This window comes from Punica granatum, chromosome 2 (assembly GCF_007655135.1).
Source record: "Punica granatum isolate Tunisia-2019 chromosome 2, ASM765513v2, whole genome shotgun sequence".
NCBI lineage: Eukaryota > Viridiplantae > Streptophyta > Magnoliopsida > Myrtales > Lythraceae > Punica > Punica granatum.
In genome coordinates, this window is record NC_045128.1 from 22,663,929 (window position 1) to 22,719,747 (window position 55,819).

Consider the following 55,819-nt stretch of genomic DNA (forward strand, 5'->3'; position numbering starts at 1 on the left):
TACAATATAATATGTCGAAGTTCCTATATTACGTAATGTGATAATGGATATGGATATTCTTTTAATTTGCAAACGACAAACTCATAACTGTTCTAATACTTCTTTTCTGTTAAAAATTCTTTTAACATTCAAATCAACATACATATATATAAATTCCTAATTTAACTTATAATCATTCAAAGAAGTCATATTTTAGTAGATGTAATTTTTGAAAGAAGCCATATTTTGGTAAATGAGGGATTATAAGCAGACTATGTGATTTTTTAGAGATACCGATATTTTGGTAGATGACGGAAATTTTATTGATATTTTGGTAGATGAGGGAAAGAACAAACTATGTGATTTCTTAGGTTAAAACGTTTATGGCATGCCATCCACGTAGGCAACCGTTTGCCACATCAGCACCGTTAACTGCATGTCAACAATTTTGATGACCCAACTAACGAATTAGTAGATAAGGGAAACAGAGGTAGACGTTGTGATTTTTTAAGCCAAAATTTAAAAATTTAGTAGATCGAGCAATTTCATGAAAGTAATTGATTTTTCAGGCTATTTTTCTTATATATATATATAAATTTTGTTTACCCTCATTCATTCATTCAACAATGGCTTTCCATAATCACAAAATTCTTCCTTTTGTGCCCTCAGTCCCTGGTGAGTCGTCTTTTCGAGTTTCTCTATTAATATAAATTTGGACATTTTTTCTTATATATTCCAAATTTCCATAATATATTAAAATTTTTGTTTTATGTTCCCAAGGAATTTTTTTAAAATTATTTAGAGATACAAATTGATGTAACTACTCCTAATTTTTTAATTCAGTTCTAGCATTTTGTATCATAAAATTAGTAATATCAACACTATAAATAAACGTCTGCGCAACACACGAGTTATATAACTAGTTAATCTTTAATCTTTCAGAGGTCAAATTGTCCTCATGGGAATCTACCCTTAAGGTAAGGAATTGTCCGAGCTTATTTATTTCATTATTTTATTTGGAGTTATCGTCATGAACAACTTACATGAGAATGACATATTCCGTTCAAAAAGAGCCTTTTTCTTTTTGAAAATTTACAACAAATCTTTTTAAATATTTTAATATTATTTAATCGGTGATAATGAGAGAACATATAATCACAATCCATGTTGTAATGTCGTATTGAATTCAAACAGTTTAATTTGATATATTTTCGTAATAATAATTCTGATAAATATTACAAAGAAACATATGCAATAATAAGTCCTACACAATTTATTTGTGAAAATGTATGTATAGCGAAAAATAGACCACAACTAAAATTGGGTCAGGTTTGATTGTTCAAGGCTCTGCCAATAATTAGAGTACCTACACCCTTCAAAATGGAAGGAGTAATTATCGGGGCCCACTTCGCCTTCCGGCCAACCTACAAGCTGGGTTTTGAAAAGCATTTTTCTTTCTTTGTCTCTTTTTGAAATGCCTTATATTTCTAATTTATTGGTTAAGATAATTTCTCATTTGGGCATCAGTTTAGTCCTGAACCCTATATACTCTAGTAAATTTGGAATCTTTTCATTACAGATAAAGTCTATTCGCTGATAGCACACCTTGCTAATTTCACTAAAACCTTGAGATCAATAAAAAAACTAATTGTTTTAGTTGAAAGGTAATTAATCTTATTGTGTTAACTAGCTGGTCCACGACTTGCATGGGAAGTGCTGAATGGAGTAGATTGAGTGGGGGAGATTGGGTGGCCTACTTTCCATATAATTTTTAATCCTGAGATATGATCCTTAGGCTTTGGCTTTTTGAGGTAATCACGGAGCAATCACGGAGGACTTCTTGTGGGATCTGAATCTTCGTCCTTGTGGACATCCCATGAAATGCAGACGCTGAGAATATAAATCTTAAATATCAGATGTTTCATATACACTTTAGTCAGTTATCTAATGGTGTTCGAGGCAGCTCACATGGATGACTCGACTAATCCGTAGTTTCAGGCAAGTTAAAAGCGGATTATTGTCCACACTGCCCACTGTGTTCCATGAAGAAAGTTCAATTTTAGGAATACTCCGGACTTGTAGTACACCTAACCAAAAATAGTTTGGTGTTATGTAATAGTTGCATACAACATGTGGCTTTAGAGTATCCTCATACTACCCGGCGAGATAAGATCTCCACAATGTTGGGATGGTTATATTTATAATTTATGTGCACTACTAATACCGGGTCTAAGTACAATTAAACGCAAATTAATACCCTTCAATTGATTAGTTGGACTTTTAAATGAAATTATCAAAAGAGGGTGTAGCGGAGTAGCGCACATTCACTTAACCAAAAATAGTTTCTTATTATGTAATGGGATTTTTACGCCATAAATAGTATGATTTTACCATTTTCTCAAATATATCTCATACTTTAAAAATTACTCAAAAAATCCTATGACTTACATTTTTTTTTCAAATCTATCACGTCATCAATTTGTCCGTTAATAAAACGTAAGTGGGCTCTAAAACTATTTCATGATTTTAATTTTTTTTTCTCAAATCTATCCTATGATTTTAATATTTTTCTCAAATTTATCTCGAGCAAAGGGCCATAGTGGCAATAATGGGCTCACTTACATTCTACGTCAGCAACACCGTTAAATGTTGACGGAGAAATTAACACCATGATAGATTTGGAACTATATGTAAATCATAAGCCTTTCTGGATAATTTTTAAACCGTGAGATAGACTTGAGAAACGAATGATACTATGAAATATTTGGTGTAATAACCCCTCATGTCATAGTTGCATATAACATGTAGTTTCAGAGTATCCTCATACTACCCGACGAGATAAGATGTCCACAACATTGGGGATGGTTATATTTATAATTTATGTGCAGTACTAATACCAGGTCTAAGCACAATTACACGCAAATTAATAGCCTTCAATTGATTGGTGACATCACATATCGGACTTGTAAATGAAATAATCATAAAAAGGTGTAGCGCAGTGACGCACGTTTTCTTTTAACAACCAAGAGGTTACAGGTCCGATACCCAATGAAACTATCCATGCGCATTTATTAGTTATTCGTATTTCTCTTTCATTGTACTAGGCCTATGGGTCTCATTTGTAACCGAAAAATGAAATTTCATCGTGCCATTTAATTAACAATTAATTAGCCAAATCCCTTGGGATCAGGTAGTTGAAATTACTACATATGTAATTATAGTATAATCAATTTAATTTAATTATTCCCTACCTTTTGAAAGTTGTTCACTCGGTTTGACATCATTGAAGTTCCTGATTTGCTCACAATGTCTTCGAAGTCTTGCTCATCAGGTGGCTAGTGGAGTAGTGCAACATTTTAGTTGGTCCACCCCCCTAGCTAGCTACCGCATTAATTAGTTTCATTTGACGTTTCTGAAAGTTCCAATTTTAATTTTAAAAGGTAACGAGAATGATTATATATATCATTCTAAATTATTTTGCATAAAAGGAAGTTCTGCCCAATTTTCCTAGGATAATCCTTCTAATTACTCAAACTGACATTGGTTGTAACTACAATTATAAACAATTAAAAGCATTTTGTTATGCGATCTCGGTACTATGAGGATTATTAAGTGTATCTTTTAGGAGGATCATTTTATATATTAAAAATCTTCCTACTACTGGCAATAGTCTTTGCCATATTAAAATTATAACCAGTATAATTATGATGATTAGACGGAATCAGGACTTGATCGAGCGGGGCAAGGTGATTGGAGTAGCCAATAAGAAGACGCTGAATTCAATTTATGGGCGAGTATAAGTAAATTCAAAATATATAACTGACGAATATTGTATAACTTTCCTTATATCAATATTTAGAGTCACCTTCCTCAACCCCTGCCTTGATCATCCAATTAAAGAAGATTTTTCAGGATGGTGATAATAGAATTTCCCAAATTCGAAATATAACTGCAATTCTTTTTTTCCCAATGGGCAAAGATAACTGTACTTTTAACTTTTATTTTTTTTGTGGATACAATACTTTTAACTTTTATTAAGTGTCTTTGATATTGTACTGCATGGCAGTGGGGCTTATCTATATAAATCAAAATCTTAATTCTATCTAAATACTATAAACTTCCATTTTTTTTAGAGCATTGTGAGGGAGAGTATGAACAAGAAAAAGAAACACAATCTTTTTAAGAAGTGATTTAAAATTAATCTATCTAAATCTAAATACTAAAAAATTGCATCTTTTTAGTCTTTAGAGAGTCTACAAAAGTTTTTCATACTCTTACAAATTCTTTTTAATTTTATGTTATTTTAATTATTTTATTATATATTTTACGTAATGTTTATCAAATAAAAAGGAAAGATATTCAAGCCATATTTTGTTTTATTAAGCGATTTAAAAGTTAAAATATAAAATATATTGTTAATTCATAAGAAAGAAACTATTGGTCCCATTTACTTGTTTTGGTGCTCAAGCCTCTCATTACCTTTCTCATCAAAATAATATAAATTTGCATCTTTATTAATATAAATTTTCTCATCAAAGAGGGTGTAAAGCAGTAGCACACGTTCTCGCCAGTCAACCAAGAGATTGCAGGTCTGATACTCGTGGTGGGACTATCTATGCCATTTTATTAAATATTATGATTTATATTTCATTAAGATAGGTCCATGAGCCTCCATTGTAATTGAAAAATAATATAAATTTGCCTCTTTTTTAGTCTTATGAGAGAGTCTACAAAAGTTTTTCATACTCTTGCAAATTCTTTTATTTTATGTGATTTTAATTATTTTATTTCATTATATTGTATTTTGCTTAATTTTTATCAAATAAAAAAAAGAAAGATATTTAAGCCATATTTTGTTTTATTAAGTGATATAAACTTAAAAAATAAAATATATTATAATATTCATAAAGAAAAAAAGAAACGATTGGTCCCATTGCCTTTTCTTATGCTGAAGCGTCTCATTACCTTTCTCATCAAAATACAGAAAAGCAAAAACCTATAGAATATATCAGTTTCTTTCCCAAATTTATGCTTCTGTGAAAATTTTTTGTCGATCTTCTTCATCTCATTAACATCATAAACCATTACTTTTTATGTCTTACTATTCTTCGATCTTAAGAGAAACTTTCTATTACTTCTAATATTGTTTTCCATCATTAATTTGATTATTTGTTGAGATTCTCAATGTCATTGTACTTTATTTTGTTAGTTTAGGAAATTTCAAGTTTAATGTAACAAATATTATAATGTAATTAAACCGGTATGCATATACCATGCCCTGTGACGAGCTCGTAAGTAATAAGGTCATGGCCAACCTCCATAGGTTATGAGAATTTTTGAACCTCTAAGATGATTTGAGGTGGAAAAGAAATTTGAAACGACATATATAATGATAGGGTCGATACAAACTGGATCCAACAAATTGGCTAGGCCCAGGCCCAAAATAATTTAAAAGCTCAGTAATTGGGCCTGATCCCATTTCAAGGAAAGACCCAATGGAAACACATTATGGGCCCTAAGAGAAATGATTCGCCGGCATCGCTAGAAGAGGTTCCCATTCTCGGAACAGGTTGGTGAACGGCACAAACCAACACCTGGATGAGTGTACATAGAATGAGTGCGACGAGCCTTGCCCCGCCCTTATAGCTAGGCTCGATAAGTCACAACCCTCTTGGCCCTCAAGGGCTGGCTAGGGCTCCCATTTATACACGCCATAGAGACACGAAACATTGTCCGGCCCATGAACTGACCAATCGATGAACCTCTCAACTCAAGGCTGTCGATTTACGGACCTCATGTTGATCTAAAGGCTCTAAAAAAATTCACGTATGGTTCAGCAGTTTGTTGAATTGTAGAATTTTTTTTAGTGACTCGGCCATCACTGTTTTCTAGAAAGAGCCAAATGACCAGTTTACTTGTTCCTGTTGCATCACGTATTTTTTCTCCTTCTCTCGATAAATCTGTCTGTTATATCAATTAGGGGCGAGCGAGTTCGGATACCTTATCATTTTTACAAGATCTAGACCCTATCCTGTATAAAAATCCATTCTCGAATTTTGGATTCAAACCCTATCTTATAACATAATGAATCCTAACCCTATCTTGAATCTGTGTTATACCACAGGCTCTAAGTATTTGTTGAAACCTATTTTCTTCAACAATTGGAGAAATAAGGAAAAAAAAAAATTTATAGGAGAGGCTAGATTTGCAAATATCCTTTAACATTAACTTAATCAGTTAGAAATTGAGTAGATAAATTGATTGAATTGTGTAGTAGTGACAAAAGAAATTGAGGTAAGATGTTAATGCAGCATGGATGACGGCTTCTCAAGCCTAAATTCTGAATTGGTATACGACACACTCAGAAAAGACAAAATGATACTAGAGGTCCAGTCACGTGACTGAAAAATTTCCCTACAAAGTAATTTTAATATTATAAGATTTCAAGTATAACAAATTTAATAAATATAGCACATTAAAATAAAATTTATAATTTGAACGAAAACACAAATTATTGAAAACGATTAGTGGGCAATGCATTTACGGGAAACCATCTTAAGGATAGGTAATTTCCCACAATATTACAGCGGCTTCAATGGAATTATTCAAACCTGTGATACAATGCCCACGAGGAGAAGCTGTGGCTATAAGCACAAAGCTCCCTCACTAGAACCCAACTAGAAAAGAAAGTGTAATAGAATAATAGAATGATCTAAGGAAAGAATTGAGAGTGTTTTTCATAGTCTATTGTGAAGATAATTCATTCATATATACACACTAGTTTTCTTAAGGAAAAATAACATGAGGTATCCTGAACTTTTACTTTTTTCATTAATTTTATCCCAAAGAAAAACAAGTTTTTCGGCACATCTTGAACTCTCTTTTCCCTATCGAATCTATCATGTCGTTGCCCTTCCTGTCCATAGTAGACGAAAATGTTGACGTGGCACCATTAAGGGTAACGACGCAATTCTTCATATAATAAAACGCTGACACATGTCCCCCCTTAGACCCACTAGCTATTTAAAAAGAACCATACATTTTTATATTTATAAAGCCTCCACTATGTTGTTGCTAGCAAATACCAATTTGACCCCAAAACTCAATCTCTTCTTCTTTCTCCTCCACCCCCCCTCTCTCTAACTCTATGACTCGCCACCCCTTCCTCACGGTACCATCCCATCATCTCCCTTCCTCTCCTTCTTTCCTCCTCTCCTCTTGTTCTGCCATGCTCATCCTCTGCTACCTCATCTCCTGCCAACCATCACCATCAAGGACTTATTCCCCTTCTTCTTTGATTCATCTTCTCCTTCATCATCTTCATCTTCTTCTTCTTCTCGTCCTCCTCCTCCTCCCTCTCTCTCTTGGTTCCCTCAGCAGGACACATACCGAGAGACCTCCCAAAGCCACACTATCACCATTGACTTCCTCCTCTACCCTTTACCTCCACCATATTGCCACCTCTACCTCCTACTCGTTGCCCTATTCCATCACCGCCATCTTCATCTTCTCTGTTACCACAGCCCTCCATATCTTCTCCACAGCCTTCTACATCATCATCCTCAGCCGCTTCCCTCTCTTGCTTTCCATCACCACCTTGCCCCTCTTCCGCTTCCATGGCCCCTTCTTGAACCACCTATCGCCTCCACCTCTGCCACGTCCTTCCTCTTCCCTCGGCTATTGCTTCTTCCTACGCTGTTCCTTTTGCTTATCGAGCCTCCTACGAGCACCTTAAGTTGCTTCGTTGCCTTCCTTAGAGCTCTATGAGATTTTACCGCCGCTGTCCATCCTTCTTGGGTACGCTTCTTGAGCTGTAGTTGTGGCTCATGCTTCTCCTCGAGCTCCCGGAGCGCAATAGTTGCGGGTTCTCCTTTTGTTCTCTGCATTCGTGTTGCCATCACTGAGCTACTGTCGTTCCTCCAAGCTCCTTTGAGCTTCCCGCTGCTAATATACTTTTCCCTTCGAGCTTCTTGAGTCGATGTTGCTGTTGGTTTGTGTCGCTCATGCCCTATAGCTCGTCTCAGAGATGTTGTGCCACTCTGCGGTGTCTATTGCTACTTTGGTTGAGAATGAGAGAGAAAGAGATGGGGAGAGAGAGAGAGAGAGAGAGCAAGTTGATGGTAGCGTGAGGATGAGGAAGAGGCAAGAGATAGGCATGGCAGTTGATGAGGGTGGCAGGGTAGGCGCTGATCTTTTTCGTATGTGCCGGAACGGTGAAAGTTGAAATAAAGGTAGAGAGAGGGGATGGAGGAGGAAGAAGAAGAGAAAGAGTTTTTGGGGTCAAATTTATAAATATAAAAATGTATGGGCCTTTTTAAATAGCTTTTGGGTCTAAGGGGAACATGTGTCATAGTTTATTGGATGAAGTATTTCACCATTACTCTTAACGGTGACACATCAGTATTTACGTCAACTATTGACGGGAAGGATTACAGTATATAAATTTAATAGGAAAAAGAGAGTTCAGAATGTTGCAATTTTTTTTCCTTGGGATAGAATTAATGAAAACGTAAAAGTTCAAGATGCCTCATGTTATTTTGCCTTTTTAAACCCGTGTGTAATTTTACTATAAATATAATTGTATTTATTTATCCAAACTTAAAATTATTTTAAGTTAATTTCAAAATTTTAATAAAGAATTAAATCTTTTTTACAGTATATAATATCTAATAATTTTATCCAAATATCTTAAGGAGTTGTGTTTAATTCATATATTAGTATCATATATTAGGGAAGGCGCAATCATGTAATCTTTTAAAAATATATTTCTCCAATTCAAAATTAGTATGCCAAGTTTGAGAATAATTTTTGTAATTATCTTAAGTTAAGAGGATATATTTAAATTAAAATATTTAACGTTTAAACATATTTATGCATATACATTAAAATTATAAATGTTGCGTTTGATTTTGGAGTTGGATTTTAATTTTAATTGGTTGATTTTGACTTTAATTGGTTTGTAATAATTAAATTGTTGAATTATAAGAAAAAATGTGAAAAAGTAATAAATAGTTATGAGAAAGTAAAGATTGGGTTATTAAATTTTAGAAAAAGTAATGAATAGTTGAGAGAAAGTAATGATTAGTTGAAAGAAAGTAATGATTGTGTTGTTGAATTAAAGATAAGTAAAGTTAAGTATAGTAGAGTTAAAATTAAAGTTAAAATTTGTTTTACAAACCAAACAAAAGTATTTCTATTTATAAACTCTTAATTTTTATTCATTTATTATTGATTTAGTCCAATTCAATCCTGATTATATATTAAATTTTTAAGTATTTTTATTTATAAACTTATAAATTTTATGCATTTATTAATAATTTAGTCCCATTTAATCCTAATTATATATACTAGCCCTCACGCATGCGCGATTGGTTTCGTGCTTCGGACAAAACTTAAATATCGGTTTAACAGTCCAAATCGTTTTCTCGGGCCTATGAACAAACTTGAGAGAACCCACGTTCATAGGAATCCAATTGCAACTGCTTTTCCTAACTCAAGATCAGATTATGGTTGAAGAATGAACCTGACCATCACTGGAAGCGTAGAGAGTTTGGGGGAAATTGAAGCGTAGCAGCAGCTTGCGTGACCGAAGGGCATAGACGGTAAGAGAATTTAGAGGAGGTGCAAGTCGTCATTGTGGTCTGTCTGGCAGAGCAGGAAATAGCCACGTCATACCACTCTAGAGTTTGGTGAGCAAAGGGAGGAAGAGGATGATTTCTTCCCGTTGAAGATGCGTTGAATGATTGGAGTGAGCGTCGGTCTAGTTGGGGATGGAATTTGGAGAAACCATTTGGGAAAATTGGGAGGAACGGAAGAAGATGTAATGGGGAGACGGAGGAATGAAAACTGAAGTGTGAGAACGTGGGTCTGTGGATCATAGAACCTGATTTTCAGATAATCAGGTAACCAACCAAAGAATGGGAGAATCGTGGGGAGACAGAGGGGTATTTCTGCAAATTTTGCTGAATGTTGTTTTTTTTTTGCAAATTTTTGTAGGTGATATTAGGACATTTGAATAACGGTTACAACTTTCAACTTTTCCTTTATTAATAGTATTATATATTAGATATATGTATGAAATGCCGGTTGTACTATCTGTCAGCATCCTGTTTTGGTCCACCAGCTCTTTGGGAGGCCATCAACTGCACTCTCAACTACGACTCCCTAGAACCCTAATAGAAAATGGCCTGGCAGACTCCAGATTACTATTCATAGCCGGGTTAACAGGACTAACCAGATGACACCAGAGCACAACCATGTAGAAAGTCTCAGGAATTCCCACCAGATCCCAGAGAACAATCGGAAAGTCTGAACGACGTGTGATATCGGGCTAGCAGACGGCTTTCAGCAGCATTATTCATTGCCGATTCACTGAGCTATCAGAAGATATCCAATATGGACTCTAAAAATCTCTCATAGTGCCAAATTGATGAAGAACACTTCCGAGTACATTTCGCAAATTATCTGCTTGAGCCGGAGCACTCATGAATATTCACAGACGGTTTCCAACAAGGCTCCCGAGTCATCGACTCAGCAGGCGAATCGTGAGCGCCTGAGGTCAGGCCCGTCTGGTCCCAGGGGTTCTCAAGACCATAAAGTACTCTTCAGATTGATCTACGAAAATCACCTTCACCTCACGAGTGACTTTCGAGTGGAAAAAAGGGTCCTTCTAACACTGTTCCCAAGCCGACGACTCGTCAGGAAAATCGTTAACAACTGAGGTTAGGCTCAGCCAGATCTAGGGGTTCTTAGGATCATGGAGTACTCTTCAAACTATCTCCGGAAATTACCTTCATCTTACGAGTAGTGGAAAAATGGGCATTTTCAATAACGTTCCCGAGCCGATGACTCGTCAGGTGAATCGTTAACACCCGAGGTTAGGATTGGCCAGACTTAGGGGTTCTCAGGATCACGGAGCACTCTTCAGACTACTCCCCGGAAATCATTTTCACCTCATAAGTGATTCTCGAGTGGAAAAAGGGGTCCTTCCAGTGGGGTTCTTGAGTCGCTGGTTCATTAGGCGAAATATTAATAATCGAGGTTATGCTCGACCGGTCCCATTGACCCCAAAGACCAGGGAGCACATATCAGATCGAACTACATAAATCATTTAGGCTTTTCGTGTAGCTTCGGAATGGTCCTAAACGCCGCCCGAAAAATTTGGGATCGGATTTCAATAAAAGGATAACACAGTGCTTTCCAGACACCTCGAGACACTCAGGAAACGGTCAGAGAAGCCTAACTACAGGTTCCCTGGTCGTCTTCTAATCGATATTTGTATCCGGGGTCGCGAAGTCAATTGTTCTGCCCTGACAACAAAGCATATCAAAACGACTGAAACCAAATGCTGACACGCAGGAAGTTGACAAAAATGATTAATATCTCTCGGATCATCTAAACGGATCGAAACGTCTCCTAAGCTTCCGAGCCACTGGTTTATTGACGATTACGGAGACCCTTGATATTGGGCTCTAAATGTTCCTCTCCTCGCCACGATTGATAATATGTAGAGGGGTTGTTCTACTTATTATGAAAACGCGCTCGATCGGGACCCGAACTTCCTGATTCCTCTCTTCTACCCAATGGGACACACTTCTTCCATCCACTTTATTTCAAATCTCCCCACCTATACATGCACCAATACATACACTTCCCCTCTTTGGCTCTTCCCATCCACATCCATTTGTACCTCACTTCCTATCCATACACAATCCCTCTTCTTCCAATCTTCTTCCAACATCTCACTTCCTATCAACTCCATCCTCATATTCATCTTCTCCCTTACTCAACTTCTCCCATCCACTCTTCCATTCAAACCAACTATTCATCATCTTCTTCCATCTTCCACTCCATAATCAACTATCAACTTCTTTATCTAATAATTCAACCTTCCACTCAACTCTCTCTCTCTCTCTCTCTCTCAAAGATTTCAGCCATCTCCCCTCCCTAGGCCAAAACTACTTCATTTTGTTGGAAAACCACCTCGGTTTTTCGGTGACCGCTCCCCGACCCGACCTGTACTCAAAACAATCTTTATATCCCACACTTAGTCGACTTTTCGACTCCATTGGTGACATTATTTTCGTCATTTGAAGCCCCCAACACACAAAACCAGCACTGTGCAATCGTTGTTTCTTTGTGCTTTTCCTGTTCCTGGCGAGTTTCTAACCCCCACGACTATGGCTAGTCGTGCCCACACCTGTAACTCCTCTCCTTCTTCTATATCTCTTCTCTTATAGGTCTTTTGGTCCTGAAGATCCGAGCAAATCTGTGGCTTCCTCCTCTATCTGAGTACCCTCCTCGGCTCTCTATCACTCGCAGCCCCCATGCCCTCTCCTCGTTCTGAGCCACTTTACTGACGCCTCGGGCATAGGTATAACATTCTTGACCCCTAGAGAAGTTAGGACTTTTACATTAACGCACTCGTGGTGAGAGAAGACGGAGATTGGAGTTGAGGAGTTTGTTCGGACTTGAGACAATTCTAGAGGGTTCTCGGCCTAACCCAAGAGCGTTTGACATAATCAAACATCGGAAAACAGATGGAACAAAACCCTATGTTTCAGGATTCTGGCAAAACACATTCCGTTCATAACCTATTAACCTGCCAGTGTCATAAAACAGATCAACTTAAAAATGAAGGGTTTGACGACATACATCATGTCCATTGAGTCCTGTCTGAGCAAAATCTAATGCTACATACCCTTCGGGGTGGTCCGCGACTAATTTTCATAAGTGTATGTCATTTCTGTTTTGGTTTGTTTATGATGGAAACATGTATGTCAAGCAACCTCGGATGAATAAACTGATAATTATGTAAACGTGGCAGCTAATTCACATATTGTCTATTTTCTCTATTTTTATTGGTTTCTTATAAGTTATTATATGTTTTCTTACTGTTTGAGCTCGAATCATTAGGGCACGATCAACACAGTGTCCAACCCGATCGCGGTATGAGGTCTAGTCTCGAGTCACCGTTTCAACCTGAGTAGTATCCAAACGGAGGATGACTTAGGTCTGGACGTTTGTGTCCCCCGGGAAAGTGGATTCTCCAAAGTGGTGAGATCGTGCGTACACATGCGAGTCTCGACGAGATGAAATTTGGGTCCGTACAATCTCGTTGCATTATTATTAATAATTTTAATAATAGTCAATGGTCAACACTGCCGTTTGTCTCTTTGATGAATTCTTTGAAGACTTATGTAGAAATTCTTTTGTTGATTTTCCTTTTTTTTATTATTATTTTTTATTATTATTATTATATACAATTACTATACAACAGAGGAGCTGGAGGTAGATCGACGAACGCGAGGGAGAGCAACGGTTGCGAGGGGCCTCGATGGCTGAAATGGGGTAGGTCGGTTCTCTCCGATTTAATTTCAAGCCAGGTTGGACTCATTTCAGTTGGGTTGAGTATTATCGAAACAATCCAGTGGAAATTATGAAAAAGTAAAATGCAGTTTGCCTCCCAACCTCTGGGTCTAGTGGAAAAGTGCATCATGACCTTTAAAAAATTGCACTATATCACCCGACTTATTTAAAAAGAAGCAAAATGTACCCCGAGTGACTTTTCCGGCCAAATTTTAATTTATTAATATCATATGTCAAGAAATACTTTCAAAAACTACAAAAAAGAAATTTTTGGAAAAAAATGAACATAGAACAAGAAAAGGTGGTCGGGCGTGAGGAAGGCATGAGAGAGATTCGGGGACCTCGATTGCTTGGGCCATGTCCGAGTCTTTTATCAGCTGTGCAAGTCTTCTCTAGATCTTCTCAAGCCTTAAGAGCCTTGAGGATGAAAGAACAATGAGAGATACCCATTTCTTGTCCCATTTAGATGAATCAACAACACCCTGCCATGTCACTGGAACCAAGAACATGTTTCTATCCATTCTCTTCTAGGGTCAAATTGACCTTTAAATTCAAAACCTAGCCAATAATATATATATATATATATATATATATATAGGCAAATGGGAATGGAGAATCTGACTACTAGTCACTATAATAAGCAGAACCCTGCAATCAAACTAGTGAATGCCTAGATCTTTCATGTGCAAATTTTTAGTGTAGGTTTCTCTTCACTTTACATTTTCTGCTGCTTCTTCAATTATGTGGACATTAAGATTGGCTCTCAAGGCTTGAAAAAGAAAAAATGAGAGAAAAGGAGTGTGATTTGCTTTCTTTATTGTTTACTTCTCCACTCATGCTCCTCCTGACATCTCTCCCTTCCCTCTTTCAACTTGTTCTCTGTTTCTTTTTTAATTTTCATTTTTTTAGTTTTTGAAATTATTTCTTGAAATATGAAATTATTAAATTAATATTTAACTGGAAAAGTCATCGGAAAAGTAGCCCGAGGTGCACTTTGCTTCTTTTTAAATAAGTTAGGTGGTATAGTGCAACTTTTCAAAAATCATGGGGCACTTTGCCACTTGACTCAAAGATTAGGGGGCAAACTGCATTTTATTCATTATGAAAAGAAAAAGTATGAGTAGTGTTAGGGACATGATTTCGGGCTCCGACCCGATGCGGCCCGAAAGGCCTAGCGACCCGAGGGAGGCCCAACGAGGCTCAACCCGGTCATTCGCGAGACATATCCAGCCCTCCTAACGAGGTCCACTCGCGAGGGCCTATTAATATGAGTTATAATGGAGAATTTTTTATAACTACGGGATATGTTTCATAATATATCGAGGTATGGAATACGGAAATATACCGAATATCTTGTCATTGTGGTGATATAATCTATCTCTAAAACCTCTATAAATACATGCACTTTACATGTTTTTAGGGTTGATCAATAATTCAATATTTTTTCCCATATTCACAGCTCACACTAACTTGAGCGTCGAAGAGAGAAATCGGTCATCATCCCCAATCTCCCCTTGTGCAAGTGTTTGAGACTAAACGTGGGCTGTGAATCAAGTCTCTTCATCGACAAAACACACGTGAGTTACTCGTGGTTTGAATTCGAATTTCCTGGTCCTAACAAGTAGGGAATCTTTGTGTTACACAAATATAGATACGTTTAAGGTCGAGATTTTATCTGGGTAAAATCTAAGGGCTAAAAGTGAAAACGACCAGGGTTGTTGTTTTTCAATCAACCGCCCTATAAAGTATGAAGTACAAACTTGCAAGGGATCATGGATTCGTTCAGTTCATGCAGAATACTTGGAGTCATCCAAATTCACGGCACATGGTAACTTTCCCCTACTTAATCGGGCTATACCGGTTTAAAGGTATCTTACAATCAGTCCTAATCACCTCTTCGTGCATTTTGAAAAATCTTTATTATTTGTGCTATCGATTAAAAAAAAAAAAGGAACTTTGATTTTCGTTTGAAATCTTATGAGTAGTATCTGCTTTGACTATTTACAATTTACATGAGAACTCGGGAGGATAGGCCATTATCATCTTCTTTAAAAAGCGTAAAAAGGTTAGTTCAAATTGTTCGATATTTGTTTTTCTTAAATAAGATTCCGTGTTTGAGCCTTATGAATGGAAGTAATCTATGCTGGAAGAATTTCACTTTTTAGTGTGCCAACCGACTTGTACTGGATTAATCAGGACTCAAATAGGCGTTCGCATATTATTGTGTACACCGAAAAGTATAGGTAACGCAAGCATGATTTCCAACACAACAATTTTTATATTTTACTTTTTGGGTGAAAGAACAACAGAATGTATTTCAAGATGCAACAAAGTACCCAATTATTTCAGAATGCCTCTGTCTTCTGAGGGAGATATATAGGCATACAGCATTTGATACATATATATAATATTGCAAGCATTTTATTTCTGGACATAAGCCGTTTTGCAACCATCCAAGCATGAATCTCCACAGCCTACAACAAAAGAAGAGAAAAGTAAATGAGTCTCTTAATAAATGTAAGTAGGTGTGCATGCAACGAAAATTTGTCCGCACCACTGACAAGTTACAGTTAAAATTTAAATCCATTACCGGAACTGGCATCAAGGCATGAAGCCATAAAACAACCAATATTGCAATGGTCGACTGCAGTTGAGCTGCGCATGCAGCTCGCCATACACTCGATCATACAGTCTAATGGGTGCTCAATAAAACCGACGCATCGAAAATTACAATACATCTTGCACAACTGTCCTTTGTCAAGAGAGGGATGTGCCTGTGCATTGGTCGATGTTGGCCAAGATACTACAAGAATCATTATCCCAACCAGGACCATGACCTTCAGATTAACAGCTTCCATATTTTCCCTTTCCCCTGTCTTTAAATGATACAGAGCTTTTGATTGTATCGCTTTGAAGGGTAGGAAGAGAACAGAAAATCACACACACACACACACACATATATATACTGGAATTTTGCTTGAAACATATATTTTATGAATTTGCTAAAATTGGAATTCATGAATAAATATAAATATATGTGCATGCATCATATTTGTAATACACATATCCTCACAAGGCAAGAAACTGAATCCTCACTTAATTCCAATTCATTACATAGTTATGGAAAGTCATTATACACCCAAAAATTATTAAAAAAAGATTCGTTCAAAAAAATAAAATAAAAAAGAAATGCGAGAGAAATTATATGTGGTCCCTATATTAATGTAACATGATAAGAAAAATCAATAAAATTTGTTATTATACGAATTTAGGCGCAGTGCATGTATTTATAAGCACATTTATATGTTATTACAATTGCATTGTGCTTCATCACTCCACATGACAAGGCAAGTCATTGAAAAATTTTCCAAAAAAATAGTCTCAACGTAGAAGTCGTGTACGGAAAAATATTTTAAATGATCCAACGTCATAATGATATCTTAAGAAAAACTAAAGTATTATCTATATTGTAAAATTGGGTCAATTACTTTGGTGGTACAAAAAGTTTGCTAAATGTAACAACACTATGGGTATAAAAAGAATTTTTTGCTACAATTTAGTACATAAATGTTCAAAATTATTTTAATGTAATGCATTCCGTCATCTTTCCCTTCACGTCGTCATCTATTGTTGACGTGACAGATACTATGCGTCATTTTTATAACGTGAAACCAATCATAACGCGTCATATCATTGATGAAGATAGAAAATCTGAAAATTTCAAATAAAAATACATAAAAATAATAAAACACAAAAAATAAAAATAAAAATGCAAAATAATATATTTAAAATAAAAAATCTCTCTAAACTCTCTCTCTCTCTAGAGTCTCTCTCTATGCCCACTCTCTTTCCTCTCTCTGTCATCTGTCTCTCTGTTCACTCTCCCCTCTCTCTCATTTGTCTCTCTACCCACTTGAAACAGAAATGCTCAGCTGTTTTGTTGGTGTATCATGATTGACCTCCCCTTCTTAAGAACCACTTGCTTACGGGTTCAAATCTTTGTATTCCACACCTTTTTTTTATTTTTATTTTTTTTCCCCAATTTTCACATTCCCTATACTATTATTTCTTTCTTTTTTGTTAGTCTTAACTTTTTTTCTCTACAAATAAAGTATTTCTCCTTTTTTAATACAAGAAAACAATGGATGGTGCCAATTTTGGTATTAGTCCCTATTCACAATTTCATGTAATATGATAATTCTAACTTTTGTCTTGGCTTAAACATATTTGCAATTTCAATATTTTTTTCTTTTAGAAAAATAGAGTCTTTCTACTCAATGTCTACCTATCTAAGATATCTAGAGCATATATCCTGAATTAAATTTAAATAAATTAAATATGCACAAAAATTTATTATAGCATAATAAATGAAATATTATTATTACATAATTGTAGTCATGTAGAATTTCTATAAGAATAAAGCAACATATAAATCTCTACATAATGAAAACCGGTCCGTATCTTTATAATATTGCCACCTATTTCCATTTTCAGTTTTTCAATTTTGACCTAAAATATCCTTTTGTTTTCAAAATTTTCCATAATATTTTTTATATTTTTATTTATATTCTGTGATGAGCTTTTCCTTTTGTTCTTTTACATTAATATACAATACATGAGAGCGAGTACGTATGCACAATATTGTATCGTAGGGTCCAGTCTATTTAAAATTTTAGAAATTTTCGCAAACTTTTCCCACCTACGGGACCAACCCTCCTCTTTTTTTTTTCTTTTTTTTTAAATTGTTTATTTAAGTATAAAGAACCTATTTCAAGTGGTCAACAATTCAAACCGTCTCTTTTTTAATTTGTAATCTTAGAAATGTCCTAATTTTTCTGTAAAAAATAATATTACGTCAGCCTATTGACTGAGATTAATTATTGGGCAAATTACAAAAAAAAACCCAAATTTTGTAAAAAGTCTCAGTTTTGTCCTAAATTTTGTTTTGTAACAAAAAAAACCATAAGTTTTCTAAAATGTCTCAAAAATGACATCCGTTATAACTTCCGTCAATTTTTGCTGCTGATGGTGGGTCCCTTTAACAGTCCACGTAGGCAAAAATTGATGGAAGTTATAACGGAGGTCATTTTTGAGACATTTAGAAAATTTATAGTTTTTTCTGTTACAAAACAAAATTTAGGACAAAATTGAGACATTTTACAAAACTTGAGTTTTTTTTTTGTAATTTACCCTTAATTATTACTTAAGCATTGACTTTGTCGTGACTACGAAATGATTTTGATGAATTTCAAATTTCTACACTATAAGTAAAGTTCGTGCACAACGAAGCCACTATTAGTATATTTTATTGTGATCATGATATTTTAATTAAAAATATTGAAAATTCAGAAATGTTAGCTTTTAAATCAAAGACGGTCTCGGCAATGCCAGTAATTGGCCCAAGGTCTGCTCCTTGATGTTTAATTATGTTTCTGAAGCTGGAAAAGAGTTGATGAACCTTCTGTGGTGTCGAAGCTCTAGGAATATTAATTATCAAGCAAGAGTTCATAATCATTACACATAAATAATTTTATTATTACTTTATGCTATATTTTAATTAGTTATTAACGAAACTAATATGATAAACTAAACAATTAATTTAAAAAAATTTCGACCCGTGGCATCACGCAAGTTGCACCCTAGTATATATGAAGCGAATATTTGGAACGAATCTATGTAATAAAGATATTGATGATTAATTTAATATAGAATGCTCAAATAAGGCAATTAGTTGTAAAACTGATATGCTCTCGGATCAGAAACGGATAAAAAATAATGGTGGAAGGTAGAACTAACTAAACTCACTCGATATAATAAATCGCCATGAGTAATAAAAGTTATTTTGATTCGCCACGCTTAAGAATGAACGATAAGAATCGGGATCTTCACCACTAAACAACAAGAGATAAGAAGGATGGAGAAGCTCGAGATAATTTCATTCAAATATTCAAGTCTACCAATTGTTGTTCACAATAAAGCTTATATAATGCTTTTACAATCATCAGAGTTAAAGAAAAGTAAATATACTTAGTCCCCAAGTATGAGAAAGAGAAAATTCTTGAAAAGATCTGAGAAAAGCACAAAAGTCTTCATGCTCAAAGTAATTTCATTCAAATGTTCAAGTAGGACAATCCTTGTTCACAATAGAGCTTTACATAATGCTCTTGCAATCAATGGAGTTAAAAGAAAGGCAAATATACTTAGTCCCCAGACATGCGAAAGAGAAAATCCTTGAAAAGATAAGAGAAAATCACAAAATCTTCATGCATTAATTGTGGTTGTTGTCCTCGAGGATGGCTGCATTTATGAATGGAAAATTCGTCCAAACCATAGGTGGTCCTCGGGAAGCCAAAATAAGCTGGTTTAGGTGTATTAACACCTTTTTAATGCATTGGAGTATAGAGATGGGAATTGTCCTTGTTTCATCGAGTTTCCGGGCCACAGATCGGGTAATTAGGCAGAAACAGAATCAGTAATTCCCTTGGGCTGATTCTTGTAGCACATTAATCCCTCCGGGTTGGAAAAGACTCGACTTTGAGGCTTCGTCAGTCTTTTCTTGGTTTTCACAATTGCCTTGATACTGAATGATACACTCTCAAAATCATATTTAAGCTCCGATACCAAATGATGCGCTGTTGGATCAGAAATGGATACGAAAGAAGGGTAAAAAGTAGCACCAACTAGACTCACTTGATAAAATAAATCGCTAAAAGCAAGAAAGTTATTTTGATTCGTCACGCTCAAAGATGAACAATAAGAATTAGGATTTTCTCTACCAAACAACTGGATTATTTAGATAAGAAGGATAAAAGAATACTCAAGGTAATTTCATTCAAATATTAAAGTATGCTGATCCTTGTTCACAATAGAGTTTATATAATGCTCTTATAACCACTAGAGTTAAAAGAAAAGTAAATATACTCGGTCCTCAAGTATGGGAAAGAGAAATTCCTTGAAAAGACAAGAAAAAAAGGTCAAAAGTCTTCATGCGTTAATTATGATTGTTGTCCTTGAGGGTAGCTGCACTTATGAGGTAGAAAATTCGTGAGTACGCTCCCACTGTCGCCATCTATTTATTCATTAGTAACTGTTTTTGTTCACAATATATTTTTATCACCAATTAACCCTAAATGTTGACATTTCGTCTACCATTTATACCCTTTCGTAATAGAAAAGTGATGGAAAAGATAATGCTGTTCATAAATTTTCCGCCACGGAGGTTAACGGAATGGTATAAATGGTAGACGGAATTCCAACATTTGGAGCTAATTGGTGACAAAAATATGTCAGGGACAAAAACGAATGCTAATGAATAAGTGGATGACGATAGTGATATTCTACTCAAAATTCGTCAAAACGATTGGTGGCCATCCTCCATAACCAAAAGAACCTGGTTTAGGTGTATTAACCCATTCTTTATTGCATTAACTATAAAAGTTAGACTCGCGCTTGCTGCATCAAGTTTCCAGGCCATTGGTCGGGTAATTGGGCCAACCAGAGAGTCGGTGATTTCTTGGAATGATTCTTGAAGCACATAAAAAATTGGAGTTTTTACTTCAAATGGCTAATGATTTATCCGTTTTGTCAAATTTATCCTATGTTTTTTTTTGTTAGATATATCCCATGGTTTACTTTTTGCATCAAATCTATCCCGACGTTATCTTTTCCGTCGACATTTAATGGTCGTGCTGACGTGGCACGTGGAGAGATAGTGGGCCCCACTTGCCACGTGAGCACCACGTTAGCACAACCGTTAGATGTCGATGGAAAAGATAACGGCGGGATATATTTGAAGCAAAATGTAAATCATGGGATATAGCTGACAAAAAAAAACATATGATAGATTTGACAAACGCGTAAACCATGGACCATTTTAGATAAAAACTCATAAAAAATTATTAGTAACTAATTTAAAATTTATTTGATTAAACTCAATATTATGATTTTGAAAATTAAAATTAACAATTGAAAATATTTATTATTCTTAAAGGCTAATTTATCTGTTAAAAATATAGATAATTATTCTATAAATGTAATTAGACATATGAAAATAAATTCATGCAACACAATGATGGAGCACTAATATTTCCTTGGAAATTTAGAGGAATTAGTGAGGGAAATTCTCTCAGTAATCCCTCAATAAAATGTTTAATGGACGATTTTTTTTCTTCAGAGGATGATTTTATTGAGGGAACTCATCCCTCGGTAATCCTTCAAAAATCCACCGTAAATATTACTTTTTTTGATGGAATTTCAAGGGATTTTTCATCAAAAAAGGCGTTATGTTTTGTAGTGATAAATGAGCTTAGTTAATTAATGGAAGTAAAGATAGAAAAAGACAATCTATAACACATAATTTACAGTAGAATTGGTACATCTATCAGGCATTAAATATATTGATATAAATAAATATTTTCATTTTATATAGAAATTTAATCAATATAGTTTTATTATCTATGAAATGATTCATAATAAAGAATCTTGAAATTTTTATTCATGATACAAGTTCTTGTTATAGAATTTGATGGATTAAAATATTTTAAATAAGTATTGTATGTAGTTTTATGCTTTTACTAATATTTTAAGAATATATATATAGTTTTTACATCGATAATATAATAATGAAGATATTCATATATATTATAATTTGTTTTTTCTTTATTTTAATTTTAGAAAATTTGAAAAAGTTCTAATTTAGTCTCGAATTTACGTATGGAAGATTTTTTGAATATTGACTGTAATTTTCATTATATCTCCCTTAGGTATTTCTAAATTTATATAATTTACATTCCTATAAAATTTATTGTAATGTAAATATTGATCGGAGGAGGTTAATTTTAGAAGCACTAATTATTTTTATTTATTTATTTCGGTGTTAATTCAAAATTTAAATTAAACATTTATATGATAACATGTTTAGTTATACAAACATGTCTTAATTTTCAATTGAATGGATTGGTCTTCATTAGTAAAATCACTTCGCAGAAGAATCGCAACAACTTTTTTCATAATTACGTTTTGTATACGTTAATTTTATGTCCTTAAATTATACGCATAATTTAAAATATTTGTGGAAGCTACCGAAATATAAATTTATCAAAAAAATGTATCAATTATAATATTTTATTCCAAATTTGAATAGAATAAATATATAAAAGGCTCGTGCATGGCATGGGTAATATGCTAGTCTATTTGTTAAACCAATTCATTGGGAAAGTCACATATGGACCATGAATGAATGATCATCAATCGTCAATCATGTGGGCATCATTCATTTCAAACGACAAAAATCAACCGATCTCACCAAATGAAAAGCTTCAACCAGGGTATCAATTTGGTTGGTTGAGATTGTTAGGTAATTCTTTGTCTTTTTACCTCTTGGATTCGAATATAATGAAACGAAGAAAATCGACAATATTAAGAGTCATATCCTTTAGTAAATAGCTTGGGCCTGGACTAATTAGGGACGACTGAACTTCCGTCCACTGCCTCCCAACGCCACAACCGTCCAAACTTTTGTATTAGGGCCTTTCAATCAATCGCTCAGATGCGCTACGCAAAAACGCATTCATCAGTTCAGCTCAGTGCAATAAAGAGAAGGACCCGTCGTTTCTTTGCATCCAACTCGTCAGCCAGCCAACCGGTGAGCTCGCGCTTCTTGGAAAACCCATTATTCTCTCCTCTGCTGCTTCTGGCAATCGTTGATTGACGGATTGCGTTAACTCATTGGGAGATTTAGTTACGAGGATTGAAACTGGTGGGGAATCGCATGCTTTCTGTTAGCAATCAAACGTCAAATTTTGTTTTGTTTTGTTTTGTTCACTTCATCCGAAGTTTCTATTTACAATCGGAACAGCGCATTTGTGTTGAGATTCAACTGATGTATGTTAAGAAACGTATTCTGGGGTGGCTTCTTTTTTTTTTTTTTTTGGGAGCTGTTGGATGAATGGTGAAGCTTTCTGTTCCGTGTCAAGATGCTCTGTTCGAAGCTGTTCGAAGAATTCCGTGGGGATGGAGTGGAAAATGGTCAAGCAACACAGAGTTCGTTATCTAGGAGCGATTAGATGAATGGTTTTCATATTGCAGGAATAGGGCTAATCAAAGAAACAAGTTACCGATTAAATCTGTATACTGATAATACATGAATATCGAATCAAATCGTATGTCATTTGCTGTGGAAAGAGCACTCTTATAGTTTTGGTCAGAACAAGAAGAGCAACCTAGCGAAAACTCGGGTTTATAATTGCGCGCTTCCTATCAGACATTGTCCCCATTTTGGTCTTCCTGTAGTTCCACAAAATTTTCGAATTTAATGAGAATATTCTCCTGCAACTAGTTTTACGGTTAAACAAAAGTTGGCGGTGTTATTTATTTTATTTATCACGCTTAGATATCATTAGCTCTTGCTCTCTGTCATGACTTATAGATGAAACTTATGTGCTGCATCTTGTCTCACGAAAGTTTTCTGATTCAATTTTGAATGCATAATTTTTGTTGCATTTGCTGCTTAATTAAGTAAGTAATTATTCTGTCCAATTAGAAAAAAGTTAATTGATTTTCTTTTGTCACATGAGATACTGAAAAATAGAAAGACAATAATTTTTTGTCAAGAAGACTGATGCTGGGGTTTATCTTACTCTCTGCATTTCAGCTTTTGAGACACCAAGAAGATCTGCGTAATTTGATGGTCATCACACAATAAATTGGACAAAGAGGCTGTAGTGCTGGGGAAAAATGGCATGCAAGGCAATACAAATGTGGACTTTTCCTGGCCTGGTCGGTGCATTTCTTGATCTTGCCACAGTATATTCGTTGCTGTGTGCCTCTACTGCAGCTTATATTGCTTCAAAGTTTCTGAGTCTCTTTGGTTTGTCCCTGCCTTGCCCTTGCAATGGTGTTTTCGGGCATGTCAATAATAACAGTCAGTGTGTACAGAAAGTCTTAGTGGATTGCCCATTACAAAAAATATCGTCCCTTAATGTATCGGTTAGAAGCAAGGCCCCATTTGTTTCGTTACTAGTCAGTTGTCAGAACTGTGAAGTGGACTCACACCTTGGCAAAAAGAGCGTTCATGGAAGTCTAGAAGATGAAGACTCATGTAACTCGTGCTCGGAGAAGAGGTTGGAGCACTCCCCTCCCATAAATAAATATGATATGCATTTTGGAATATCAGACTTGTGCACTGCAGAAGAACGAAATGTTGCTGAGAGTCAGAAGCGGAGACTGGGTATTCGACGGCGTAGAAGAGGTTCTGTACAATATCGGCGGTTATGTTCATCTTCTGCGCACGATTCCATTGTACTTGATTCCCAATATTTTTCTGTCCCACCCAGCACCATCAACTCAGATGATGAGACTACTAAAGAGAGCTGCAATGACATGCAGCACGAGTGTAAGCATTCTTTCTGTTGTGTTACTGTAATTACTTTGTCAATAACTAAATGCTATCCTTATTTAGCAACTCTCTCCCAAACAATGACTTTAAGAGTTTTGGTAACACAATGTCTCGAACTTATCTCGTATACGTTTATAATAGACTGTTAGTAAACTTTGTAAACATTTAGGACCTCGTTTCCACCTGTCAGACCTATTGTTTGCGTTTTACTATAACTCTCGTTTTGTGGTATATTGCCTAGATTAAACTGAAAAACGTAGACTAAAATAACCACTAAGTTATTGTGAGTTGATTTTACCTTGTAAAAAATCCTTTTGTATCTTGAGATGATTTTGCGTCAAGGATAAGCATGGACTCATTATGTGCAATACTGGAGCAAATTATGGATTTCATCATGGTATCATAGAAGTATAACAAATGCCAAGGCACTAGCACATCTTACACAACATCAAATAAATTTAGGTGAAATTGCAGACAAGTTAGTTATTTTTCATGTTTTTAAAAACTTGACATTTTGACCCCCATATACATTCTGGCACCCTAAAACGTGAGTTTACTTTATGAAGGTGTTTGTGATGCTGTTATAGGTCATATGGAAGCTCCAGATGACAAGGAAAAATCAAAAGATATTACTTTGCAGGAAAATAACATGATTGGTTTTGGATCAAACCAGTCCATAGATGAATTTAGGGACACATCAGAAGAGGTATCAGCTGCTGAAGAATTCTCCTGCGATAGATCGCTAGAGATTGGCAGCTCTCGCTCATACAAGAATGAAAAGGACATAATTAGAGTTTTGGAACGTGCCCTAAGGGAAGAACAACTTGGTCATGCTAATCTTTGCCTTGAGCTAGAGAAAGAGAGAAATGCCGCTGCTACAGCTGCAGACGAAGCAATGGCTATGATTTTACGTCTTCAAGAGGAGAAGGCATCAATAGAAATGGAAGCTCGACAATTCCAACGAATCACAGAAGAGAAGTCTGCTTTTGATGCTGAGGAGATGAACATTATGATGGAGATACTTGTAAGGAGAGAGAAGGAGAAATATTTCATGGAGAAGGAAGTGGAAGCTTATAGGCAATTGATTTTTGCAAATGAGCAGTTAGATAGTGAATTGCAAGACACTGCAGCCACTCAGGGACAAGGGACTTGCTCTATTCTGTCTTCAACAGAGAAACCTGAGATGATGCTTCGACGAATCAGCAAAGCCTTCGACCAGGAAGAATTGGGATTACGAGATGCAGAAACTCCTGTGATGTGTGATATTACGGCAATCAACTGCCAAAAAAGCCCTTCCAATTTTGGGGAATTTCAAGTTTTATCAGCTGATGAGCATGATATTCAAAATAAAGACATGAAAGGATTGGGGGACGAGCAAGAGGAAAGTCAGAACACTTTCTCAGGTGAAGATGTGGGATCAAACAGTAAACAACTTTTGGGTATTCCTCGAAGTAGTAGTCATATTAGTAATAACATAGACACAGAAAATGACAGGAAAGGACTAGACATTTGCAGGAGCTGTTCGGATATTTTTCTAGGCTTCAAAGCAAATTGTTGCGCTCAGCCAAAGTTGCCCTCCGATTTACGGAGAAAGTCCATGTCAGCATTTGATTATGAGAGGATGAAAATTGATAGTGAAGTGGGATGGCTCAGGGAGAGGTTAAAGTTTGTCCAGAAGGGAAGAGAGAGACTTAACTTATCTGCGGCAAGCCCTGAAGGGGGAAATAGTCAGTTGCAGCTATTGGAAGACATAGCCGTTCAACTACGGAAGATTCGGCAATTAAGAGATCCTGGGAAGGCTAAGCGTCAAGCTTCTCTCCCACCTCTATCCTCTAAGGTGCAGTATCATATTTTTCAAATTTTATTTTGTTGATAAAACAGCAAATTATAATACTTGCATTTGAAGTTAAAAGCGAAAAATTTTTGTGGCTTCTTTTACGTGAATGTTCTCCGATATCCACCGAAATGAGTCTGTTGGGGCTTATTGATTTAGAATTGAATTAGACTATGGTTATTGGTGTAACTCATCAGTTAACTTGCATCAAAGATCATAAGTTAGCTCTACTATGTAGGATATATGGATTATCATGCAATATACATTGGACTTGAACAATCTTTAAAAGCCGTATGCAATGAAAACTCCATATGTAAGTTTTGTTCCTGCTTGGGTAAGTTTGATATTATTCATGACATTAGGTCCACATCAGTTAGCTAAGAGCTGGGACCTGGTAGCAATTCCTTTTCCTTCTTAATTGAGCATGCAATCTTTTAAATTTATGCAGAGACTTCCCATCCTTTGTCTTCGTTGATAGAACAATAATGAAGTACAGTTCAAATGCATAATCATTTCTATGTTACTCCATCCAATTCCCTCACCATTCTGTCATACCACACGAAGCCATATTTCACATTTTATTTTCTAGACAATTCAATGTTTTTGCCTTTTGACTGACTGCACTCTGCTGCTACTTTTGGGGCTTGAGCTCTCCGACTTCAACCATTCACCGAGTTGAAACAGTATTATATCTATGCCGGTCCCTGAATTCTCTCATTCTTGTCCACACATTCCTGGATGGAGGAAAGAGGAAAACGACGAATACAATTTATTAGTAAAAAGAATTGTGAGCTATGGTTGTTGCTTAGTTAAACCTGACAGAATGCATAGTCCTTTCAATGCCGAATTCATTCCACTATTTGCTCTCGAGTGTCACTGAAGATTACACTTAGCATTTGCAGGACGTATTAAAGAAGAGACATTGGCGAAGCCCTTCTTCAGAAGAGCATCGGAGCTCTTAATCTGAGCTGTGGGTAATGATTGTGTTAGGCACATCCGTTTCCCCTTAATCTGTAGCAGTTCTTATTGACTAGCCTTAGCATTTCGGCTTGCAGGTGGAAGATCGAAGTCCAATCCTGCTAATTACCTGTCGCTGTACAGATGTTTCTCATACTTGTCATCCTATCGAAGTGATCTGGGATACAATTCTGCCATTTTGTGCTGAGAAATAATGTCTATGTACGTTTCTTTAACTTCTTTGTACGTAGCACGTGGCATCCAAACTCCTCTTTTATATGTCCCACTTCTTTCTGCTCTTTTTTATAAAATTTCACTTGGCCTATAAGTGATTTAGTCCATTTCTAACCCAAAAGGTCGAGCCATCTTGGCACTTTTCAAACACTCCATATTCTTCTTTGTTATCTTCAGTTGGCCAATTAAGGACTCCTTCTCTTGGAGCTCTCTAACCTTATCCCTCAGTTTCACGATAGTAGTCTCTAGATCAGCATGCTTCTGTTGAAGCTCTACCCCGATACAACACACCTCATCCCTCAGTTTCACGATCGTAGTCTCTAGATTCTGTTGAACCTCTTCAACTTTCTCCTTGAGCAGCTTGAGAATGGAGGAGTCAGTTTCCTTCTCTTCTACAGTCACAGTCATTATCAGCAGCTTGAGAATGGAGGAGTCAGTTTCCTTCTCTTCTACAGTCACAGTCATTATCGTCGGCAGATAATACTCAAAACCACATAGAATCGCTAAAGATCAAGGAGGGTGATGAGGATTCCGGGGGAGTATAATGAGGGAATCGCTCAACTGAAGTCTCGGAGCTACGCAGAACCGAGAGAATCATTGCCGTCTCTCTCGCATTGGAGTATTCTCTGCACACAATGATGACTGTGCAACTCTGAGACTTTAGTTGAGCGATTCTTCATTATACTCCGTCGGAATCCTCGTCCTCCTTGATTTCTGGCGATTCTCTGTGGTTTAGAGTATTCTTTGCTGGTGATGATGATTGTGACTGAAGAAGAGGAAATTGACTCCTCCATCCTCAAGTTGCTCAAGGAGAAAGTTGAAGAGGTTCAACAGAATCTAGAGACTACGATCGCAAAACTGAGGGATGAGCTATGTTGCATTGGTGCAGAGCTTTAATAGAAACATGTTGATCTAGAGACTACTATCTCGAAACTGAGGGATGAGGTTAGAGAGCTCCAAGAGGAGAAGCAGTCCTTAATTGGCCAACTGAAGATAACAAAGAATAATGCGGAGTATTTGAAAAGTGCCAAGATGACTTGAGCTTTTGGATTGGAGATGGACCTAATGGCTTATACGCTCAGTGAGATTTTATATGGTATCGGAGTGGATTAGGCTTTCGTGTGCCCATGTGAGGACTCACGTTAGGCTCGAGTGTTAAACTTGTGGCTAGTGAAGTCCGAGTCTGGAAGTGAAAGCTCGGCTCATAGTTGGTTTGACTCTCTCGCTCTTGCCCGAGTGTGGAAGAGGAAGTCCAACTTGATGTAGTTAAGGCCCGAGTCCGGAAGAAAAGAGAGTCCGGCTTGAGGTAAGTAGTTGAGGACAAGCGTTTAAGTGCACGTGGCATATGTAGGTAAATGGTGAGAAAGACCATACGGTGCCACGTGAGGACGAATATTTGAAAGATTTTGTTTCACACGGAAAAATTAAAGAGAAATTCACGAAATTATAAGGGATTGAGTATTACAACCTATTGGTTCGAACTTTTTGGTTGAAGATGAGCCTAATAGCACTGCCTGTTTGATTTTTAAATCTGATTTTAAGATTTTAACTATAATTTTAATTTTACTCACTACACAATAAAAGTCAACAATACAATTATTACTTTTCTATTTTTCTTCAATTTTTTAACCATTTAATTTAATTTTTAATAATAAATTCTTTCAATTATTCATTACTTTTTCTACAATTCAACAATAAAATCATTACTTTTTTTCAATTATTCATTACTTTTTCACACTTTTTCTCATAATTCAATATTATAATCATTACAAACTAATTAAAATCAAAATTAAACTCAACTTTAAAATCAAACAGACAAATTTTGGTAATAACAACTTTCATATCCTGTTTTTTTGAAGGGGATAATTTCTGTATGATTAGTCACTTCGCGATCCCTGTTGTGATCTTTTTTTCTTTTTGTTGGCTTTGATTTTGATACATGCGGCCCATATGAATTTGTTCAGGTAACAGATCGGTCTCTGTTAGATTGTTATGTGAATAAGAAGTCAAGCATGCAGTGGGACTTCAGTGATTGACATATCTTCAATCCATGTAACTTGCTCAGCAACCGTCTCTTTTTTTTTTTTTTTTTTGCTGAATAACAACCGACTCATAACTGGCACAGGTTTTCTTTGCCGCCTGGAACATCCTAAACGGTATCTGTGATTACAGATTAACATCTACAAAGAAGTGAAGCAGCGATGTGTTCATAGTCATTGGCAGTACCCCGAGGACTTCTCCGTAGGGTGTTGACTTCCCTAGGAAGTTGCACGAGTATATTAGACATTGTGTCCGCGGTAGGGATGGTTCTATACTAATTTTAAATTTTTTGATAAATTATTAATAATATTATCTAATTATGAGATTTTACTTGTAAAATTTAATTAAATTGATCTTCTAATAATTATGTTAAGTTTGTATAAATTAGAAAAAAAAAATATATAGAAAGAAAATATATAAGATTTAAGAGCAACTGAACTAAAATTATTGTTTAGGAAGAAGGGGTGCTGACAAAATGATAGGAAAAATGGTCAACGAGAGTAAAAGTAAAAAAAAAAAAGAGTAAAATATAATGAGTATTAGTTTATTCAATGGATTCAATGGTTATTCCCATTAAATAAAATTTTGGATTCCGTTGACTTAGAAGAGCAACAACATGAAGGTGATTTAACACCTAAATATCTTAGATATAATATACAACTTTTATGGGAGAAGAAAATGTATGGATAGGTGATTTCAAGGAAACAACAATACACAATTGTACTAAACAACAAGTATAGTTGGAGATTAAATATTTTAGTCAAGGTTATCAGAATCGTGATTCTACTTAGAATCGGTCGAGGGTCGTGGAATTGTGAATCGTATAATCGAATCATGAATCATAAAATTCAACCTGTAATTAAAAAAATAACATATATATATATATGTATAATACTTTCTTGAGCAGAAAAAATCAATTATTGTTCATTCAAATAAAGACTACAAACCAACAAACCAATAATAAGTCATAAAATTATAAGATATCGTTACAAATTATTGAAGTTCAAGGTCCAAATCATAACTCAAAGGATACACTAATACCTTTCCCATTATGGCCAAAGATATTAATATTGAGTCATAAAATAATGACTAATTATTATTTCACCATCTGTTACCACTCAAGAACGAAGGGAATACTACCCTTCTCATCAAAAAATCTAGCTCAATTGACATGAATAGGATGAAAACATTATACTTCTTATCAAAATATGACAGTTCTGACTGGTGCAAAAGTCCATCTTTTGAGATTTTTATGAGTGGGGAAAACAAGCTTTTGTTGAATTTTTTTTTCCCAACAAGGCACTAAGAGCAAATCAAGAAACTCTATAAGCAAAATGACTTATTCTAATCTAATGAACCTTCCTCAAATGTCATGAACTTCAGGAGGCCAATGAAACATTAAAACCACGGTAAAGTAAGACAGACAAAAATTACTCCAAGCTCAACCAGAACAAAAATGAATCATCACGAATTAGACGAGTCACTGAAGCAGAACTGAAGCAGAGCAAGAAGCCTCTTCATAGTGAAGCACCAAACATCGCTCTCATAAAAAATAAATGAAGCAGAATTGTAGACAGAAAAATAAAAAATGGTTGGTCGAAGAAGGTACTTGGTCGAAGCTCCAACTTGAAGTAGCTCCTTGGTCGAAATTTAGATCGCTCAAGTATTATGAAGGCTTTGGCAGAGCAAAGCACGAAGCAATCGGAGCAAAGTTAAGGCAAATTCGTCAATAGAAAAGGAGGGGAAGATTGGTCACTGGAAGGAAGGGGGGACTGGAAGGAGGAAGGGGGGACTGGTGAGGACGAAAGGGGGAAAAAATTTAAAGGGTTGGGCTCAGGACCAATGGGCTGGTCTTGGCTGACAATTATTAAAATAATAAGTAAAAATTAGTTCACCAAAAAAAAATTAAGAATTTTACATAACATTTAATTTTATTATTTTTAATAAAGAAGAATAATATTAATTGTAATCTAATTATATAAGTTAATAGCGATGATGATGATGATAAAATTAATAATATATACACATACTTAACATAAATAAAATTAATCATATGTATAAAATGAAAATTTTTGTGATATGTGTATGAATAAAGGGAAGTTACAATTATACTATTAAAACTAGTGAGAAGAGCCCGTGTGATGCCACGGGAAAGATATGCAAATTATTATTGTGGATGTTATAATATGTTTATAAGTAGATTAAATTATATATTAGTTCATGGTTTACACCCGATTTTCGTACCTAGTGGATATTGCAGAGCTTGTGCGACATGCAATGAGCTATTGGGCTTAATTGATATATTCGGGCCTAAATAAAGAGGCCCACGACTGACGACTTCATTAATTAAGAGGTAAATTGCACTGGTGATGCAAAAAGTTTTACAAATATTTCAATATGGTACAAAACGTTTTTTTTGCTACTTGATGGTACAAAATGTTTCAAAATTGTTTCAGTATAGTACAAACCGTCATCTTGCCATTGACGCTGTCATGCCGTTCTTTACAAGACTGTAAATTTTTCACCATTATGTAACTTACTTAAAACATTTTGCACCATCATGTAACGTCCCACAAAAATCGGTTTTGCACCATCAGCGTCGGCTTGACGGCGTCAATAACGAAATGACGATTTGTACTATACTGAAACAACTTTGAAACATTTTGTACCATTAAGTAGCAAAAAAAACTTTTTGTACCATATTGAAACATTTATAAAACATTTTGGACCACCAGTGTAATTTACCCTTAATTGAGTGACAAGGGCCCAACGTTGAAGGACAGCCCGTGATCGACATTCACGAAGCAACTCGATCAGAACTCGCTGCAATTCCAATCTTGGATAGTCGTGTAATTGGCAATTCGTGGAAGGAAATTGCGGATTACTTCCTAAGGCAAGGGCGTGAATGAAAGTGGACACTCCTCAGCATGGCAAGAAGGGTGAAGATGGAAATATGCAATAGGATTGTTCCTATCTTGGTGAATTTCCCAAACTCTTTTCATTTCATATGAATGGCGTCCGTATATTGAAAGAGGTGAAAAAATTGGCGATGTGCAACACCATTTTAGGGAGTGTCTTACTTCAAGGCAGCGGCTAAGGGATCGAAATTACAAGAGGTGGTCGTGCTGCATCTTTCGGAAGTTTTCCTCTTATTGGGTCTCTTTGTTTATTTTGATATTAAGAATAAATGGAGACTTATTCTCCAAGATGGCTAGATAGTTTCTTCCTTTTATTAGACTCAGACTAGATTGGAAATAAGTGGCCAAAATATTAGGATAGTTTATTACTCTTTCTATAGGATAATTTCTCGATCCTGGCATTTTGGGCTCTATTCTAGGTCAAGCCTAAATATACGGTTTGGTATTCACTTGTAATCTCTCCCACGAACAAACACACAACGGCTCCACGCCTTCATATCTTTCAATACATTTTCGTTTCTGCATATTTACAGTATTTGCATCTTACATATCTACCGTTCTTTGCAACCGCACCTTACTTATCTATCCTTCCTGCACTTCAATTCTGCTTGCGCACCTAACATATCTATTTTCACGCACTCTATCTTTCATAAATATTTATTACAATGTAATAGCTTCCGGGCTAAGAATGGTCTTTATCGAGTCTAGGTCCTAACCTAGTACTCATTGTTTTGGCTGCCTCCTGCTGAGACTCACCATCTAAGAGGCATTCCCCAAGGCTTCCAGGCCAAATCTCTCTCTTTTTGGCTGCTACCAGTTGAGATTCATCTTCACAAACCTTCCTGGGTCGTGATCATTATGACTTAGATCGGTTTCCGAGCTGTCTCTACACCACAAGGACCGACTTATCGGCCGTCTTCATATAAGTATTCAGCTATATATCGCACGCACGTTTATGAGAACTTAAACGACTTAACCCTTGAAGCCATAATATCGTCTACAACATCTCTACAATTTACCAACCGATAGCATAACATTGAAACACAGTCCCCAGCTAATCCTACGGACCCTAGGGACCGTGGTGTAGCATTTTATCCTAGTAAGGATGGCTGGTGGTTTTGCCCTCACTCACTCCTTGGGACAACGTCTTGGTATGTATGGTAACCTAATCACCACCCAGCAGCAGGAGGGTGAATCGCGAATTCTAGGAGACAAAACTTTCTGGCACTCTCGTGGGACACATCGTGTAGTGATTACCACGCCCATATTGATCAGTGCTGCAATAAAGCATGCACAACCCATGACAAACGGCTGAGCACTACACAGCTAGTGATAGTTCGACCATAGAATATCCAGCTATCATGAGCGGAGGAATTTTTTCAGTTGGACGCAATCGTCACAACGAAAAAACATCGAGAGTTCATCAGCTGCTTTTAGCCAGATATAGTCCAGCGTATCCCAAGAGTATTCTTCCTATGGGCTGTCATCTAACATGACAACGACCTTCGCTTCTTCTTGTTCAGTGTACAGCATGCCCGAGCCGCAAGTGATATACTCAGAGCTGGTTCCTTTCATGTCCAAACTAACCCAACTGGTAGTCGAGATTCTGTCGTCATCATTCCAGCATGGCGGGATCTAATCACAAGAGTCAACGGTACCATTTTTGGCGCCGCAAGGAAGCCAGCACATGGATCAGTTGTGCTCATAGCCACTAGCTAGCCAACTGGTGCTAAATCAGCTGCAACAGTTTGTGCTGCTATCTACTGGCTCATAGCAGCCAATGCCTCAACTTGCATATCCAACCAAATAATGGCAGGCATAAGCAACGCATAATGCCCCTTTTGTTGATTCATTAGGGCATCAGCATGTTCAGCCCACGCAACCTCAGATGTACCGGCCGCAACAACGATAGTCGGCTGTAACATATCAACGAGCCGGACTTGAGGTTTATCAATGGCAAGAACCACAAGTGTCGCCAACAGTACCAGCCAATCAGCAAGTGCATCAGCCGTAGCAACACCAGCTAGTTGCGACATATCAATCAGCGCCAGCTAGACTCCATATCATCCAGTCGCAACAAAACTAACTAGCCGTAACACATTTGCCAGCTACGGTTTTACATCAACAAAGGCAAGTTGATCGCAATCAGCACCAACATCAGAATTATGTGGCTCGTAACAACCGAAGGCGGAGGTATGCTCACAATCATGGTTTTCAGAATCGTGATTCGAATCGTAGAATCTTACGATTCTACGATTCAAAGGGGGTCCTACGATTCCAATTCAGGGGGTGACTCAGAAAATCCAAAATCGGAAGTGAATCGGGCTGTGAATCGGAATCAGGCCGATTCTGCGATTTCGGATTCAGCCCAGACTCGGGCGAAGCCCAGGCCTCATTCCGGCACTCGGGTGAAGGGCAGGCCAGAGTCGGGCCAAAGCCCAGCCCATTGGCCCTAAGCCCGATTAATTCTATTTTTTTCCCCTTCCTTTTCCCTTTCTTCTCGGGCAGTACCCTTTCTCCCCGAGTCCCCGACAATTTTGTGGCCTAACCCACTACCCAATCTCCGATTCGTCCGACTCTCCGACGGTTCGAGGTGAAGATTCAGCCATTTCTTCTTGTTCGATTGTTCCGAGTCTCCGAAGAGCTTCGTGAGTCCGTAGTTTCGACTTCTGCTCCGCCCAAGTTGTTCCGACTTCCAAGCTTCAACAAGACCAGTCCAAGCTGACTCGGCTCGAGCTTCAACCGTCCAAGTCTCAAACGAGCATGAGTCTGTAGTTACGACTTCCGCCCAAGGTGTTCCGAGCTTCAACCGACTTTCGTCCAAGCTGACTGTGCCTCGACCTCAGACCGCCCAGCGTCCAGGATCTGATCCAAGCTGACTGTGCCTCGACTTCCGTCCAAGCTGATCTCTCAGTTCGGTTGCTTGGTCCAAAGTCCAGAGTCTGCCCACCGCCTTCGATCGCCCAGCGTCCAGGACTAATTTGAATGAACCCAATGGAAGAGTGCACTAATTTAGTATCTCTGGGGAAGATTGCGAAAGGAGAATTGGGTAATCGGGTTCTCATGGACCTCATTATCATGGCCTCAGCGCTCGCTTACGAGAACTCAAAAGTCATTCAGAACGTTGTAACTCTTCACTGGAAGGCATGCCCAATTCTATATATCTTACCTTGCAGTCTGCTTAATTTTTTTATTTTTGTTTTGGGATTGTTATATTTTACAGTTCTAACGTTTGATACTTGCAAAGGCACTTCGTTCATTTTTATGACTGCTGAAATGGTAAGGGAATGAACTGTGGAACTTCTCGTATTGAATATATAGTAAGCACCAGGTCTTGGTTATTTTCCGTTTATCATCTGAAAAATGGCCTGATAGATTACCAAAAGGAAATGGCAACTCAAGTGTTCATAATGTGCGATAAGCCCGAACTAATTGAATGAACAAGAATTGATTTTTTTTGCTTAGGAAAGTATGCTACATATATATATATATATATGCTATTTTTTTAATTTTTTAAATTATAGGTAGAATCTTACGATTCACGATTCGAATCGCGATTCACGATTCTACGACCCTCGACCGATTCTACCTAGAATCGCGATTCTGAAAACCTTGCTCACAATCAAATAATCTGTTTACGGAATGATTTTGATAAAAAATCAATGCCTTGGAGAAACAAATCTAGATATGTGGGTCAATCGTAAGGTCAACAAATGCTCAGCAGACGCCTTCGCCTTCATCAAAGCATGTTCCATCGCCCCTACTGTCGTTACCCAAAGAAGAACTTTGTCAGGATTTTCTCGATCAACAGTCAAGGGGTAGTGTAGGGCAAGCTAATTGGTCGAGTACGACTTCTCAAGCGGAGGCGGCTGAATCATCAATCACTAGTTCTATTGAAGCGATTAACATGTCAGTCGTTAATTCGATCACAAGTGAGAGAAGTAGCATGGAGCATCTTGATCCAATGTCTTCGAAACACAGGAGGTCGGCCATTTCGTCGCATGAAAACCATCCAGTACATTGGCTATAACGATATCAGCTAGCTACGGCATACCAACCAACACCAACTGTGCCTCAGATTGACCAACCATGATAACTTCAGTCAGCTGCAGTATATCAGTCAGCCACGGCTATCCAACAACAATGGCAGGCATCACAAGTGCCACCAGTGACAACGACTGATCAGCCAGTGTACTAACCGTAGCGACATCAGCTAGCTACGACATATTAGCTAGCGCCAGCTTGACCCCAGATTCACCAACCACATAAAAACCAACCAGTTGCGACATGTCAGCCAGTACATCAGCAACATCAGTCAATTGTGGTTATGCATTTACAAGGGCAGGTCGAGCAGCTGCTTTCGCTTCCGCGTTCACCCTTACAAGTCGACGCGGCCAAACCTTCGGTCACTAAGTCTACAGATGCGGCTATCATGTCGATCGCCAATTCAACCACACAAGAAGGGAGTACGAAACTTCAATTTTCAGCAGCTGAGGAGCACACAAGATCGGCCACTCTGTCGCCTCAAAGCCAGACAAAGGTGTCATATCCTTCGCACCTAACGGAGTATTTGTCGCCACCTTCTTTTCAACTCCTTCCAGGGGTTGAAGCGCTCGATCGTCAAGAAGATGATTATGTTGAATGTGAGGTCTTACCTCATGAAGAGGCCAAGCAAAGTCCTGACCAAGAGCCACTCCGCAATAATCTTGAGGATGTTATAATTGCTGACTCTGAAGTTGGCATGACTGAAGTTCTTACTCATGAGTTCACCTTGGGAATCCCATCATAGCAATTAAGCCATAACGACGAGAAGAAGCCCGTGGGGGAAGAGTCATATTCATTATCTTCGACCCCATCAAATGCCAATGTTGTTTCTCCCAAAGAGAAATCCAAGGATCATGAATCCAACGATTCCTCGGAGTGATTCAACTTCCAAGATAATACAAAGGATTTTATACATGTCGCCTTAGAGGCCGGCGTGTTCGAAGTCTTTGTTGATAAGTCGATATTTGGCACTCCGTCAATGCTAGCAATTGATGACAAAGATGAGAAATCAATGGCCATATTTCCACAAGCATGGCCGAACCATCGGCCACCAAGGGATTGGATACCAGTTCAACTGGTTCGGACAAACCATTGATTAGCAATTCCGCCAACATGATTGTAACACCACTAGGCACTAATTCTGCTGGAGCGATCAAGTCACCGGCTGCCAATTCTTCTAGAGCGGCTAAGTTACCAACTATTAAACCTATTGGTGTGGCCAAACATCTAGCCGCCGGCTCTGTCAATGCAGCCAGATTAGAAGGTGAAAGGGTTCTAGCAAGGAAATGGCCAGAAGTATCTCCTACCACAATTTCAAAGCGCACTTGATGGAGAAACAATGATTCCAAGCATCACCAGCCTTTGGCGAGGACCAAGAAGCTTTGTGAATAACAACGTAGACATGTTGATATATTGATGGTTACTCAAACAACAACTGCCACTATCCCATAAGGCATGCGACCTAAAAGTTAGTGGCTAGCATCTCTACTAGCGCAGCCAAACCTCTGACTCCCAGTTCAACTGATGCTCATAGTGCAGCCATGAGATCTACTAAACCATCGTCTGATAGCCCGTCTAGTTTGGCCAAACTAGAAGCCACTAACTTTGTCAATCCAACTCGGCCACTAGCTTGCAGTTCAGCCAGATCAACTATCTCTTCCATATGCGTGGCAGGGAAACTTACTAGCTCAGCTAGATGGGAAGCTGAGAGAGTTCAGTTGAGGCAAAGGCAAATCAAGCCTCTAGTCTCAGCCCTTAAGTACAAATAATGGAAGATCACGCATCCTAGAAATTCTCGGCCACTAGCCCGATCTCAAAAACATTGTGACCAATAACACAAGCAAGCCGAGAGAATGTTGGTCGGTCAACTGGCCAACTCTAAAGGGAGATGCTTTTATTCCATCCTTGCGCCAATCCATGTTATGAGAGGCACAATAAGGCCTCGTCCTTCCCTACAAAAGTTCAAGTGTGGGTAGCAAATACAAACAGTCGAGCAGTCACAACGCCCGGGGATTGCTGCCATTCCAATGGTTTCGACTAAGTGTCAGCACCCCATTTTGGCTCACCAATTCAAGCAATGCATATCAGCAATGATTCAGGCCACGACTTGAGTATTGATACAGAAAATGGCTCAACAGAGCAACAAATCATTATTCAATCTCAAGTCAGCAGGAACAAGCAGAAGATATGGGCGAACAACAGAAGAACTTCCTGGGTCATTTAGAGCTAACAGAGCAAGCGGAAACCAAACAATCCCCAAACCGGCGTTTTTTAGAATACCACGCCGACAGTACTATTTTCCGATGGTTCGCTCGACCATCGGAAGATAACCAATATTGGATTTCAAAAATCCACATCAGTGCTAAATAAATGAAAAGTGTCTTCAAATGCATTTTGCAAATCATCTGCTCTATACATAATAACTTTCTGTATATAGACAACTTTTCAGTAGAAGTCCAAAACTGCTGGTTTCTCAGAGAAAAGTTAATTCCAAATGTCAGATGCGGCCATGCTCCACAAGCATACAGAGCATAAACAGTGCTTCGGATTGTCTCTTGAAAGCCACATAAACACTTCAAATGATTTCTGAGTGACATAACGGGCAAACCCCTCTTCGAAAATGCATAACCGAAGACCGGTCTGACGGAATAATGGCAAACAAAGTTGACCCTGCAATGCCCTGAAAACTCCAGCGGACAGACGCAATTGGGCAAAACAGACAGCAAACCCTTTTTAGTTTCCCGAGTAACCTCTAAGGAGTATAAAAGGTAATTTTCAGTGAAAATCCATATCCGGAGGTCATTTTTGGGGAAACTTGACACCGGATGCCTACCTTACACAGTGCTAGCCTTCCCAACGCTTAATGTGAAATCGTTGGAATGAATCATACAACTCATCTAGACCTCCCAAGCAATGCTTTAAAGATCTCATATGCACTTTTCAAGTCCTTAGAGGTCCAATCTCGACAAACAGAGATCACAGTGTTCTTTGGAACGCCCAAGCAACTCAAAAAGCAATATGAGAAATCCAGTTTCGGCCTCCTAGGACATCTCCGACTCCACATTTGCATTACCAGCTTAAGGGTCAATTGTTTATGTTGTCTGACAATTCATGTCAAAATGACCAATGTAGAACATAGATGCAAGATATGCCGTCAGAAACGATTAACTTCTCTCTGAGCGATTAAAATGAACAAAACCGACTTTCGAGCCTCATGACCACACGAGGCATTTTCTCACGAAAAATGCCAATCTTAGGCTCATTTGAACCGTTTTATCGCGTACATTGCTGATTCGACGTTCAATTTAAACCACGAGCCTCGAACGCACGATCAATCGAGATTCGAGCTTCCTCCCGATTCAACTCCAACCCAAGCGAGACCCACGGCATCTTCTTCCCTTTTGCTCAAGACAAAGCTAGCCACCATTGCCCACTTGCATGAAAATATCCCAAGTCTTTCTCTTTTACACTCCAACTTCCCATCCATCTCAATTAATGCATTTTAACTCTTCTTCTTCAATTCCATGGTTCAAATTCATCCTTATCTCCATTAAGAAACCGTCCAAACCTAAGCATGCCCTTAATCAAGCTTTTTCTCACTTAATTGCACTTAATCTTTGCCTATATATACCCTTTATGTCATTAAGCTAAGGACAACTTAATGGCATCTCTCTAGCATTTCTCACTCTTCAAATCTTCTTAACTCCCTCAAGAAAACCGCAACCCATAGCTCAGCAAAAACTAAGCAAAAACCCTCAAGATTTAAGTCGGAATTACGATGATCATCATCCCGGCTTAAATCCAAACTTCACCCAACTTCATACCCTACATGTTTTCGACCCCTCTATCCATTTCCGAGCTTAGATTTTAAGTTTGAAGCCTCCAACAGCCCAAATCAGGTGTGGTCAGTACGGGTCTAGAATCTGTCCAGATTTGGATCCCGGGTGGCAGCGAACTTGTACGCCGTGCCAAATCTTAAACCAGACCATTCTTGGAGATCTAACTCGTTCATATCTTCATAAACTTCCCAAGGGTCTTCCAGGAGGAAGGAGCCATGAAGCAACCCATTAAAACCCACTCAAACTCAAGCTTTTCCAAACCTGATAAAAAAAAGACAGTTTTGAGCTTACCGGGTTTTCTTGTCCTTTCGAGTTAACGCATGTTCTTGCACGTCACCAGCCACCCGTAGTCACCTCCAGCACCCTCTAGAGAGGTGTCATAGCCCGGGCCAGCTCGTGCAACCATCTCGAGCCACCGGTGCAAGCTAGCCAAAATCGGGTGCCTTCTCGGGTGAACAGTACTGCCCAGGCATCCGAATTCCAACAAGCTTTTTTCAGTTGTTTTTCCGACTTGTTCTCAACCCTCGAGGCTAGGTATAACATCCTCGACTTAGAGAAGTTAGGGCTTTTACATTTATTGCATGTTCATGGAGTAATATGGTGTTTTAAGAACGTTTCATTTGCAAGATTACATTTTTATGCATTTTTCATGTTATATCATGCATATTTATCCTTGATTTATATGCTAGTATGTCGGGAAACACTTGGATCGTAGTCAAGAAGAACATCCCGACTCGGGAAAGGCATGAGAGCTCACGGGTTTGCCTCCAAGGGAGGTGACCGAATGCTCTCTTGCTCTTTTCGAGCAAGGAACGATCTTCTTAACCCGATCCAAGTTCGATTCCCGAGTTCCATCGTGTTTTCTCACGTGCATGAAGTCGGTATTATTTTATCGATTCCTTAAATAACATGTTTGTGCATGCTTCCATGTTTGAATGTGTTATACAACATGGCGATACCAACTTTCATTAAAACACATGTCATTTATCGTGATTCTTGTTTGAGCATGCGAGAAAGGAATCGAAACGAGACGGGGAAACCTCGTGGAACCCGATGCGGGCCATGATACCTCACGGTTTTCTCCAAGGAGAAGTGGCCGAGAGTCTCTTAGACTCGTACGGGTTGCACGAGGCTTCCTCTCCCCGTTTTGAGTCCGTTCTCGGATCTCGTGTAAGTCACAATTTCAATAATGTCGCAAATCTCGCATTAAAATTGTCTTTTCCAAACAATATGCATGGATTCACAATTTGGTGACCCTTGCGGGCCTATTAGGACCCGAGGATGCGTTTGGTCATTCTTCACCGCGTCATGCTCGGTCTTTCTTGACCCGTCTTAGTCGCCGATGCACGAATCGTTTTCACAATTAACGCATTCGGCAATAACCTTAAGTGTTAATTTCACGAACGGATTAAACGGGACGCTCACACGGTTAATTCATTCAACTTTAAGCAATTTTGTACGAATTGGACATTAATTTGTAACTCGCGTCGACGAATTACAAAACGATATTAATGCCCTTTTCAAAATCCACACACTTTCAAATTCGAAACGCGCGATACGATGTATCATGGACGTCTAGGAAAAACTTGTGTGTTTTGACTTGAGTTCTACTTGTCTTCAGGTAATTCAGGTCGGAATACAGAAGTTCTTTCTAGATCACTTCCGGACAGATCGACCGAATCTTCGGCTTTTATGGGGTTCCCACGTAACCCTAAAAAACCCAAGGATTTGGTCAGCACCGGTTACAGGCCGAGGTGGCCCATGTTGTGTTGTTTAATTTTTCTGAAAACAAATTTTCAAATTAAGAGCAAAAACATCATTTTGCAATTTGGCGACATCCTAGGGTTAGTTTGACAGAAATACGACGACATCGAAATAAGAACGGGCTACCGGTTCAGGTGCAGGTTCATCTACATAACCTTTCTTATTCCCACTGATGAGTTTATGTCATCATAGCATAGTTAGGGTGCTAGTCGGATATTCTGTATCAAAACACGATCACCTGACTAATCTTCTCATTCGATCTAACCAAACACTAGAAATTGTTAGGTGGAACTCTATGTTCCAAACTTAGAGTCAAAACATAAGTTTGGATGAATTCAGTGTAACTTCAGTGTCACAACACCGAATAACTGTAAAAGCAATCCACACACACGAGACTTAATTACGAACACCCGAGATGTCGAGTTCTCAAACCAAAGTCGAATGCTATAACCTTGGCACGCGCTTCTTTGTCTAGGGTAGGATTTACATGCCAAAATACCCCGAACTAATAACTTGTTAAAACACGTACACTTGACAATAACAAACATGTTGTGTGTTATCTTTCTGCACTTGTTTGCCATACAGGTCGAGCTTGATCCCTAGACCGAATAATATTATGGTTCAACGCCCTAGTCATCGATCACAGGGTCCAACACCTTAATCATCACTCATAGGGTCCAACGCCCTATTCAGTGAGAGCGTACATCGAATTTCAGTTCTTCGGTCTTTTCCTTAAACTCACGATGAGTTGGAGAGGAATAATGACCGAACGAGAGTCGACTGAGATTCGGCCATTTGTAATTTATATTTTGTTGTATTTTTCGAGAGCATTGTAAGGATTTTATTATGTACATTCATTCTGTAAGAATTTCGGTCGGTAAGCGAATGGTTCGAGAGTCGAATTAATCGAATCGGTCTAATGCTTGCCCAAAGGAAAGTAAATCCAAGAACTCGCGGTTTTGGTTCATGCAGGGATTCAACCTCCATGGTTCGATGAACTATGACGCAAGATTGTGAACCAATTCCCCGACACACAGGTTTACTTCTCTCCCGGCTTCTCGACCGACATCGTTTAATTCATTGAATTTCCGGTGTCAAAACGTGCGAGCCAAGTGCAACTTAATTCACGCGATAAATAATAAAACATGCAAGCCTAGAAAACCAGAGTACAGAAAGGGCGCGCGGAATATAGGTCTGCACGTAACATGAACCCCTCGAACTCGGACTTTCCGGTTCCGCACAGATCAATGCCTCAGCAAATCTAGGTGTTCCATAACCCTAGACCCGGGTAACTTATCCGCCATCGATTTTCGGGTCGTAAAATGATAAGTGATGACTCATTCTCACGCGTGTTCGTCACGCGTTCCCACGAGAAGGTGGACAATCCAAAGCCGCGCGATCCAAAAGCGCGTGATGCGGGCCTTGATGAGAGTCCACATTCTGGTCCGCACACTAAGGAAAGAAAGTTAAGCGACCAAAATGCTTAAGGGGAGGCCAGCACTCCTATGGCTATGCTCACAAGGCGTCGAAGCTTTAAAGCTCGAGGGATTAAGGCAAACATGAAGACTACATCTAAGGAGCCTTAACATAATCTTGGCTGCCCTAGGAGGCGAGCTGCTAATCATCCTTTAACTAGGACCCAGAAACGCCGTGAGCAACGGCACCAGTGAGACGGAAGACTAATGATTGCTCAATCAAGGGTGGTGGCCAGCTTGAAAGGTCTTATAGCCAGCCGAGGCCATGTGGTTGCCTGAAAGTCAATGGCCAAACAGCTAAATCTACTGAGGTTACACCACATAGTGCTCTAGCTTAACAAGGAAGCTTTAATTTCAAGTTGCCGGCAATCCATGGAGGCAGTGGTACACGAGATAGTGCCCATTGAGGAAGTAATTCGCGTGTCATGTGTCTCAAATGTGTTGCTCATATTACTACGATCCTATGTTAGAGGAGCTAAAACTGGTGGCCATTCTAGCCCACGCGGATTAGAGTAAGTAGTTGGCTAGGTCGTGATTATTTGAAACTTACAGCTAGTCAAGTCATGACGATGTGAAGTTCCCAGCCTTCTCGACGACGGCATGACGTAAGTAATGGCCATTTTGGCTATGATATGAATGCAACGGAGAAGAAGACGAAGATGTTTTCGGAATCAGGTTAGCGGTTAGCCTAGCTGTTGAAGGATCAACTGTTCATAACAACTCAGCAATAGCTATGAAGTGTAAACAGCAGAGCGGTCAAGACGCTTGGGGGGTTGCAACTGTATTTACTGAACCCAAGAGATATAAGAGCTTTCATAATCGAGGGATAACGGTTTGGGCTATAGCTGTGACCAAGAAGAAAAAGCTGAGCAGTACGAATACTCGAGGGTCGATTGATTTCCCAACATCAATCAAGGAGACTCCAGCTTACTATGAGCAGCTAAAAAGGCTGCGATCAATCACCTAGAGTGTTCCAACCCGGCAGCAACTTGTGGTCCACCGCTGATGTGTAGGTCCAATGTAAGAGGCTGGTAATACCCTAAGAGTCCACAACCAGCCGTCAGCACCACATTTTGGTCCACCGGCTCTAACAGAGAATACCCGACCAAAGCTCGAGTCACTATTCACGGTCAAGCTGATGGACGCGAACGTGCGAACTCGGAGACATGAACTACAGGAAAGAGGTAGGGGCCACCAAAATGGCGCAAGAGGGGCAATCAAAAGAACATACAAACAGCGAACCTCAAAACAATAGAAGCTGGCATTGTGGCACTATTCATCGCCGGATCACTGGAGCGTCAGAAAGTATCTAATATAGGACTTTGAAAATCCCTCTTGGTACCAAAATGACCAATGGTACCCGCAAACGCATCTCAGAAGTCTCCTGCTTAAGTCGAGGCACTCTCGAACATTTGTAGATGCCTTCCTTACAGGGCTACCTGGACGCCCGATCCATGAACCAATAAACGACACCCGAAATCAGGTCTGCACACACCCGATGGTCACCAAGACCAGGGAACAGGTTTCATACTGCTTTTCAGAACTCATCTTGGCTTCCCGAGTGGATCCCAACTCGAAAAAAAAAAAGAGGCCCTTTCTACACAAGAACAAGGCCAGAGACCCTTTTAACAAATCGTCAGTGCACGAAATCTGCGTCGATCAATCCCAGGGACCTCAAGGGCTTGGGAAATAGACCCTGATCACATTGCACAATCCATTTAGGTTTCCCAAGTACCATTTCGGCAGTAAAATGACCTATTTTAGACGGAATCTCCCGCTTAGAGCCTATTCAGGGAAATGTTGACGCCCGAACTCTACACCACTTACTCCGAACAACTCCCAGGGTGACGCGGAGGATTTTCAGCCCATATCTGTATCAACAAGCCCAAGCCCAAAGAAGCATATATTGGATATATCAAGGAAATATTCTTGTGATGTGGAATGGGAAGATGAGATGTCTTGATCCATAGATTGATAATATTATTATCTTAATTAGATAGTAAATTTAATTTATATAGAAATATATTTAGAATTATATATTACTTGCAATTTTAATTCGAGTCAAGAGTCTAAAGTTTCCAATTTTGGAATAATTACTTATTTTGTTTTAGGAAGTTACATAGTAAGGGTCTAGATTCTAATTTCCTATTTTAGTTTCTTAGATTTCTTAGGCCTATATATAGTTCATTTCAATGTACTAGAAGGGAGAACTACATACCTCAGAAACACCTATTGATGAATGATACTTTGAGTTTGCTATAACTCTTTGTTTTCAACATATTGTTAGGGTTTAGCCGTGTTCTATTCCCTTCGAGTCTAAATTCAGATTTAGGCGCGAGAAACCGTGATCCACGCTGCATTAGTTGGTATCAGAGCAGGAGTTGCCTAAATCTGATCATGGCGGACGAGGCGATTCACAACCACCCTAATGCCAAAGAGCAGGAGGTGGAAGCGATTCAAGCACGAGAGCAGAGGATTGAAAGGATGGAACAAACACTCGAACAAAGGTTGAAGCGGAGGCTAGACCAGAGGTTTGAAGAGCTGCGTGTCATGCTTGGTGCTCTAGGCTTGCGTGCTGATCAAAACGTGAAAGACGGACGTCGGGCATATCGAGTTGTTCCTCGTGAAGAGCCTGTTGTTCGACACATTTCGACCAATCGCACACTCCAAGTCGATGCTAGACCATATCAAGATGGAGGATACGATCAAGTTGTGAATTATTGCGACAGCGGAAGATTTCAATGGGATCCTGGAGATAACCATCTGATACGACTCTTGGTCAAACTAACAAGCTTAGGTCGGAAGGACTTCGTGATGAGGATCGTGGGCACGATGATGAGGCTGAAGCACACGAGCTCGGAAGTTGGATTCGTGAAAAGGGAGCTGATGCACAAGATCTTGTAGGCTTGCATGTTCCGAGTGGACCAATCACACGAGCGAAGGCAAGACAAATCCAGCAAGCTGTGGAGAGCTCGCTTGCGGGTTTTTTGGGCCAAGAGGAGACTAAATCGATTGGGTCCCTAAAGGGCCTTACCTAATTAACTTGTCTTGAGATGGTCAATAGCCCATCCAAAATTAGAGTAGACGCATAAGGAAAGCCAAGAGATGCTGAGAAAGAAGAAATAAAAAGACTGCCAAATATTCTAGGGGGGGTTTATTTAGTTTCCTCTATTAATTCCGGCTTTAGGAAACTAAAGATATTCCAGTTGCCAAGTTTATTAGTTTCTAGATTCTCCTAGGCTTATATAAATGAGGCTGAATAGCTGATTAGGGGCACTTTCAGACTATGCTGGTGAGAATTTTCCTCTAAGTTGTTCTTCGGCAACCTTCCGAGATTGTAAGCTTGGATGCTTGTAATTCTCGGCTACTTATAATATTGGTTCTTGGTTTTCTATAACCATCGGGTTAATATTCCATTTCTTTATAATATTGGTTCTTGGTTTTCTATAACCATCAGGTCAGTATTCCATCTCTCCTAACCTCTATTGGCGATCCGGGTTTGATTTCCAGTCTTTGTTGTCGGGTCTTGCGGCAGGTCTCGTGGGGTTCGCATCACCATCCCAAAAGAATTCCTATTTTTGATGGAAGAGTAAGTGACGAGGATTTTCTAGAGTGGATTTCCGATGTGGATTGTTTCTTTGATTACTATGATATCCCTGATAACGGAAGCCGAGTAAATCAGGTGGTTTATCGCTTAAGAAGTAAAGCTTTTACTTGGTGGGAAAGATTGCAACAAGATCGCGTTCGAGATAGCAAAGATCCAGTTTTTACATTGAGACGTATGAAGAGATTTCTAAAAGCGAGATTTCTATCCTTGGAGTATGAAGAGTACTTGTTTCAATTATACCAGCAATGTTCTCAACGAAGTCGGATGGTTGAAGAGTATACCATGGAATTCTTTCACTTGGCTAAATGTGTTTTACTAGTGGAAAGTGAAGATATCAAAATCAATCGCTATCTTGAAGGCCTGAATCCCAACATACGAGAAAGAATGGGATACAAGGTGATTTTGACTTTATCTGAAGCTTGTAACTTAGTTTTTAAGGCCGATTTGCAATTCAAGGAACAAATTAGAACAAAAACTCGAGCAAATTTTGCTAATTTTGCCAAACTTCATCATGAAATGGCGAAGGTAAATCTTAGTGATAAGGCGAATATTCATCAAGTAATGGAAGAGAAAATTTCAAACAGTAACCATGGAAACAAAAAGGAAGACGAGAAACCAACGCTAATCGACTGCAAGGAGGAGAAGATTAATGAAGTTTCCAAGATTGTTGAGAGTCCTAAAAAGGAAGATGATATCGAGGTGAAAAATGAGTTGACTCTAGAATTACATGAGTTGCCTCTGTTGATTGTGAAGAATTTATATTTTGAAGAGAAGTTCCCAAAGGTGTCATCGGTATTAATATTTCCACATATGGAATTTGAAGCTGTGGTGAATGAAGATCCATCCATACGAGCGATTCAACTTCATGGTGACTATAATACTCGAAGCACATCGAAAGCTCGAGGACGAGCTTTTCACAAGTGGGGGAGAATGACGCGGAGGATTTTCAGCCCATATATGTATTAACAAGCTCAATCCCAAAGAAGCATATCTTGGATATATCAAGGAAATATTCTCGTGATATGGAAGGGGAAGATGACATGTCTTGATCCATAGATTGAGAATATTATTATCTTAATTAGGTAGTATATTTAATTTGGATATAAATATATTTAGAATTATATATTACTTGCAATTTTAGTTCGAGTCAAGAGTTTAAAGTTTTCAATTTTGGAATAATTACTTGTTTTGTTTTAGGAAGTTACATAGTAAGGGCTTAGATTCTAATTTCCTATTTTAGTTTCTTAGATTTCATAGGCTTATATATAGTCCATCTCAATGTACTAGAAGGGAGAACTACATACCTCAAAAACACCTATTGATGAATGATACTTTGAGTTTGCCATAACTCTTTGTTTTCAGCAAATTATTAGGGTTTAGCCGTGTTATATTCTCGTCGAGTCTAAATTCAGATTTAGGCACGAGAAATCGTGATCCGCGCTGCGTCACAGGGGCTAGGAAATCATTTTGGCTCGAACCAAGTAAAGCATATCGGTTTCCCGAGTGACGTTTTAATGGTCACGAACGCCTCTCGGCAAGCCTTCAGGAGTTGTTTTGGACAAACAGAGATCGTAGTAGTCTCCGAATACATCAGAACATTTGGGAAACACTAAGAGAGCCCCGTTCGCGGATTCCTAGAACATCTCCGGTTATTGATCTCCAGCCGGGGTCGGTGAGTAAACCGTTCTACCCAAAACGCAAAGCACGTCGACATGAGCAGTACAGCACGCAGAGGCGCGAATAGGCGACAGAAACGGACAACTTCGCTCCGATCATCCAAACGGAGCAAAACCGACTTTTGAGTTCCCGGGTCACCCGAGCATTCGCTTACAAGAAGCATGTCAATATTAGACTCATTAAAATTGTATTCACGCATACATCGATAATTCATCGTTCAAGCGAACTACGGAAATCGAACGCACGATCAATCGAGGCTCAAGCTTCTTCTGGCTTTTCTACTAGTCAAGTAGGACCCTTGAGCTAGCCGAGCCGAGCCAAGCCAAGCCGCAAGCCATGGCTCTCCTTTAGAGGCAAGCCAAATGAGCCTCCACCATTCAATTTCAAAATATCTCTTAAATCCATCAACTCAATTCTTCCATCCATCACTTCCCATCAACTTTTGAAGACAACTTCCCCACCCTAAACACCATTAAAATTTCAGCGACCCCCTGACCTCCTCTCATAAGCATGGTTAACTTTACTTAATTACATCATTAGGGCCTCCTATAAGTTCTTGTGCATCATTAACCTTAATCATAATTCTTCTTGCCATCTCTCTTTAAGCTTTCTCACTCCTAAACACTCTCAAACTCCCCTTCATTTACAGAAATCGTCCAGCCCTTCCTCAGCCCGGAACAAGGCCGTTTTTGCTCGAAAACTCAACCGTTTTCCGGCAACCGCCACCCAACCCGAACCAACTTTAACCAAACTTCATATCCCACATGTTTTCGACCTCCTAAGTCCATTTCCGAGCTTAGTTTTCACATTTGAAGCCTCCAGCCCCGCGTTCTCGAGTTGAGCAGAATTGGGTTTCACGGGTGCATCCCGGGCTTCCTCGATGTTTTCTTTATCCCACGACAAAGGCGAGTCGTGCCATCACTTTCTAAGGGTTCCTCACGACCCTCACTCTCCCCCGTGACAAGGTGGTCACATGCCGAGAGTCGTTCAACCATGCAACACCGCCGTTTCTCTCCTTTCTCCCTTTTCAGATTTTTCCAATTCTTACCGATTTTCTTTGCATCTTTTAGGAAAATCTAGGAATGTAATTCTCACGAAACCACCGCAGGTGTGATCCTCAGAAAGTTAGAAGTCCAATGCCACCGACCTTGTATCAAAAGAGCACCGGGAGTCTCTTGTAGAACCGTTTCCTCATCGGGCGCAAGTCGAGTCTGTTTTGCCCCGACTAGGTCTGTCATTTTTTATTGATCCGAATTTGCTTTTGATTTTCGGAAAATCTAGGCGTGCAATCCTCAAGAAACCACCGCAGGTGTGATCCTCAGCCAGTTAGGAGTCCAATGCCACCGACCTTACAGCAAAGTACTGCCGGCAGCCTCCGGGAGAGCCATTTCTTTCCGACCTGCCCAGTTGGGTCAATTCCCGCCTAGTCGAGTCTGTTCAGTTTTGACATTTCTTCACTTTTCTTGTAGATCGGGTTGACCCGAGTCACTTCTCGCAAAACGACCACCACAGCCACCTTCGGGGGTCTCTTAGGAGTCGGGAGCCACCGACCTTGCATAAAAAAACCACCGGGAACCTCCTGTATATCCGTTTCTTCATCGGGTGCCGGTCGGGTTTGTTTTGCCCCCGACTAGGTCTTTCATTTTTTATTGATCTGACTTTGCTTTTGATTTTCGGAAAATCTTCGCGTGTAATCCTCATGAAACCACCACAGGCGTGATCCTCAGTCAGTTAGGAGTCCAACGCAATTGGCCTTGTGCAAAAAAGCCACCCCGAACGACCAGTGCAGCCCCGACAAGCCGGACTGCTAGTCGACCCGACTACACCGATTTGGGTCTATTCGTTCCAAGGGGCATAACTGACTCCCTGAACCCGTTTTCCCAAATTTCCTCGACTTATCATCGAGTTCTGAGGCTAGGTATAACCATTCCGACTTAGAGAAGTTAGGACTTTTACGTTTTCTTTACATTTGTGGGGCAATAAGGCTGTCCATGACCGATTCGCATGCAAATTTATGTTTTTATGCATTTTCACATCGTATTATGCATGTCTTCATCGTTATAGTATGCTAGCATGTTGTGAAAATGCTCGATTCGTAGTCGAGGAAACCTTATTGGCTTGGGCAAACTAAGGGAGCCTCTCGGCCTCACCCTAAGGGAGGTGGCCGAGAGCTTCTCTTGACTCTCCCGGGCTATACACAGTTTCCTTGCCCCAATTTAAGTCGTTTCTCGAGTTTTTACATTTTCCGTCTCCATGAGTCGGTGTCGTTTTGTCGATTCATTTAAATATCGTGCTTGTCCATGCTTGTATGCTTGTTTGCGTCTTATAAGATCATGGCGGCACCGGCTTTGTAAAACTTGTGTCATTGTCGTGTTTGATGTCTTACGTATGCAAGAAATGGCTAAAATCGATATAGAAGACCATCCATAACCCAAGTTGGGTCAAGGGGACCCTCGGCCCTCCTCCTTAGAGGGTGGCCGAATGGCCCTTGACCTCCCATGGGTCGGGGATGGCCTTCTCTATCGCTTTAAATCGGTTCTTGGAATTGATCGTGATTGCATTCTTTTGTCTAGTCATTAGCTTGCATGATAGGCGTGTTAGTTTCGAACAACCATTCCATTAATCCATAACATTCGAGGTTCAAGGCCTCAATAACTGAATAATTCCACAAACCAGAAAACGGGACGTATCATTCGATTAATAAAATCATTCGGCCTAAATCATTAGACAAATCAGATATCAATTTGTAATCGTGCTGAGGGATCATGAAATGTCGGAGATGCCCTTTTTTAAATCCATAATTGCAAAGCACCGAGACGTATAACACAAATAGAATCGATGTCTAGGGTGGACTTACGTGTCTTGACTCGAGTTCGGGCCCTATTTGAGGCGACTCAAGTCGAAGCATACAAGTCTTCTTTAGACCTCATCGTGTCATGCGATCCCGATTTCACACAAACACTTTACACATTTCGCAAACCAATGGCATAATCGTTGTTTTGTGATTCGCCGACATTCTAGGCGTTAAGGGGATCGAAACACCTTGATCTATGGATAAGAAAGGGTAGCCCGTTCGGGTGCGAGTTTTATTCGCATGGCCCGTTTCATCCACTTTCGGTACTTCTGTCACAAAACGTATAAAATCGGACTAACCATTCACTTGACTTAATCAAACATTAGATAATTGTTAGGTGGAACTCTAGGTTTCAAATTTAGAGTCAAAACACGAATTTGGCATGCTCGATGAAACCGCAGTGTCATTATACATAACAAATTCTAAAATCAACCTACATAGCTAGTCGACTTAGAACTGCATTCTAGCATGTTCATATGCTTGCCTAGGGTAGGGAAATTGTTTGCCAACTAATTCTGGTTAATAATTGGCTAAATCACGTAAACTTGACATAATACACAGTTATTTGTATTTGTCTGTTTTCATCTGTTTTTATAAGTTTTTTCCGTTTTCCACCGTTATTTGTTGATTTGTTGCAGTTTAGGTCTGAGCCCATAGGTTACACATTGCACGGGGTCCAACGTCCCAAACCATCGATCACAGGGTCCAACGCCCCCATGCACATCAAGTGTGCGCAACCCGAGTGTGGAATGGGGTCTAGCCCCGAGTCACTACCTTGCTCCAAGTACGGTCTATGCAGAAGATAACTCGGATCGGGTGTGTGAATCGCGGTTAGGCATCACCCGAGAGCTCGACCGGTCCAACGGTTATAGTGAGAATCAATCCATTCTCTTGCCTACCATCGGTCTGGTCAGACCCGACCCTCGGCTCCTTGAGCCCGTGTTGCTTTAATTTATTTTTTTATCATTCACAAAACGCATGGCGAGCCGAGAGGAATATTGGCCCAACGCGAACCGATCGGGATCCATGTATTTTATTCAATTTTATTCTGTAATTATTCGAGAGTACATTGTAGGGAACTTTATTTGTACATTCATTCATTTGTAAGGATCCCCGATTCGGCGAGCGAGAGGTCCGAGTGCAGAATCGATTAAATCGGTTCATTTGCCCCAAATGGCAAGTAAATTTAACATTTCGTGGTTTCGATTCGCGCTGGGAATCAATCACTATGGTTCGACGATCCGTAGCTAGGATAGCGAACCGTTTCTTCGACGCACGAACTTACTTCCCTTTCGGATTCTTGATTCGGATCGATCAATTCATTGGTTTTACGGTGTCAAAACAGGTAAGGAGAGCGCAACCTAATTCACGCGGTAAATAAATAATAAACGACAAGCTTAGCAAACTAGAGTACCGAAATGGCGTGCGGGATATAGGCCCGCACGTAATAGAACCCCCGAATTCGGAATTTTTGATTCCGCAAGACCATTGCTGTAACATTTAGGTGTACCTTGTACCCCTAGACCCGGGCGACTCAACTGCCCTCGACCTTCGGGTTGTAAACAGTAAGTGGCGACTCATTCTCACGCACATCCGACGCTTGTCCCCAGGAAGGTGGACACTCCCAAGCCGCGTTACATAGACGCACGCATGTGTGCCCCGACGAGATTAAAATTCGGGTGCACACAAATAACACGAATCCAAAAGCGTCGTGAGCAACGACGTCGGCAAGTAGAGAAGCTGGAGCTAGTCTAGCCACTTGCAGCTCCAACTATGAACAGACTGTTAGTGAAGCATCAGCTAGGACTGGAACCCCAACTAGAGGTGGCAGTCGATATAAAGATCAATAATACGCTAGCCACAAAGGAAGTTGAGCCTTAGTGAACTTGACGGTAGTCAAAACTAAGTCGAGAATACAATACTTTTGGCACCATGGTGATCAACCTCAATGTAGCCATATTATCAATATCATCCAACTTCATGGCCAAGAAGGCGATTCCTCATGTTGAGAAAATTGTTTAATTCTAGGTGATCCACACCTCAGAGCCACAAGAAGAACATGAGTCACAACCTAGAAACAAAGGCAAAGAGAAATAGAACAATAGAAATTAAGTCTACCATGTCGCAAATGACCCGATTACCTGCAAATGCGAAGGCGTTGGATCTTAGAGTATAGGCCTTCACCCCAAGGACATAAGCCTTGTTTCTCAGCTCAGTAGATACATCAATGATGGTAGTGGTTGCAATATTGAAAAAATCGACCTCAATCTTCTAGACAAAACGAAATGATCTCCAATATAAAGACTCTGATGCCTAAATCCAAGGCCTCAACTTCCAAGTCGAAGGCTTGAACATTCTAAAGGGAGGCCAACATGTTCTAATTGAAGAACACGAAGATAAACTTCGGCTCTCACCAAAGGCCAAAATTTCTGAATGCGAGGAATCCGCCAATACCATGGGCGGATAATTCTATCTACGAGATTTCACTCCAGTATAAGGAACCAACTCCATAATGATTTCTAAAGTTAATTATAGTCAAAATGTTCATCGATATATAAAAATATCCGTGGAACAATTTCTTTAAATTTTTTTATTAATTTTGAAAAATCTATCGGAAATATTCTTCTTAATATGAACATAAATACCGACAGATTTTCATCAAAAAATTTGGTTAGTATTATACAATAGAGTAATTTTCCATACTTGGTTGAAAACTCTCCATCTATTATTTCTATATTTGTTGTGCTGTTATTACCAATATTACAAGATATAAAATCAGGAAGAAAAAAGTCACATTGCTAGTCATCTGAGAAGAGATGATAGCGATTAGTTACCTGATTATGGTGGATTGACGATTTTTAAGATTTTGCCCCTCAATAGCAATGTAACGTTATTGGTTTGCCACTATTGAGAAAAATATATATATTGTATATGTTAAGTCATGATTTTGCCTCTGCTGAAAGGAAAAAGAAAAAATCTTGGCTCCATCCATGGCTACCAGATAACAATTAGTCACGCGTTTAATTATAGTGTACCAAGCATTTAGCACTAATTCCAATGTAAAATTTATAAGCCTTGATTGATAATTTAGATGAAGTTAGGACTTTTGTTGGCTTTTATATATTCATGTTTTATGTAAAATCACGCAATTTCACTTTCGCCGCCGGCTAGGTGAATCTCTTACGAGATCAGTATTGCCAAGTCTGCCAGGACCCACTCCTAAGGATTGGTAGCAAAATCACCAGTTGACCTCACCTCGTGCTAGAGCGTAGTGCCACGACTCAAAGATTCGTAGGTCTTGTCGACAGCTGGATTTATGAGAGATGTCGTTGGTGTGGTTGACGATGATGATCAGACGATTATGTGGCCCAAGGATTTGGCCGCTAGGATTCTCTCCAAATATGAGCGAGTGCTAACAATAGGATTATGCCGAGAGAGACAGTTAGGAGCCGGTCTTTAGCGTAGCTCATGGCCTTGATAGGCTCATGAAGGACTTTGATAGCTTCAGGGCTAAGTTAGCCGAAAGTGGAATTAAGCGTTAGGTCTAGCCACTAGGAGTCGAAAAGGGTGAGCGCAGGCCGAAACCATAGATCATGGATGACCTCCTCAATCGGGAACCAAGATAGGTAGAAGGATATGCTGACAGATTGGCGGGATTGCCTCGGAAGGCTATTGCATGATAAGGAATGAGTGCATGAAAAGTAGATACGTAAGGTGCAAGTGCGATAAGTAGAGATAGAAAATTCCTTGATGCTCAGTCAATCTTGGTATGTGCTCGAGAATTCGTCCACGTTCGCCTCACCTATGCTTGGAAATAATCCATGATTTCTCTTC

The 55,819-nt window shown here is 38.9% G+C and overlaps 1 protein-coding gene and 1 long non-coding RNA gene across 7 annotated transcripts; both read left to right on the forward strand.

Moving 5' to 3' along the window:
- The first annotated feature begins 11,569 nt into the window (after positions 1 to 11,569).
- Positions 11,570 to 15,783, forward strand: LOC116195206. The gene is made up of 4 exons (XR_004154597.1): positions 11,570 to 12,352; positions 12,895 to 13,081; positions 13,259 to 13,329; positions 14,807 to 15,783. It is a non-coding gene; the product is annotated as an uncharacterized LOC116195206 (long non-coding RNA).
- A 6,977-nt stretch (positions 15,784 to 22,760) lies between these two features.
- Positions 22,761 to 30,146, forward strand: LOC116195875 (probable myosin-binding protein 5). 6 transcript variants are annotated; one of them, XR_004154716.1, is made up of 7 exons: positions 22,761 to 22,990; positions 23,999 to 24,739; positions 25,309 to 26,579; positions 27,479 to 27,550; positions 27,632 to 27,755; positions 29,732 to 29,819; positions 29,893 to 30,146. XR_004154716.1 is itself a non-coding variant. In XM_031525262.1 (5 exons), exons 2-4 carry the CDS (start codon positions 24,082 to 24,084, stop codon positions 27,536 to 27,538), a joined length of 1,989 nt encoding a protein of 662 aa, XP_031381122.1. In that variant the 5' UTR covers positions 22,761 to 22,990; positions 23,999 to 24,081; the 3' UTR covers positions 27,539 to 27,550; positions 27,632 to 29,231. The 6 variants fall into 6 exon arrangements, 4 of the variants coding, with proteins under 4 accessions (XP_031381122.1, XP_031381124.1, XP_031381125.1 ...); XR_004154717.1 differs by having other exon boundaries at positions 29,940 to 30,146; XM_031525262.1 differs by lacking the exons at positions 29,732 to 29,819; positions 29,893 to 30,146 and having other exon boundaries at positions 27,632 to 29,231.
- Positions 30,147 to 55,819: the final 25,673 nt, after the last annotated feature.

Excerpts from the sequence above, each read along its gene's own strand:
- LOC116195875 (XM_031525262.1), top strand. The coding sequence starts at position 24,082 with ATGGCATGCAAGGCAATACAAATGTGGACTTTTCCTGGCCTGGTCGGT. Across the intron at positions 24,740-25,308 it reads CAATGACATGCAGCACGAGT|GTGTTTGTGATGCTGTTATA; the intron begins GTAAGCATTCTT and ends TACTTTATGAAG. Across the intron at positions 26,580-27,478 it reads TCCCACCTCTATCCTCTAAG|GACGTATTAAAGAAGAGACA; the intron begins GTGCAGTATCAT and ends TAGCATTTGCAG.